This window comes from Petromyzon marinus, chromosome 68 (genome assembly GCF_048934315.1).
Source record: "Petromyzon marinus isolate PM22_M1 ecotype Great Lakes invasive population chromosome 68, UKy_Petmar_22M1.pri1.0, whole genome shotgun sequence".
NCBI lineage: Eukaryota > Metazoa > Chordata > Hyperoartia > Petromyzontiformes > Petromyzontidae > Petromyzon > Petromyzon marinus.
The window spans coordinates 286878-358966 of NC_133734.1; the positions used below are offsets into that span (position 1 = coordinate 286878).

At 52.3% G+C, this 72089-nt stretch overlaps 1 long non-coding RNA gene across 1 annotated transcript; it reads left to right on the plus strand.

Annotated features, from left to right (window-relative positions):
* Positions 1-44165: 44165 nt before the first annotated feature.
* LOC142906592 (uncharacterized) lies at positions 44166-49596 on the plus strand. The gene is made up of 2 exons (XR_012930386.1): positions 44166-45573; positions 47320-49596. It is a non-coding gene; the product is annotated as an uncharacterized LOC142906592 (long non-coding RNA).
* Positions 49597-72089: the final 22493 nt, after the last annotated feature.

The following is a 72089-nucleotide window of genomic DNA, read 5'->3' on the forward strand; positions in this document are numbered from 1 at the left end:
GTGTAGTACTGTACACTATATATACACTCCTGTGTGTCTTTCTGTAGAACTGTACACTATACACACTCCTGTGTGTCTCTGTGTAGTACTGTACACTATATATACACTCCTGTTTGTGTAGTACTGAACACTATATACACTTCTGTGTGTCTCTGTGTAGTACTGTACACTATATATACACTTCTGTGTGTGTAGTACTGTACACTATATATACACTCCTGTGTCTTTCTGTAGTACTGTACACTATACACACTCCTGTGTGTCTCTGTGTAGTACTGTACACTATATATACACTCCTGTGTGTCTTTCTGTAGAACTGTACACTATACACACTCCTGTGTGTCTCTGTGTAGTACTGTACACTATATATACACTCCTGTTTGTGTAGTACTGAACACTATATACACTTCTGTGTGTCTCTGTGTAGTACTGTACACTATATATACACTCCTGTGTGTCTTTCTGTAGAACTGTACACTATACACACTCCTGTGTGTCTCTGTGTAGTACTGTACACTATATATACACTCCTGTTTGTGTAGTACTGAACACTATATACACTTCTGTGTGTCTCTGTGTAGTACTGTACACTATATATACACTCCTGTGTGTCTTTCTGTAGAACTGTACACTATACACACTCCTGTGTGTCTCTGTGTAGTACTGTACACTATACACACTCCTGTGTGTCTCTGTGTAGTACTGTACACTATATATACACTCCTGTTTGTGTAGTACTGTACACTATATATCCTACCTACAACAAAGGAATATTTGCTCTTTCCGACCCTTGGGCTCCCGTCCAATCAGGGGCTCGGATTCTCCCGCCCTTTCGATGTCCGGATCCCAGCTCAGATGACGTCGCCGCAGTGATCTCACCGACGTCCGCTCTCTGTTCTCCCGCTACCAGTCCACTGACCCGTGCATGTGTGAGGCTCCACTCGCGGTGGTTCGATGGCCCTTGCCGCGACCATGCAACTTTAATATCAGGTCGCTGATATTATATATACACTCCTGTGTGTCTCTGTGTAGTACTGTACACTATATATACACTTCTGTGTGTCTCTGTGTAGTACTGTACACTATATACACACTCCTGTGTGTGTAGTACTGTACACTATATATACACTCCTGTGTGTCTTTCTGTAGAACTGTACACTATACACACTCCTGTGTGTCTCTGTGTAGCACTGTACACTATATATACACTCCTGTTTGTGTAGTACTGAACACTATATACACTTCTGTGTGTCTCTGTGTAGTACTGTACACTATATATACACTCCTGTGTGTCTTTCTGTAGAACTGTACACTATACACACACCTGTGTGTCTCTGTGTAGTACTGTACACTATATATACACTCCTGTGTGTCTTTCTGTAGAACTGTACACTATACACACTCCTGTGTGTCTCTGTGTAGTACTGTACACTATACACACTCCTGTGTGTCTCTGTGTAGTACTGTACACTATATATACACTCCTGTTTGTGTAGTACTGAACACTATATACACTTCTGTGTGTCTCTGTGTAGTACTGTACACTATATATACACTCCTGTGTGTCTTTCTGTAGAACTGTACACTATACACACTCCTGTGTGTCTCTGTGTAGTACTGTACACTATATATACACTCCTGTTTGTGTAGTACTGAACACTATATACACTTCTGTGTGTCTCTGTGTAGTACTGTACACTATATATACACTCCTGTGTGTCTTTCTGTAGAACTGTACACTATACACACTCCTGTGTGTCTCTGTGTAGTACTGTACACTATATATACACTCCTGTGTGTCTTTCTGTAGAACTGTACACTATACACACTCCTGTGTGTCTCTGTGTAGTACTGTACACTATACACACTCCTGTGTGTCTCTGTGTAGTACTGTACACTATATATACACTCCTGTTTGTGTAGTACTGAACACTATATACACTTCTGTGTGTCTCTGTGTAGTACTGTACACTATATATACACTCCTGTGTGTCTTTCTGTAGAACTGTACACTATACACACTCCTGTGTGTCTCTGTGTAGTACTGTACACTATATATACACTCCTGTTTGTGTAGTACTGAACACTATATACACTTCTGTGTGTCTCTGTGTAGTACTGTACACTATATATACACTCCTGTGTGTCTTTCTGTAGAACTGTACACTATACACACTCCTGTGTGTCTCTGTGTAGTACTGTACACTATACACACTCCTGTGTGTCTCTGTGTAGTACTGTACACTATATATACACTCCTGTTTGTGTAGTACTGTACACTATATATCCTACCTACAACAAAGGAATATTTGCTCTTTCCGACCCTTGGGCTCCCGTCCAATCAGGGGCTCGGATTCTCCCGCCCTTTCGATGTCCGGATCCCAGCTCAGATGACGTCGCCGCAGTGATCTCACCGACGTCCGCTCTCTGTTCTCCCGCTACCAGTCCACTGACCCGTGCATGTGTGAGGCTCCACTCGCGGTGGTTCGATGGCCCTTGCCGCGACCATGCAACTTTAATATCAGGTCGCTGATATTATATATACACTCCTGTGTGTCTCTGTGTAGTACTGTACACTATATATACACTTCTGTGTGTCTCTGTGTAGTACTGTACACTATATACACACTCCTGTGTGTGTAGTACTGTACACTATATATACACTCCTGTGTGTCTCTGTGTAGTACTGTACACTATATATACACTCCTGTGTGTCTTTCTGTAGAACTGTACACTATACACACTCCTGTGTGTCTCTGTGTAGTACTGTACACTATATATACACTCCTGTTTGTGTAGTACTGAACACTATATACACTTCTGTGTGTCTCTGTGTAGTACTGTACACTATATATACACTTCTGTGTGTGTAGTACTGTACACTATATATACACTCCTGTGTCTTTCTGTAGTACTGTACACTATACACACTCCTGTGTGTCTCTGTGTAGTACTGTACACTATATATACACTCCTGTGTGTCTTTCTGTAGAACTGTACACTATACACACTCCTGTGTGTCTCTGTGTAGTACTGTACACTATATATACACTCCTGTTTGTGTAGTACTGAACACTATATACACTTCTGTGTGTCTCTGTGTAGTACTGTACACTATATATACACTCCTGTGTGTCTTTCTGTAGAACTGTACACTATACACACTCCTGTGTGTCTCTGTGTAGTACTGTACACTATATATACACTCCTGTTTGTGTAGTACTGAACACTATATACACTTCTGTGTGTCTCTGTGTAGTACTGTACACTATATATACACTCCTGTGTGTCTTTCTGTAGAACTGTACACTATACACACTCCTGTGTGTCTCTGTGTAGTACTGTACACTATACACACTCCTGTGTGTCTCTGTGTAGTACTGTACACTATATATACACTCCTGTTTGTGTAGTACTGTACACTATATATCCTACCTACAACAAAGGAATATTTGCTCTTTCCGACCCTTGGGCTCCCGTCCAATCAGGGGCTCGGATTCTCCCGCCCTTTCGATGTCCGGATCCCAGCTCAGATGACGTCGCCGCAGTGATCTCACCGACGTCCGCTCTCTGTTCTCCCGCTACCAGTCCACTGACCCGTGCATGTGTGAGGCTCCACTCGCGGTGGTTCGATGGCCCTTGCCGCGACCATGCAACTTTAATATCAGGTCGCTGATATTATATATACACTCCTGTGTGTCTCTGTGTAGTACTGTACACTATATACACACTCCTGTGTGTGTAGTACTGTACACTATATATACACTTCTGTGTGTCTCTGTGTAGTACTGAACACTATATACACTTCTGTGTGTCTCTGTGTAGTACTGTACACTATATATACACTCCTGTGTGTCTTTCTGTAGAACTGTACACTATACACACTCCTGTGTGTCTCTGTGTAGTACTGTACACTATATATACACTCCTGTGTGTCTTTCTGTAGAACTGTACACTATACACACTCCTGTGTGTCTCTGTGTAGTACTGTACACTATATATACACTCCTGTTTGTGTAGTACTGAACACTATATACACTTCTGTGTGTCTCTGTGTAGTACTGTACACTATATATACACTCCTGTTTGTGTAGTACTGAACACTATATACACTTCTGTGTGTCTCTGTGTAGTACTGTACACTATATATACACTTCTGTGTGTGTAGTACTGTACACTATATATACACTCCTGTGTCTTTCTGTAGTACTGTACACTATACACACTCCTGTGTGTCTCTGTGTAGTACTGTACACTATATATACACTCCTGTGTGTCTTTCTGTAGAACTGTACACTATACACACTCCTGTGTGTCTCTGTGTAGTACTGTACACTATATATACACTCCTGTTTGTGTAGTACTGAACACTATATACACTTCTGTGTGTCTCTGTGTAGTACTGTACACTATATATACACTCCTGTGTGTCTTTCTGTAGAACTGTACACTATACACACTCCTGTGTGTCTCTGTGTAGTACTGTACACTATATATACACTCCTGTGTGTCTTTCTGTAGAACTGTACACTATACACACTCCTGTGTGTCTCTGTGTAGTACTGTACACTATACACACTCCTGTGTGTCTCTGTGTAGTACTGTACACTATATATACACTCCTGTTTGTGTAGTACTGAACACTATATACACTTCTGTGTGTCTCTGTGTAGTACTGTACACTATATATACACTCCTGTGTGTCTTTCTGTAGAACTGTACACTATACACACTCCTGTGTGTCTCTGTGTAGTACTGTACACTATATATACACTCCTGTTTGTGTAGTACTGAACACTATATACACTTCTGTGTGTCTCTGTGTAGTACTGTACACTATATATACACTCCTGTGTGTCTTTCTGTAGAACTGTACACTATACACACTCCTGTGTGTCTCTGTGTAGTACTGTACACTATACACACTCCTGTGTGTCTCTGTGTAGTACTGTACACTATATATACACTCCTGTTTGTGTAGTACTGTACACTATATATCCTACCTACAACAAAGGAATATTTGCTCTTTCCGACCCTTGGGCTCCCGTCCAATCAGGGGCTCGGATTCTCCCGCCCTTTCGATGTCCGGATCCCAGCTCAGATGACGTCGCCGCAGTGATCTCACCGACGTCCGCTCTCTGTTCTCCCGCTACCAGTCCACTGACCCGTGCATGTGTGAGGCTCCACTCGCGGTGGTTCGATGGCCCTTGCCGCGACCATGCAACTTTAATATCAGGTCGCTGATATTATATATACACTCCTGTGTGTCTCTGTGTAGTACTGTACACTATATATACACTTCTGTGTGTCTCTGTGTAGTACTGTACACTATATACACACTCCTGTGTGTGTAGTACTGTACACTATATATACACTCCTGTGTGTCTTTCTGTAGAACTGTACACTATACACACTCCTGTGTGTCTCTGTGTAGCACTGTACACTATATATACACTCCTGTTTGTGTAGTACTGAACACTATATACACTTCTGTGTGTCTCTGTGTAGTACTGTACACTATATATACACTCCTGTGTGTCTTTCTGTAGAACTGTACACTATACACACACCTGTGTGTCTCTGTGTAGTACTGTACACTATATATACACTCCTGTGTGTCTTTCTGTAGAACTGTACACTATACACACTCCTGTGTGTCTCTGTGTAGTACTGTACACTATACACACTCCTGTGTGTCTCTGTGTAGTACTGTACACTATATATACACTCCTGTTTGTGTAGTACTGAACACTATATACACTTCTGTGTGTCTCTGTGTAGTACTGTACACTATATATACACTCCTGTGTGTCTTTCTGTAGAACTGTACACTATACACACTCCTGTGTGTCTCTGTGTAGTACTGTACACTATATATACACTCCTGTTTGTGTAGTACTGAACACTATATACACTTCTGTGTGTCTCTGTGTAGTACTGTACACTATATATACACTCCTGTTTGTGTAGTACTGAACACTATATACACTTCTGTGTGTCTCTGTGTAGTACTGTACACTATATATACACTTCTGTGTGTGTAGTACTGTACACTATATATACACTCCTGTGTCTTTCTGTAGTACTGTACACTATACACACTCCTGTGTGTCTCTGTGTAGTACTGTACACTATATATACACTCCTGTGTGTCTTTCTGTAGAACTGTACACTATACACACTCCTGTGTGTCTCTGTGTAGTACTGTACACTATATATACACTCCTGTTTGTGTAGTACTGAACACTATATACACTTCTGTGTGTCTCTGTGTAGTACTGTACACTATATATACACTCCTGTGTGTCTTTCTGTAGAACTGTACACTATACACACTCCTGTGTGTCTCTGTGTAGTACTGTACACTATATATACACTCCTGTGTGTCTTTCTGTAGAACTGTACACTATACACACTCCTGTGTGTCTCTGTGTAGTACTGTACACTATACACACTCCTGTGTGTCTCTGTGTAGTACTGTACACTATATATACACTCCTGTTTGTGTAGTACTGAACACTATATACACTTCTGTGTGTCTCTGTGTAGTACTGTACACTATATATACACTCCTGTGTGTCTTTCTGTAGAACTGTACACTATACACACTCCTGTGTGTCTCTGTGTAGTACTGTACACTATATATACACTCCTGTTTGTGTAGTACTGAACACTATATACACTTCTGTGTGTCTCTGTGTAGTACTGTACACTATATATACACTCCTGTGTGTCTTTCTGTAGAACTGTACACTATACACACTCCTGTGTGTCTCTGTGTAGTACTGTACACTATACACACTCCTGTGTGTCTCTGTGTAGTACTGTACACTATATATACACTCCTGTTTGTGTAGTACTGTACACTATATATCCTACCTACAACAAAGGAATATTTGCTCTTTCCGACCCTTGGGCTCCCGTCCAATCAGGGGCTCGGATTCTCCCGCCCTTTCGATGTCCGGATCCCAGCTCAGATGACGTCGCCGCAGTGATCTCACCGACGTCCGCTCTCTGTTCTCCCGCTACCAGTCCACTGACCCGTGCATGTGTGAGGCTCCACTCGCGGTGGTTCGATGGCCCTTGCCGCGACCATGCAACTTTAATATCAGGTCGCTGATATTATATATACACTCCTGTGTGTCTCTGTGTAGTACTGTACACTATATATACACTTCTGTGTGTCTCTGTGTAGTACTGTACACTATATACACACTCCTGTGTGTGTAGTACTGTACACTATATATACACTCCTGTGTGTCTCTGTGTAGTACTGTACACTATATATACACTCCTGTGTGTCTTTCTGTAGAACTGTACACTATACACACTCCTGTGTGTCTCTGTGTAGTACTGTACACTATATATACACTCCTGTTTGTGTAGTACTGAACACTATATACACTTCTGTGTGTCTCTGTGTAGTACTGTACACTATATATACACTTCTGTGTGTGTAGTACTGTACACTATATATACACTCCTGTGTCTTTCTGTAGTACTGTACACTATACACACTCCTGTGTGTCTCTGTGTAGTACTGTACACTATATATACACTCCTGTGTGTCTTTCTGTAGAACTGTACACTATACACACTCCTGTGTGTCTCTGTGTAGTACTGTACACTATATATACACTCCTGTTTGTGTAGTACTGAACACTATATACACTTCTGTGTGTCTCTGTGTAGTACTGTACACTATATATACACTCCTGTGTGTCTTTCTGTAGAACTGTACACTATACACACTCCTGTGTGTCTCTGTGTAGTACTGTACACTATATATACACTCCTGTTTGTGTAGTACTGAACACTATATACACTTCTGTGTGTCTCTGTGTAGTACTGTACACTATATATACACTCCTGTGTGTCTTTCTGTAGAACTGTACACTATACACACTCCTGTGTGTCTCTGTGTAGTACTGTACACTATACACACTCCTGTGTGTCTCTGTGTAGTACTGTACACTATATATACACTCCTGTTTGTGTAGTACTGTACACTATATATCCTACCTACAACAAAGGAATATTTGCTCTTTCCGACCCTTGGGCTCCCGTCCAATCAGGGGCTCGGATTCTCCCGCCCTTTCGATGTCCGGATCCCAGCTCAGATGACGTCGCCGCAGTGATCTCACCGACGTCCGCTCTCTGTTCTCCCGCTACCAGTCCACTGACCCGTGCATGTGTGAGGCTCCACTCGCGGTGGTTCGATGGCCCTTGCCGCGACCATGCAACTTTAATATCAGGTCGCTGATATTATATATACACTCCTGTGTGTCTCTGTGTAGTACTGTACACTATATACACACTCCTGTGTGTGTAGTACTGTACACTATATATACACTTCTGTGTGTCTCTGTGTAGTACTGAACACTATATACACTTCTGTGTGTCTCTGTGTAGTACTGTACACTATATATACACTCCTGTGTGTCTTTCTGTAGAACTGTACACTATACACACTCCTGTGTGTCTCTGTGTAGTACTGTACACTATATATACACTCCTGTGTGTCTTTCTGTAGAACTGTACACTATACACACTCCTGTGTGTCTCTGTGTAGTACTGTACACTATATATACACTCCTGTTTGTGTAGTACTGAACACTATATACACTTCTGTGTGTCTCTGTGTAGTACTGTACACTATATATACACTCCTGTTTGTGTAGTACTGAACACTATATACACTTCTGTGTGTCTCTGTGTAGTACTGTACACTATATATACACTTCTGTGTGTGTAGTACTGTACACTATATATACACTCCTGTGTCTTTCTGTAGTACTGTACACTATACACACTCCTGTGTGTCTCTGTGTAGTACTGTACACTATACACACTCCTGTGTGTCTCTGTGTAGTACTGTACACTATATATACACTCCTGTGTGTCTTTCTGTAGAACTGTACACTATACACACTCCTGTGTGTCTCTGTGTAGTACTGTACACTATATATACACTCCTGTTTGTGTAGTACTGAACACTATATACACTTCTGTGTGTCTCTGTGTAGTACTGTACACTATATATACACTCCTGTGTGTCTTTCTGTAGAACTGTACACTATACACACTCCTGTGTGTCTCTGTGTAGTACTGTACACTATATATACACTCCTGTGTGTCTTTCTGTAGAACTGTACACTATACACACTCCTGTGTGTCTCTGTGTAGTACTGTACACTATACACACTCCTGTGTGTCTCTGTGTAGTACTGTACACTATATATACACTCCTGTTTGTGTAGTACTGAACACTATATACACTTCTGTGTGTCTCTGTGTAGTACTGTACACTATATATACACTCCTGTGTGTCTTTCTGTAGAACTGTACACTATACACACTCCTGTGTGTCTCTGTGTAGTACTGTACACTATATATACACTCCTGTTTGTGTAGTACTGAACACTATATACACTTCTGTGTGTCTCTGTGTAGTACTGTACACTATATATACACTCCTGTGTGTCTTTCTGTAGAACTGTACACTATACACACTCCTGTGTGTCTCTGTGTAGTACTGTACACTATACACACTCCTGTGTGTCTCTGTGTAGTACTGTACACTATATATACACTCCTGTTTGTGTAGTACTGTACACTATATATCCTACCTACAACAAAGGAATATTTGCTCTTTCCGACCCTTGGGCTCCCGTCCAATCAGGGGCTCGGATTCTCCCGCCCTTTCGATGTCCGGATCCCAGCTCAGATGACGTCGCCGCAGTGATCTCACCGACGTCCGCTCTCTGTTCTCCCGCTACCAGTCCACTGACCCGTGCATGTGTGAGGCTCCACTCGCGGTGGTTCGATGGCCCTTGCCGCGACCATGCAACTTTAATATCAGGTCGCTGATATTATATATACACTCCTGTGTGTCTCTGTGTAGTACTGTACACTATATATACACTTCTGTGTGTCTCTGTGTAGTACTGTACACTATATACACACTCCTGTGTGTGTAGTACTGTACACTATATATACACTCCTGTGTGTCTTTCTGTAGAACTGTACACTATACACACTCCTGTGTGTCTCTGTGTAGCACTGTACACTATATATACACTCCTGTTTGTGTAGTACTGAACACTATATACACTTCTGTGTGTCTCTGTGTAGTACTGTACACTATATATACACTCCTGTGTGTCTTTCTGTAGAACTGTACACTATACACACTCCTGTGTGTCTCTGTGTAGTACTGTACACTATATATACACTCCTGTTTGTGTAGTACTGAACACTATATACACTTCTGTGTGTCTCTGTGTAGTACTGTACACTATATATACACTCCTGTTTGTGTAGTACTGAACACTATATACACTTCTGTGTGTCTCTGTGTAGTACTGTACACTATATATACACTTCTGTGTGTGTAGTACTGTACACTATATATACACTCCTGTGTCTTTCTGTAGTACTGTACACTATACACACTCCTGTGTGTCTCTGTGTAGTACTGTACACTATATATACACTCCTGTGTGTCTTTCTGTAGAACTGTACACTATACACACTCCTGTGTGTCTCTGTGTAGTACTGTACACTATATATACACTCCTGTGTGTCTTTCTGTAGAACTGTACACTATACACACTCCTGTGTGTCTCTGTGTAGTACTGTACACTATATATACACTCCTGTTTGTGTAGTACTGAACACTATATACACTTCTGTGTGTCTCTGTGTAGTACTGTACACTATATATACACTCCTGTTTGTGTAGTACTGAACACTATATACACTTCTGTGTGTCTCTGTGTAGTACTGTACACTATATATACACTTCTGTGTGTGTAGTACTGTACACTATATATACACTCCTGTGTCTTTCTGTAGTACTGTACACTATACACACTCCTGTGTGTCTCTGTGTAGTACTGTACACTATACACACTCCTGTGTGTCTCTGTGTAGTACTGTACACTATATATACACTCCTGTGTGTCTTTCTGTAGAACTGTACACTATACACACTCCTGTGTGTCTCTGTGTAGTACTGTACACTATATATACACTCCTGTTTGTGTAGTACTGAACACTATATACACTTCTGTGTGTCTCTGTGTAGTACTGTACACTATATATACACTCCTGTGTGTCTTTCTGTAGAACTGTACACTATACACACTCCTGTGTGTCTCTGTGTAGTACTGTACACTATATATACACTCCTGTGTGTCTTTCTGTAGAACTGTACACTATACACACTCCTGTGTGTCTCTGTGTAGTACTGTACACTATACACACTCCTGTGTGTCTCTGTGTAGTACTGTACACTATATATACACTCCTGTTTGTGTAGTACTGAACACTATATACACTTCTGTGTGTCTCTGTGTAGTACTGTACACTATATATACACTCCTGTGTGTCTTTCTGTAGAACTGTACACTATACACACTCCTGTGTGTCTCTGTGTAGTACTGTACACTATATATACACTCCTGTTTGTGTAGTACTGAACACTATATACACTTCTGTGTGTCTCTGTGTAGTACTGTACACTATATATACACTCCTGTGTGTCTTTCTGTAGAACTGTACACTATACACACTCCTGTGTGTCTCTGTGTAGTACTGTACACTATACACACTCCTGTGTGTCTCTGTGTAGTACTGTACACTATATATACACTCCTGTTTGTGTAGTACTGTACACTATATATCCTACCTACAACAAAGGAATATTTGCTCTTTCCGACCCTTGGGCTCCCGTCCAATCAGGGGCTCGGATTCTCCCGCCCTTTCGATGTCCGGATCCCAGCTCAGATGACGTCGCCGCAGTGATCTCACCGACGTCCGCTCTCTGTTCTCCCGCTACCAGTCCACTGACCCGTGCATGTGTGAGGCTCCACTCGCGGTGGTTCGATGGCCCTTGCCGCGACCATGCAACTTTAATATCAGGTCGCTGATATTATATATACACTCCTGTGTGTCTCTGTGTAGTACTGTACACTATATATACACTTCTGTGTGTCTCTGTGTAGTACTGTACACTATATACACACTCCTGTGTGTGTAGTACTGTACACTATATATACACTCCTGTGTGTCTTTCTGTAGAACTGTACACTATACACACTCCTGTGTGTCTCTGTGTAGCACTGTACACTATATATACACTCCTGTTTGTGTAGTACTGAACACTATATACACTTCTGTGTGTCTCTGTGTAGTACTGTACACTATATATACACTCCTGTGTGTCTTTCTGTAGAACTGTACACTATACACACTCCTGTGTGTCTCTGTGTAGTACTGTACACTATATATACACTCCTGTTTGTGTAGTACTGAACACTATATACACTTCTGTGTGTCTCTGTGTAGTACTGTACACTATATATACACTCCTGTTTGTGTAGTACTGAACACTATATACACTTCTGTGTGTCTCTGTGTAGTACTGTACACTATATATACACTTCTGTGTGTGTAGTACTGTACACTATATATACACTCCTGTGTCTTTCTGTAGTACTGTACACTATACACACTCCTGTGTGTCTCTGTGTAGTACTGTACACTATATATACACTCCTGTGTGTCTTTCTGTAGAACTGTACACTATACACACTCCTGTGTGTCTCTGTGTAGTACTGTACACTATATATACACTCCTGTGTGTCTTTCTGTAGAACTGTACACTATACACACTCCTGTGTGTCTCTGTGTAGTACTGTACACTATATATACACTCCTGTGTGTCTTTCTGTAGAACTGTACACTATACACACTCCTGTGTGTCTCTGTGTAGTACTGTACACTATACACACTCCTGTGTGTCTCTGTGTAGTACTGTACACTATATATACACTCCTGTTTGTGTAGTACTGAACACTATATACACTTCTGTGTGTCTCTGTGTAGTACTGTACACTATATATACACTCCTGTGTGTCTTTCTGTAGAACTGTACACTATACACACTCCTGTGTGTCTCTGTGTAGTACTGTACACTATATATACACTCCTGTTTGTGTAGTACTGAACACTATATACACTTCTGTGTGTCTCTGTGTAGTACTGTACACTATATATACACTCCTGTGTGTCTTTCTGTAGAACTGTACACTATACACACTCCTGTGTGTCTCTGTGTAGTACTGTACACTATACACACTCCTGTGTGTCTCTGTGTAGTACTGTACACTATATATACACTCCTGTTTGTGTAGTACTGTACACTATATATCCTACCTACAACAAAGGAATATTTGCTCTTTCCGACCCTTGGGCTCCCGTCCAATCAGGGGCTCGGATTCTCCCGCCCTTTCGATGTCCGGATCCCAGCTCAGATGACGTCGCCGCAGTGATCTCACCGACGTCCGCTCTCTGTTCTCCCGCTACCAGTCCACTGACCCGTGCATGTGTGAGGCTCCACTCGCGGTGGTTCGATGGCCCTTGCCGCGACCATGCAACTTTAATATCAGGTCGCTGATATTATATATACACTCCTGTGTGTCTCTGTGTAGTACTGTACACTATATATACACTTCTGTGTGTCTCTGTGTAGTACTGTACACTATATACACACTCCTGTGTGTGTAGTACTGTACACTATATATACACTCCTGTGTCTTTCTGTAGTACTGTACACTATACACACTCCTGTGTGTCTCTGTGTAGTACTGTACACTATATATACACTCCTGTGTGTCTTTCTGTAGAACTGTACACTATACACACTCCTGTGTGTCTCTGTGTAGTACTGTACACTATATATACACTCCTGTTTGTGTAGTACTGAACACTATATACACTTCTGTGTGTCTCTGTGTAGTACTGTACACTATATATACACTCCTGTGTGTCTTTCTGTAGAACTGTACACTATACACACTCCTGTGTGTCTCTGTGTAGTACTGTACACTATATATACACTCCTGTTTGTGTAGTACTGAACACTATATACACTTCTGTGTGTCTCTGTGTAGTACTGTACACTATATATACACTCCTGTGTGTCTTTCTGTAGAACTGTACACTATACACACTCCTGTGTGTCTCTGTGTAGTACTGTACACTATACACACTCCTGTGTGTCTCTGTGTAGTACTGTACACTATATATACACTCCTGTTTGTGTAGTACTGTACACTATATATCCTACCTACAACAAAGGAATATTTGCTCTTTCCGACCCTTGGGCTCCCGTCCAATCAGGGGCTCGGATTCTCCCGCCCTTTCGATGTCCGGATCCCAGCTCAGATGACGTCGCCGCAGTGATCTCACCGACGTCCGCTCTCTGTTCTCCCGCTACCAGTCCACTGACCCGTGCATGTGTGAGGCTCCACTCGCGGTGGTTCGATGGCCCTTGCCGCGACCATGCAACTTTAATATCAGGTCGCTGATATTATATATACACTCCTGTGTGTCTCTGTGTAGTACTGTACACTATATATACACTTCTGTGTGTCTCTGTGTAGTACTGTACACTATATACACACTCCTGTGTGTGTAGTACTGTACACTATATATACACTCCTGTGTCTTTCTGTAGTACTGTACACTATACACACTCCTGTGTGTCTCTGTGTAGTACTGTACACTATATATACACTCCTGTGTGTCTTTCTGTAGAACTGTACACTATACACACTCCTGTGTGTCTCTGTGTAGTACTGTACACTATATATACACTCCTGTTTGTGTAGTACTGAACACTATATACACTTCTGTGTGTCTCTGTGTAGTACTGTACACTATATATACACTCCTGTGTGTCTTTCTGTAGAACTGTACACTATACACACTCCTGTGTGTCTCTGTGTAGTACTGTACACTATATATACACTCCTGTTTGTGTAGTACTGAACACTATATACACTTCTGTGTGTCTCTGTGTAGTACTGTACACTATATATACACTCCTGTGTGTCTTTCTGTAGAACTGTACACTATACACACTCCTGTGTGTCTCTGTGTAGTACTGTACACTATACACACTCCTGTGTGTCTCTGTGTAGTACTGTACACTATATATACACTCCTGTTTGTGTAGTACTGTACACTATATATCCTACCTACAACAAAGGAATATTTGCTCTTTCCGACCCTTGGGCTCCCGTCCAATCAGGGGCTCGGATTCTCCCGCCCTTTCGATGTCCGGATCCCAGCTCAGATGACGTCGCCGCAGTGATCTCACCGACGTCCGCTCTCTGTTCTCCCGCTACCAGTCCACTGACCCGTGCATGTGTGAGGCTCCACTCGCGGTGGTTCGATGGCCCTTGCCGCGACCATGCAACTTTAATATCAGGTCGCTGATATTATATATACACTCCTGTGTGTCTCTGTGTAGTACTGTACACTATATACACACTCCTGTGTGTGTAGTACTGTACACTATATATACACTTCTGTGTGTCTCTGTGTAGTACTGTACACTATACACACTCCTGTGTGTCTCTGTGTAGTACTGTACACTATATATACACTCCTGTTTGTGTAGTACTGTACACTATATATCCTACCTACAACAAAGGAATATTTGCTCTTTCCGACCCTTGGGCTCCCGTCCAATCAGGGGCTCGGATTCTCCCGCCCTTTCGATGTCCGGATCCCAGCTCAGATGACGTCGCCGCAGTGATCTCACCGACGTCCGCTCTCTGTTCTCCCGCTACCAGTCCACTGACCCGTGCATGTGTGAGGCTCCACTCGCGGTGGTTCGATGGCCCTTGCCGCGACCATGCAACTTTAATATCAGGTCGCTGATATTATATATACACTCCTGTGTGTCTCTGTGTAGTACTGTACACTATATATACACTTCTGTGTCTCTGTGTAGTACTGTACACTATATACACACTCCTGTGTGTGTAGTACTGTACACTATATATACACTCCTGTGTGTCTTTCTGTAGAACTGTACACTATACACACTCCTGTGTGTCTCTGTGTAGTACTGTACACTATATATACACTCCTGTGTGTCTTTCTGTAGAACTGTACACTATACACACTCCTGTGTGTCTCTGTGTAGTACTGTACACTATATATACACTCCTGTTTGTGTAGTACTGAACACTATATACACTTCTGTGTGTCTCTGTGTAGTACTGTACACTATATATACACTCCTGTGTGTCTTTCTGTAGAACTGTACACTATACACACTCCTGTGTGTCTCTGTGTAGTACTGTACACTATATATACACTCCTGTTTGTGTAGTAATGAACACTATATACACTTCTGTGTGTCTCTGTGTAGTACTGTACACTATATATACACTCCTGTGTGTCTTTCTGTAGAACTGTACACTATACACACTCCTGTGTGTCTCTGTGTAGTACTGTACACTATACACACTCCTGTGTGTCTCTGTGTAGTACTGTACACTATATATACACTCCTGTTTGTGTAGTACTGTACACTATATATCCTACCTACAACAAAGGAATATTTGCTCTTTCCGACCCTTGGGCTCCCGTCCAATCAGGGGCTCGGATTCTCCCGCCCTTTCGATGTCCGGATCCCAGCTCAGATGACGTCGCCGCAGTGATCTCACCGACGTCCGCTCTCTGTTCTCCCGCTACCAGTCCACTGACCCGTGCATGTGTGAGGCTCCACTCGCGGTGGTTCGATGGCCCTTGCCGCGACCATGCAACTTTAATATCAGGTCGCTGATATTATATATATACACTCCTGTGTGTCTCTGTGTAGTACTGTACACTATATACACACTCCTGTGTGTGTAGTACTGTACACTATATATACACTTCTGTGTGTCTCTGTGTAGTACTGTACACTATACACACTCCTGTGTGTCTCTGTGTAGTACTGTACACTATATATACACTCCTGTGTGTCTTTCTGTAGAACTGTACACTATACACACTCCTGTGTGTCTCTGTGTAGTACTGTACACTATATATACACTCCTGTTTGTGTAGTACTGAACACTATATACACTTCTGTGTGTCTCTGTGTAGTACTGTACACTATATATACACTTCTGTGTGTGTAGTACTGTACACTATATATACACTCCTGTGTCTTTCTGTAGTACTGTACACTATACACACTCCTGTGTGTCTCTGTGTAGTACTGTACACTATATATACACTCCTGTGTGTCTTTCTGTAGAACTGTACACTATACACACTCCTGTGTGTCTCTGTGTAGTACTGTACACTATATATACACTCCTGTTTGTGTAGTACTGAACACTATATACACTTCTGTGTGTCTCTGTGTAGTACTGTACACTATATATACACTCCTGTGTGTCTTTCTGTAGAACTGTACACTATACACACTCCTGTGTGTCTCTGTGTAGTACTGTACACTATATATACACTCCTGTTTGTGTAGTACTGAACACTATATACACTTCTGTGTGTCTCTGTGTAGTACTGTACACTATATATACACTCCTGTGTGTCTTTCTGTAGAACTGTACACTATACACACTCCTGTGTGTCTCTGTGTAGTACTGTACACTATACACACTCCTGTGTGTCTCTGTGTAGTACTGTACACTATATATACACTCCTGTTTGTGTAGTACTGTACACTATATATCCTACCTACAACAAAGGAATATTTGCTCTTTCCGACCCTTGGGCTCCCGTCCAATCAGGGGCTCGGATTCTCCCGCCCTTTCGATGTCCGGATCCCAGCTCAGATGACGTCGCCGCAGTGATCTCACCGACGTCCGCTCTCTGTTCTCCCGCTACCAGTCCACTGACCCGTGCATGTGTGAGGCTCCACTCGCGGTGGTTCGATGGCCCTTGCCGCGACCATGCAACTTTAATATCAGGTCGCTGATATTATATATACACTCCTGTGTGTCTCTGTGTAGTACTGTACACTATATACACACTCCTGTGTGTGTAGTACTGTACACTATATATACACTTCTGTGTGTCTCTGTGTAGTACTGAACACTATATACACTTCTGTGTGTCTCTGTGTAGTACTGTACACTATATATACACTCCTGTGTGTCTTTCTGTAGAACTGTACACTATACACACTCCTGTGTGTCTCTGTGTAGTACTGTACACTATATATACACTTCTGTGTGTCTCTGTGTAGTACTGTACACTATATACACACTCCTGTGTGTGTAGTACTGTACACTATATATACACTCCTGTGTCTTTCTGTAGTACTGTACACTATACACACTCCTGTGTGTCTCTGTGTAGTACTGTACACTATATATACACTCCTGTGTGTCTTTCTGTAGAACTGTACACTATACACACTCCTGTGTGTCTCTGTGTAGTACTGTACACTATATATACACTCCTGTTTGTGTAGTACTGAACACTATATACACTTCTGTGTGTCTCTGTGTAGTACTGTACACTATATATACACTCCTGTGTGTCTTTCTGTAGAACTGTACACTATACACACTCCTGTGTGTCTCTGTGTAGTACTGTACACTATATATACACTCCTGTTTGTGTAGTACTGAACACTATATACACTTCTGTGTGTCTCTGTGTAGTACTGTACACTATATATACACTCCTGTGTGTCTTTCTGTAGAACTGTACACTATACACACTCCTGTGTGTCTCTGTGTAGTACTGTACACTATACACACTCCTGTGTGTCTCTGTGTAGTACTGTACACTATATATACACTCCTGTTTGTGTAGTACTGTACACTATATATCCTACCTACAACAAAGGAATATTTGCTCTTTCCGACCCTTGGGCTCCCGTCCAATCAGGGGCTCGGATTCTCCCGCCCTTTCGATGTCCGGATCCCAGCTCAGATGACGTCGCCGCAGTGATCTCACCGACGTCCGCTCTCTGTTCTCCCGCTACCAGTCCACTGACCCGTGCATGTGTGAGGCTCCACTCGCGGTGGTTCGATGGCCCTTGCCGCGACCATGCAACTTTAATATCAGGTCGCTGATATTATATATACACTCCTGTGTGTCTCTGTGTAGTACTGTACACTATATACACACTCCTGTGTGTGTAGTACTGTACACTATATATACACTTCTGTGTGTCTCTGTGTAGTACTGTACACTATACACACTCCTGTGTGTCTCTGTGTAGTACTGTACACTATATATACACTCCTGTTTGTGTAGTACTGTACACTATATATCCTACCTACAACAAAGGAATATTTGCTCTTTCCGACCCTTGGGCTCCCGTCCAATCAGGGGCTCGGATTCTCCCGCCCTTTCGATGTCCGGATCCCAGCTCAGATGACGTCGCCGCAGTGATCTCACCGACGTCCGCTCTCTGTTCTCCCGCTACCAGTCCACTGACCCGTGCATGTGTGAGGCTCCACTCGCGGTGGTTCGATGGCCCTTGCCGCGACCATGCAACTTTAATATCAGGTCGCTGATATTATATATACACTCCTGTGTGTCTCTGTGTAGTACTGTACACTATATATACACTTCTGTGTCTCTGTGTAGTACTGTACACTATATACACACTCCTGTGTGTGTAGTACTGTACACTATATATACACTCCTGTGTGTCTTTCTGTAGAACTGTACACTATACACACTCCTGTGTGTCTCTGTGTAGTACTGTACACTATATATACACTCCTGTTTGTGTAGTACTGAACACTATATACACTTCTGTGTGTCTCTGTGTAGTACTGTACACTATATATACACTCCTGTGTGTCTTTCTGTAGAACTGTACACTATACACACTCCTGTGTGTCTCTGTGTAGTACTGTACACTATATATACACTCCTGTTTGTGTAGTACTGAACACTATATACACTTCTGTGTGTCTCTGTGTAGTACTGTACACTATATATACACTCCTGTGTGTCTTTCTGTAGAACTGTACACTATACACACTCCTGTGTGTCTCTGTGTAGTACTGTACACTATACACACTCCTGTGTGTCTCTGTGTAGTACTGTACACTATATATACACTCCTGTTTGTGTAGTACTGTACACTATATATCCTACCTACAACAAAGGAATATTTGCTCTTTCCGACCCTTGGGCTCCCGTCCAATCAGGGGCTCGGATTCTCCCGCCCTTTCGATGTCCGGATCCCAGCTCAGATGACGTCGCCGCAGTGATCTCACCGACGTCCGCTCTCTGTTCTCCCGCTACCAGTCCACTGACCCGTGCATGTGTGAGGCTCCACTCGCGGTGGTTCGATGGCCCTTGCCGCGACCATGCAACTTTAATATCAGGTCGCTGATATTATATATACACTCCTGTGTGTCTCTGTGTAGTACTGTACACTATATATACACTTCTGTGTCTCTGTGTAGTACTGTACACTATATACACACTCCTGTGTGTGTAGTACTGTACACTATATATACACTCCTGTGTGTCTTTCTGTAGAACTGTACACTATACACACTCCTGTGTGTCTCTGTGTAGTACTGTACACTATATATACACTCCTGTTTGTGTAGTACTGAACACTATATACACTTCTGTGTGTCTCTGTGTAGTACTGTACACTATATATACACTCCTGTGTGTCTTTCTGTAGAACTGTACACTATACACACTCCTGTGTGTCTCTGTGTAGTACTGTACACTATATATACACTCCTGTTTGTGTAGTACTGAACACTATATACACTTCTGTGTGTCTCTGTGTAGTACTGTACACTATATATACACTCCTGTGTGTCTTTCTGTAGAACTGTACACTATACACACTCCTGTGTGTCTCTGTGTAGTACTGTACACTATACACACTCCTGTGTGTCTCTGTGTAGTACTGTACACTATATATACACTCCTGTTTGTGTAGTACTGTACACTATATATCCTACCTACAACAAAGGAATATTTGCTCTTTCCGACCCTTGGGCTCCCGTCCAATCAGGGGCTCGGATTCTCCCGCCCTTTCGATGTCCGGATCCCAGCTCAGATGACGTCGCCGCAGTGATCTCACCGACGTCCGCTCTCTGTTCTCCCGCTACCAGTCCACTGACCCGTGCATGTGTGAGGCTCCACTCGCGGTGGTTCGATGGCCCTTGCCGCGACCATGCAACTTTAATATCAGGTCGCTGATATTATATATACACTCCTGTGTGTCTCTGTGTAGTACTGTACACTATATACACACTCCTGTGTGTGTAGTACTGTACACTATATATACACTTCTGTGTGTCTCTGTGTAGTACTGTACACTATACACACTCCTGTGTGTCTCTGTGTAGTACTGTACACTATATATACACTCCTGTTTGTGTAGTACTGTACACTATATATCCTACCTACAACAAAGGAATATTTGCTCTTTCCGACCCTTGGGCTCCCGTCCAATCAGGGGCTCGGATTCTCCCGCCCTTTCGATGTCCGGATCCCAGCTCAGATGACGTCGCCGCAGTGATCTCACCGACGTCCGCTCTCTGTTCTCCCGCTACCAGTCCACTGACCCGTGCATGTGTGAGGCTCCACTCGCGGTGGTTCGATGGCCCTTGCCGCGACCATGCAACTTTAATATCAGGTCGCTGATATTATATATACACTCCTGTGTGTCTCTGTGTAGTACTGTACACTATATATACACTTCTGTGTCTCTGTGTAGTACTGTACACTATATACACACTCCTGTGTGTGTAGTACTGTACACTATATATACACTCCTGTGTGTCTTTCTGTAGAACTGTACACTATACACACTCCTGTGTGTCTCTGTGTAGTACTGTACACTATATATACACTCCTGTTTGTGTAGTACTGAACACTATATACACTTCTGTGTGTCTCTGTGTAGTACTGTACACTATATATACACTTCTGTGTGTGTAGTACTGTACACTATATATACACTCCTGTGTCTTTCTGTAGTACTGTACACTATACACACTCCTGTGTGTCTCTGTGTAGTACTGTACACTATATATACACTCCTGTGTGTCTTTCTGTAGAACTGTACACTATACACACTCCTGTGTGTCTCTGTGTAGTACTGTACACTATATATACACTCCTGTTTGTGTAGTACTGAACACTATATACACTTCTGTGTGTCTCTGTGTAGTACTGTACACTATATATACACTCCTGTGTGTCTTTCTGTAGAACTGTACACTATACACACTCCTGTGTGTCTCTGTGTAGTACTGTACACTATATATACACTCCTGTGTGTCTTTCTGTAGAACTGTACACTATACACACTCCTGTGTGTCTCTGTGTAGTACTGTACACTATACACACTCCTGTGTGTCTCTGTGTAGTACTGTACACTATATATACACTCCTGTTTGTGTAGTACTGAACACTATATACACTCCTGTGTGTCTCTGTGTAGTACTGTACACTATATATACACTTCTGTGTCTCTGTGTAGTACTGTACACTATATATACACTTCTGTGTGTGTAGTACTGTACACTATATATACACTTCTGTGTGTGTAGTACTGTACACTATATATACACTTCTGTGTGTCTCTGTGTAGTACTGTACACTATATATACACTCCTGTGTGTCTTTCTGTAGTACTGTACACTATACACACTCCTGTGTGTCTCTGTGTAGTGTGATGCCGCCGCCACGGAGCCGATCGGCGGGCGGCCCACCTGCGATCTCGCCGCTCCGAGCGACGAGGCCGACATTGCTCCACCCCACCACCTCCCCACCCCCCCCCACCGGAACACACACGCACGCACTCCCCCACCATTAGAGCGCGTGGGGAGACACCCTGGCCGACAGGTTTTCACCCAGAAGCCCTCGTAAAGGGATAATCTTCACGGTTTCCTGCAGCCAGGGAATTGGACGGTCTCCCCCGACGCTAACACCCACCGCGGCGCCGTGACTTTGGTTGTAATTACATGGTCACGACGGGGCTGCCGAGCCACCGCGGGTAGACAGCACACACAACACACACGGGTCAGCAGGCAGGTAGGAGGGCAGAGCCACGAGCGGCGGGAAAGCAGGGTCGCCCTCTGGCTGGAGGGTCGCTGAGCAGGTAAATTTAGATGCGGACGTCGCTGAAAGCAACGGCCCGGGGGATGCTGGGATACAGATGGGCCTACCGATTGGCGGGTGATCCCAGCGAGCTGATTGGCCCGCGAGTCGGCACCAGGTAGCCCCTTTGATGTAGAAAGAATAAAGCGGGTCAGGGCGAAGGAAAAAGGGTCTCTGGCTACTCGAGTCAACCCCAGGCCCGTCAACTCCCGAGTCCAGCCGCGCGAACGTCCGTGGGACGTATCGACGCGCCGCGAGGACCAGACAGCAGTGACGACGAACCGTGAGTAAGAGAGAGAGAGGGAGTTGGGACTTAGCTTAAGAGCAAAACCGGAGAGGGTAAAGGGGAGAAGGACAGGTAGAGTGTAGTGCCGACTATCGAGAGATAGATCGGTCCTGCCCCGCGTAGTGCCGACTATCGAGAGATAGATCGGTCCTGCCCCGCTGATCCCGACTGACTCGATTAAATAAGGGCTCGCCGACGCGGTGAAATAAATCGTCGGCGGTTACATAACGGACTGGTGTGGTTTTTGTGGAAGCGTGGGTGCGCTTGCTGTCGCGGTGGTCGTTACATAACAGACTGGTGTGGTTTTTGCGGAAGCGTGGGTGCGCTTGCTGTCGCGGTGGTCGTTACATAACAGACTGGTGTGGTTATTGCGGAAGCGTGGGTGCGCTTGCTGTCGCGGTGGTCGTTACATAACAGACTGGTGTGGTTATTGCGGAAGCGTGGGTGCGCTTGCTGTCGCGGTGGTCGTTACATAACAGACTGGTGTGGTGGTTTTTGCGAGGGTGTGGAAAGAGAGTGGAAGCGTGGGTTCGCTTGCTGTTCTCGGTGGTCGCCGCGTGTGTGGAGCGGCGCCGCGTGGATTGTGTGCGCTACGAACCGTCGGCTGCGGACTCCTGCGTTGCGAGCGGATACCCGTCTCGCACGCATGCCCATCGCATAGCCCTTTAAACCCGTTCAAACCAATCCCCGCAAGCGTCGGAGTGAGCACGAACGACGTCGCTTACCCTCCGACCTTTGACCCCCTGTTACCCGCGTGTGATTGGTGCGTGGGACTGCGCGGGCGGGGAGCGTCGCGTTTGGGTGCCGGCGAAGCGCTAGCGGGTCCCAGGGGGGTCGAGTGGGATGCCCCACCGGCAGGAGACCCGGACTCGGGGGGGGACGGCACAGGGGGGGGAACAGGAGCGCGACGACCTTTCCCCGCCAGGGGAGGAGTGCGGCGGCGGCAGCTCCCACACTAGTGGAGAGTCTGGGAGCGTCGGTACTTCGCGGACAGGGTCGCAGGCAGGGGAGATCCCGGGGGCCGGCGACCCTAACAATATGGTGTCAGAAGCGGTACGAACCCCCGCGTTACCCCACGCGAAAATAAGGCATATATTCACTGGCCGGGGTACACCTTCGTGGAGAGCATTTGCCCGCAACGTCCTAGGGGCTAAGGAAATTAATGGGTGGACGGACGCGCAGACGCTACGTCAACTTAATATGAATCTGGATGGGCGGGCAGCCGATTTTGTGGAAGCCCTACCCGCAAGCGCGCAGACACAGCTAGAGGAGCTGATGCGCCGACTTGATCTGCGCTTCGGTACGCGCGATGAGGAGGAGGCAAAAGCGGCCTTAGAGGCACGCCGTCGCCAACCCGGCGAGGACCTGCGCGATTATGCCGAGGATGTGCGTGAGCTAACAAAGATCGCACGCCCGAGGCACACCACGGAAGCGATTGAGGAGCTGGCCCCAGAGAAAATCCAGCGATACTTAATGCGCACGGCGTGGTGGCAGCCAGACGTGAACTGTACGCGCCTCTCCTTTGATGCCCTTGTCGAGCGCGCGCGCAAATGTGAAAGAATTTCTAGCGAACGCGCACAGCTCCGAGGACTGGGACGGGAGCGCACCATCGCAAGTCTGTCCACCGAGGAGGAAGAGGAGGAACAGGAGCTCACCAGGATGGTAGGGGGTCGGGAAAGGGGGCCTCCGGTATCCCGCGAGACCACCCCGGGATGGGTAGCGGGGATACAGGCGGGCATCGGGGGGATTGACAACAAAGTAACCCAAGTGGACAACAACGTAACCCAAGTACGGGCACATGTGACTACGCTGCAGACTACGGTAGAGACGATTCAGACCGAGTTGGGAGGGCTAGCTGGGAGGGTAGCCCGACTAGAAGCAGAGTCTGGGCAGCGGCGCACGGGGGGGAGAGGGAGCGGGCAGGGTGCCCACTATGGAGCCGCCACCCCCCCCCGGGCGTGTTATATGTGCGGCCGTCAGGGGCATCTCATGAGAGACTGCCCACAGATCGCCCGCGCTAGATATACCGAAGGGTTAAACGCCAACGCCCCCTAGAGAGTGGACCACCTAGGGGTGCAATCACCGAGGTCCCGAAACAAAACGACGATAATAATAATGGTAAGCAAGTGACACCCACACAGGTCACGGCCACAACACCCAAGGACGCGGTGAGGACGGGCGACTGGCTACGGGAGCTGGTGGCAGGAATCACGGGGGCCACGTCACTGGTGGAAGGACAGGTGAACGGGCAGCGCACCCGGATCCTACTGGACACGGGGGCCGTGGCCTCACTCGTGAGCGCCGCGCACTGCAGCGTGCTCGGGGTTGACGTGAGCCGCCTGCCGGCCCCGGATTGCGCGCTGCACACAGCGAGCGGAGCCGGGATGGGGTTGCTGGGAAGGATCTCCCTCGAGGTCCGTCTCGGAAACCAGGTGTGCACTCAGGAGTTCTACGTCTCGAGTGTGCTGTGCCACGAGTGTATCGCAGGTACCGACCTCCTGGAAAAGCTGGGGCTCAACGTGCAGCCCCGACAGCGGTGCGCCACCGTGGAAGGCAGCGGGGAACGGATTCCATTCCTGGGACGGGAGCCGAATCGCCCCCGCTTCACACCTGTGGCCGCTACCCTGACGACGGCCGTCACCATCGGGCCGCTCGCCGAGATGCTGGTACCTGTGGCGACACCCTCCACCGACCCCGCGCACCGACCATCGGGGGAGGTAATGCTAACTCCTCACCCGGAGTTGGCAAAACGATACGGGGTTGTGGGGTCAGCCACGTTGGTAAACGCCGATGGGGGCCGATTGTTCATGCGTGTGTTTAACCCCCACGGCACCCCAGCAATACTACGACGGCGCACCACAGTAGCAACCGTGCACCCCCTACACGCGCGCCACTCCAGCGACTCGGTATTCGCACTCTGGGCGGAGGACCCCGGTCGCCCCGAGGACCAACAAGACCTGGCCTGGCGAGTCGGCCCGACTCCCCACGCCGAGGTCGTCCCCCTTCTTGACGCGGTACACGTACCTTGGGCAGATTTACCCAAGGGAGAGGCCGATCAGCTACGCGGGTTACTGCGGGAGTACGCCGACGTGTTCAGCGAACACGATTCAGACGTGGGTCGCACAGATCTCGTTAAGCACCAAATCGACACCGGGGCCGCCCGACCCATAAAACTCCCCGCGTACCGCGTGGGCGCACCCGAACGCGCCCAGATCAAAGAGGCGGTCAGGGACATGCTCCGCGATAACATAATTCAGCCCTCGGCGAGCCCCTGGTCTGCCCCGGTGGTGCTAGTAACAAAAAAGGACGGGTCAACCCGGTTTTGCGTCGATTACCGCAAACTAAACGCAGTCACCCTCGGCGACGCCTTCCCCATACCGCGCATCGACGACACCTTTGACAGCCTCGCCGGAGCGCGGTATTTTTCCACCCTCGATCTCGCGTCCGGGTACTGGCAGGTGGAGATGACGGAGGAGGATCGGCCAAAAACCGCATTCACCACCCCGATGGGGCTATTCGAGTTTCGAGTACTCCCGTTCGGGCTCACCAACGCGCCCGCGACGTTCCAGCGGCTGATGGAGTTGGTGATGCGGGGCTTGCAGTGGGAGCAATGCCTGATTTACCTGGATGATGTGATCGTGTTCAGTAGATCTCTGTCTGAGCACTGGTCCAGGTTACGGGAGGTGTTCCAGCGACTGCGAGCGGCTCATCTCAAGCTCAAGCCGCGTAAGTGTTACATCGCACAGCGCGAGGTGGGGTACCTCGGACATCGCGTCAGCGAGGCGGGGGTGCGCACCGATCCGGACAAGGTACGCGCCGTAGTGGATTGGCCACAGCCAAGAAACCTGTCGGAGATAAGGTCATTCTTGGGGCTCGCCACCTATTACCGTCGATTTGTAAAGGGATTCAGCGAGATTGCACGCCCCCTCACCCAACTCACTTCCCCCAAGAACCCCTATCAGTGGACGGAGGCCTGCCAGACGGCCTTCACCACCCTCAAAGACCACCTCACACACACCCCCACACTGGCTTTCCCCGATTTTACCACCGACTTTATTTTGGACACCGACGCCTGCAGCAGCGGGCTGGGTGCGGTGTTGTCGCAGGTGCAGGAAGGGGTGGAACGGGTGATTGCGTACGCCAGCCGGACCCTGAGCGGGGCCGAGCTGAACTACTGTGTGACCCGTCAGGAATTGTACGCTGTGATCTTCGCGTGTAAACAGTTTCGGCCGTATTTATACGGCAGGAAATGTCGAGTGCGCACGGACCATTATGCTCTGCAGTTCCTCCTCACCTTCAAGGAACCGCGGGGACAGATGGCCCGATGGCTGGCGCAGCTGCAGGAGTACAACCTGCAGATCGAATACCGGGCGGGGCGGACGCATGCAAACGCGGACGCATTATCACGGCGACCCGCGGTGTGTGCCGAGACGAGGGCGGAGGAGGCCTGCCCGTGCTTCACGGGGGGACGTTGCCGACAGGCAACGGACCCCCGGGAACCCGCTGAACCTAACCCCCCCCCGGCGAGAGAGAGTGCGGTATGCGCCACAGAGACCCCCACAGGTGGAGGCGCGGACCCAGTCAGCCGCCCGGCGAGCGCAGGGCCCACGACTCGGGACCCCGTGGACCACCCCGCCCCGATCGGACGGATCCAGGAGGACGTCGGCTGCGCCTTCCCGGGCCTGAGCGACGAGCAGCTGAGGCAGACCCAGCAGCGGGATCCGGATCTGGCGGCGGTGGAAGCGGCCCTGCGGGAGGGGAAAAGCACCCTACCAGGGCCCTGGAGCGGTTTGTATGCCCGGTTGTGTGTGCAGAACGGGGTGGTACGGGAGTTAACCGAGGCCGGCCAGCCGGGGTGCATCTGTGTTCCCGCCCAGGTGCGACCCCAGCTGCTACGGCTGGTACACGACCACCCGCTCGGGGGCCATGACGGGGAACGGCGCACTCGGGAGACTCTGCGTCGCCAGTATCTCTGGCCCAAATTGACGCAAGATGTGGCCGCCTGGGTACAGGGCTGCCGCGCTTGTCAGCAGTGCGGGCCGAAACCGGCACGATACCAAGTACCCCTAAGGCCGTTCCGCGTCAGTCGGACTAACCAGCTGGTCGGCATCGATCTCCAGGGGCCATTCCCACGATCCCACCGGGGCAACCGCTATATCCTCGTAGCGGTGGAATACTTCACCCGCTACCCCGTGGCGGTGGCCATCCCCGATAAGACGGCCCTGGTAGTAGCCCGGGCGTTCGTGGAGCACTATGTACTTAAGCACGGGATCCCGGAGCGAGTCCTTACCGACCAGGGTAGCGAGTTCGAGGCCGAGTTGTTTCAGGCGCTGTGCCGGGAGTTCGGGATCCAGAAAGACCGAACCACGGCGTACCACCCCCAGGCGAACGGTATGGTTGAACGTATGAATCAGACTCTGGCCGGAAAGCTCAAGCGTATGGCGGCCGCAAACCAACGGGATTGGGACGAACACCTCCCCTACGCCCTGTTCGCCTACGCCACCACGGTGCACACATCGACGGGACAAACCCCGTTCCTAATGATGTTTGGTCGTGAGTCTCGTCTACCCGCAGACTTGCTGTTCGGCATTCCTCCACCCCAAACGGAGGAAGGGAGTCGCCCCGTGGAACATCTGATGGAGACCCTACGAGGGGTCCGGGACCGGGCCTACCCGCAAGGGGAGGCCGCGCATCGGCGACAGGAACAGAGCACCCGACCCCGCGTGGAGCCCCCCCTTTTCTTGACAGGTACCAAGGTGTGGCTACACACCCCTCGCGTCGGGGCCGGACAGGTGGGGAAGCTGACCACCTACTGGCGGGGCCCCTGGACCGTGGTACGGCAGATCTCTCCCTGGACGGTATTAATCCAGGGTGGAGAGAGGGGCCGAGAAACGGTGGTTAACGTCCGCCGCTTAAAACCATGGAGGGCAGCCCCGGCGGGGGAGAACCTCGCTGCCCGAGTACCGCGAAACCCCGGTGCCCCTGCGCCACCCGTGCTCGGGGGCCTCGCGCACTACATGGGCCCCGCCGTGCCCCCAGCCCCGAGGCGTCCCGGCCCCGCCAGAGGACGGCGGGGACGCCGCCCCTTAAACCCCGCTGCCGCGGAGTTTGTCCCCCAGCCCCCAGGTGCCGAGGGATCGGAGGAGCCACTGGAGTGGAGAAGGAGACCGCTGCAGGAAACCCCGAGGACGGAGCCACCTCCCCCGAGGCCAGCCACGAGATCCGGGCGGATCCCCCGGACCCCGCAGCGCTACCTCGTGAGCGCGGCCCAGGCGAGGTGCTCCAGTCAACCCGGGACGGGGACTGGCACCTCGGGGGGCTATGTGATGCCGCCGCCACGGAGCCGATCGGCGGGCGGCCCACCTGCGATCTCGCCGCTCCGAGCGACGAGGCCGACATTGCTCCACCCCACCACCTCCCCACCCCCCCCCACCGGAACACACACGCACGCACTCCCCCACCATTAGAGCGCGTGGGGAGACACCCTGGCCGACAGGTTTTCACCCAGAAGCCCTCGTAAAGGGATAATCTTCACGGTTTCCTGCAGCCAGGGAATTGGACGGTCTCCCCCGACGCTAACACCCACCGCGGCGCCGTGACTTTGGTTGTAATTACATGGTCACGACGGGGCTGCCGAGCCACCGCGGGTAGACAGCACACACAACACACACGGGTCAGCAGGCAGGTAGGAGGGCAGAGCCACGAGCGGCGGGAAAGCAGGGTCGCCCTCTGGCTGGAGGGTCGCTGAGCAGGTAAATTTAGATGCGGACGTCGCTGAAAGCAACGGCCCGGGGGATGCTGGGATACAGATGGGCCTACCGATTGGCGGGTGATCCCAGCGAGCTGATTGGCCCGCGAGTCGGCACCAGGTAGCCCCTTTGATGTAGAAAGAATAAAGCGGGTCAGGGCGAAGGAAAAAGGGTCTCTGGCTACTCGAGTCAACCCCAGGCCCGTCAACTCCCGAGTCCAGCCGCGCGAACGTCCGTGGGACGTATCGACGCGCCGCGAGGACCAGACAGCAGTGACGACGAACCGTGAGTAAGAGAGAGAGAGGGAGTTGGGACTTAGCTTAAGAGCAAAACCGGAGAGGGTAAAGGGGAGAAGGACAGGTAGAGTGTAGTGCCGACTATCGAGAGATAGATCGGTCCTGCCCCGCGTAGTGCCGACTATCGAGAGATAGATCGGTCCTGCCCCGCTGATCCCGACTGACTCGATTAAATAAGGGCTCGCCGACGCGGTGAAATAAATCGTCGGCGGTTACATAACGGACTGGTGTGGTTTTTGTGGAAGCGTGGGTGCGCTTGCTGTCGCGGTGGTCGTTACATAACAGACTGGTGTGGTTTTTGCGGAAGCGTGGGTGCGCTTGCTGTCGCGGTGGTCGTTACATAACAGACTGGTGTGGTTATTGCGGAAGCGTGGGTGCGCTTGCTGTCGCGGTGGTCGTTACATAACAGACTGGTGTGGTTATTGCGGAAGCGTGGGTGCGCTTGCTGTCGCGGTGGTCGTTACATAACAGACTGGTGTGGTGGTTTTTGCGAGGGTGTGGAAAGAGAGTGGAAGCGTGGGTTCGCTTGCTGTTCTCGGTGGTCGCCGCGTGTGTGGAGCGGCGCCGCGTGGATTGTGTGCGCTACGAACCGTCGGCTGCGGACTCCTGCGTTGCGAGCGGATACCCGTCTCGCACGCATGCCCATCGCATAGCCCTTTAAACCCGTTCAAACCAATCCCCGCAAGCGTCGGAGTGAGCACGAACGACGTCGCTTACCCTCCGACCTTTGACCCCCTGTTACCCGCGTGTGATTGGTGCGTGGGACTGCGCGGGCGGGGAGCGTCGCGTTTGGGTGCCGGCGAAGCGCTAGCGGGTCCCAGGGGGGTCGAGTGGGATGCCCCACCGGCAGGAGACCCGGACTCGGGGGGGGACGGCACAGGGGGGGGAACAGGAGCGCGACGACCTTTCCCCGCCAGGGGAGGAGTGCGGCGGCGGCAGCTCCCACACTAGTGGAGAGTCTGGGAGCGTCGGTACTTCGCGGACAGGGTCGCAGGCAGGGGAGATCCCGGGGGCCGGCGACCCTAACAGTAGTACTGTACACTATATATACACTCCTGTGTGTCTTTCTGTAGAACTGTACACTATACACACTCCTGTGTGTCTCTGTGTAGTACTGTACACTATATATACACTCCTGTTTGTGTAGTACTGTACACTATATATCCTACCTACAACAAAGGAATATTTGCTCTTTCCGACCCTTGGGCTCCCGTCCAATCAGGGGCTCGGATTCTCCCGCCCTTTCGATGTCCGGATCCCAGCTCAGATGACGTCGCCGCAGTGATCTCACCGACGTCCGCTCTCTGTTCTCCCGCTACCAGTCCACTGACCCGTGCATGTGTGAGGCTCCACTCGCGGTGGTTCGATGGCCCTTGCCGCGACCATGCAACTTTAATATCAGGTCGCTGATATTATATATACACTCCTGTGTGTCTCTGTGTAGTACTGTACACTATATATACACTCCTGTGTGTCTCTGTGTAGTACTGTACACTATATATACACTCCTGTGTGTCTCTGTGTAGTACTGTACACTATATATACACTTCTGTGTGTGTAGTACTGTACACTATATATACACTTCTGTGTGTGTAGTACTGTACACTATATATACACTTCTGTGTGTGTAGTACTGTACACTATATATACACTTCTGTGTGTCTCTGTGTAGTACTGTACACTATATATACACTCCTGTGTGTCTTTCTGTAGTACTGTACACTATACACACTCCTGTGTGTCTCTGTGTAGTACTGTACACTATATATCCTACCTACAACAAAGGAATATTTGCTCTTTCCGACCCTTGGGCTCCCGTCCAATCAGGGGCTCGGATTCTCCCGCCCATTTCGATGTCCGGATCCCAGCTCAGATGACGTCGCCGCAGTGATCTCACCGACGTCCGCTCTCTGTTCTCCCGCTACCAGTCCACTGACCCGTGCATGTGTGAGGCTCCACTCGCGGTGGTTCGATGGCCCTTGCCGCGACCATGCAACTTTAATATCAGGTCGCTGATATTATATATACACTCCTGTGTGTCTCTGTGTAGTACTGTACACTATATATACACTTCTGTGTCTCTGTGTAGTACTGTACACTATATATACACTCCTGTGTGTCTCTGTGTAGTACTGTACACTATATATACACTTCTGTGTGTCTCTGTGTAGTACTGTACACTATATATACACTCCTGTTTGTGTAGTACTGAACACTATATACACTTCTGTGTGTCTCTGTGTAGTACTGTACACTATATATACACTTCTGTGTGTGTAGTACTGTACACTATATATACACTTCTGTGTGTGTAGTACTGTACACTATATATACACTTCTGTGTGTGTAGTACTGTACACTATATATACACTTCTGTGTGTGTAGTACTGTACACTATATATACTCCTGTGTGTCTTTCTGTAGTACTGTACACTATACACACTCCTGTGTGTCTCTGTGTAGTACTGTACACTATATATACACTCCTGCTTGTGTAGTACTGAACACTATATACACTTCTGTGTGTCTCTGTGTAGTACTGTACACTATATATACACTTCTGTGTCTCTGTGTAGTACTGTCCACTATATATACACTTCTGTGTGTCTCTGTGTAGTGTGGGGGCTACCGTCCCCCGCAATCACTGAATTGTCGGGGCCGCTGCTCACCGACTCCCCCGTTCCACTCACACCGCTACCCCCCGGCTGCTCCGTCAGGTCCAGACTAACGACCCCTAACGTCTCGCCCCCCTGTACCTCTGGGATGTAGACCGCGTTTGCATAGTTTAATTAGCGGCTCGTACGCTCCGCGCTTGCGATGCGTTACACTGTGCAAAGGCGGGGTGGGGCTGTAAGCGCGCTCACCAGTAAATCTCCGTCCCGCCCGTAAACAAACAGGCGCGGCGCGTGTTTCCCTCCCACCCGCGCTCCACGTGTGCCGACAATAACAAACACGCCCCTACCCTCTGCCCGTAAACAGACCAATCGCACACGAAGGGGTTGGAGCCGGGGGACGGGCGGGCTTTCTGCCGTGCGGGCGCCGCTGATTGGGGACGCTCGCTTGGCTCTGAGTTAAAGGTCCCGCTCATCAAACAGTCGCGCGAATACGCGCGACTGTTTGATGATCTCGCGACCAGACCCGTGTGCGGGTGCGTGACCGTGGCACCGCCACCCAGGTACGCGATCGCTAAGCACTATGGTGGGCAATCGTGCGGGCACGTAAACACCACCCGCTTCGTCTCGAGGTGCACAGCCGCGCATACACGTAGACACCCAGCGCACACTGCCCTCCACTTCACGCTCCCAAAAGACCACGCAACACAGTTGTTTTTCCCCCCACTAGCGAATTTTATTTACATGTGATGGTACGGTCAGTGGACGCTAACCTATCCCTCGGAGGTCTACGAGTCGATTTCCCCTACCGCTCGCCCCGCTCTCTATCCTGGATGTAAAACGGCTGAACTTACGCCTCTCTCCCCGATGTACTGACCGCTGTGAGGGAATGAGGCGACGAGCCTGCCGATGCTGGAGTACGTCTCACGGACGTCTCGGATATTTTATATCCGATATTTTTATTTTTTTTCCACCCTCGATCTCGCGTCCGGGTACTGGCAGGTGGAGATGACGGAGGAGGATCGGCCAAAAACCGCATTCACCACCCCGATGGGGCTATTCGAGTTTCGAGTACTCCCGTTCGGGCTCACCAACGCGCCCGCGACGTTCCAGCGGCTGATGGAGTTGGTGATGCGGGGCTTGCAGTGGGAGCAATGCCTGATTTACCTGGATGATGTGATCATGTTCAGTAGATCTCTGTCTGAGCACTGGTCCAGGTTACGGGAGGTGTTCCAGCGACTGCGAGCGGCTCATCTCAAGCTCAAGCCACGTAAGTGTTACATCGCACAGCGCGAGGTGGGGTACCTCGGACATCGCGTCAGCGAGGCAGGGGTGCGCACCGATCCGGACAAGGTACGCGCCGTAGTGGATTGGCCACAGCCAAGAAACCTGTCGGAGATAAGGTCATTCTTGGGGCTCGCCACCTATTACCGTCGATTTGTAAAGGGATTCAGCGAGATTGCACGCCCCCTCACCCAACTCACTTCCCCCAAGAACCCCTATCAGTGGACGGAGGCCTGCCAGACGGCCTTCACCACCCTCAAAGACCACCTCACACACACCCCCACACTGGCTTTCCCCGATTTTACCACCGACTTTATTTTGGACACCGACGCCTGCAGCAGCGGGCTGGGTGCGGTGTTGTCGCAGGTGCAGGAAGGGGTGGAACGGGTGATTGCGTACGCCAGCCGGACCCTGAGCGGGGCCGAGCTGAACTACTGTGTGACCCGTCAGGAATTGTACGCTGTGATCTTCGCGTGTAAACAGTTTCGGCCGTATTTATACGGCAGGAAATGTCGAGTGCGCACGGACCATTATGCTCTGCAGTTCCTCCTCACCTTCAAGGAACCGCGGGGGCAGATGGCCCGATGGCTGGCGCAGCTGCAGGAGTACAACCTGCAGATCGAATACCGGGCGGGGCCGACGCATGCAAACGCGGACGCATTATCACGGCGACCCGCGGTGTGTGCCGAGACGAGGGCGGAGGAGGCCTGCCCGTGCTTCACGGGGGGACGTTGCCGACAGGCAACGGACCCCCGGGAACCCGCTGAACCTAACCCCCCCCCGGCGAGAGAGAGTGCGGTATGCGCCACAGAGACCCCCACAGGTGGAGGCGCGGACCCAGTCGGCCGCCCGGCGAGCGCAGGGCCCACGACTCGGGACCCCGTGGACCACCCCGCCCCGATCGGACGGATCCAGGAGGACGTCGGCTGCGCCTTCCCGGGCCTGAGCGACGAGCAGCTGAGGCAGACCCAGCAGCGGGATCCGGATCTGGCGGCGGTGGAAGCGGCCCTGCGGGAGGGGAAAAGCACCCTACCAGGGCCCTGGAGCGGTTTGTATGCCCGGTTGTGTGTGCAGAACGGGGTGGTACGGGAGTTAACCGAGGCCGGCCAGCCGGGGTGCATCTGTGTTCCCGAACAGGTGCGACCCCAGCTGCTACGGCTGGTACACGACCACCCGCTCGGGGGCCATGACGGGGAACGGCGCACTCGGGAGACTCTGCGTCGCCAGTATCTCTGGCCCAAATTGACGCAAGATGTGGCCGCCTGGGTACAGGGCTGCCGCGCTTGTCAGCAGTGCGGGCCGAAACCGGCACGATACCAAGTACCCCTAAGGCCGTTCCGCGTCAGTCGGACTAACCAGCTGGTCGGCATCGATCTCCAGGGGCCATTCCCACGATCCCACCGGGGCAACCGCTATATCCTCGTAGCGGTGGAATACTTCACCCGCTACCCCGTGGCGGTGGCCATCCCCGATAAAACGGCCCTGGTAGTAGCCCGGGCGTTCGTGGAGCACTATGTACTTAAGCACGGGATCCCGGAGCGAGTCCTTACCGACCAGGGTAGCGAGTTCGAGGCCGAGTTGTTTCAGGCGCTGTGCCGGGAGTTCGGGATCCAGAAAGACCGAACCACGGCGTACCACCCCCAGGCGAACGGTATGGTTGAACGTATGAATCAGACTCTGGCCGGAAAGCTCAAGCGTATGGCGGCCGCAAACCAACGGGATTGGGACGAACACCTCCCCTACGCCCTGTTCGCCTACGCCACCACGGTGCACACATCGACGGGCCAAACCCCGTTCCTAATGATGTTTGGTCGTGAGTCTCGTCTACCCGCAGACTTGCTGTTCGGCATTCCTCCACCCCAAACGGAGGAAGGAAGTCGCCCCGTGGAACATCTGATGGAGACCCTACGAGGGGTCCGGGACCGGGCCTACCCGCAAGGGGAGGCCGCGCATCGGCGACAGGAACAGAGCACCCGACCCCGCGTGGAGCCCCCCCTTTTCTTGACAGGTACCAAGGTGTGGCTACACACCCCTCGCGTCGGGGCCGGACAGGTGGGGAAGCTGACCACCTACTGGCGGGGACCCTGGACCGTGGTACGGCAGATCTCTCCCTGGACGGTACTAATCCAGGGTGGAGAGAGGGGCCGAGAAACGGTGGTTAACGTCCGCCGCTTAAAACCATGGAGGGCAGCCCCGGCGGGGGAGAACCTCGCTGCCCGAGTACCGCGAAATCCCGGTGCCCCTGCGCCACCCGTGCTCGGGGGCCTCGCGCACTACATGGGCCCCGCCGTGCCGCCAGCCCCGAGGCGTCCCGGCCCCGCCAGAGGACGGCGGGGACGCCGCCCCTTAAACCCCGCTGCCGCGGAGTTTGTCCCCCAGCCCCCAGGTGCCGAGGGATCGGAGGAGCCACTCGAGTGGAGAAGGAGACCGCTGCAGGAAACCCCGAGGACGGAGCCACCTCCCCCGAGGCCAGCCACGAGATCCGGGCGGATCCCCCGGACCCCGCAGCGCTACCTCGTGGGCGCGGCCCAGGCGAGGTGCTCCAGTCAACCCGGGACGGGGACTGGCACCTCGGGGGGCTATGTGATGCCGCCGCCACGGAGCCGATCGGCGGGTGGCCCACCTGCGATCTCGCCGCTCCGAGCGGCGAGGCCGACATTGCTCCACCCCACCACCTCCCCACCCCCCCCCCCACCGGAACACACACGCACGCACTCCCCCCCACCATTAGAGCGCGTGGGGAGACACCCTGGCCGACAGGTTTTCACCCAGAAGCCCTCGTAAAGGGATAATCTTCACGGTTTCCTGCAGCCAGGGAATTGGACGGTCTCCCCCGACGCTAACACCCACCGCGGCGCCGTGACTTTGGTTGTAATTACATGGTCACGACGGGGCTGCCGAGCCACCGCGGGTAGACAGCACACACAACACACACGGGTCAGCAGGCAGGTAGGAGGGCAGAGCCACGAGCGGCGGGAAAGCAGGGTCGCGCTCTGGCTGGAGGGTCGCTGAGCACGTAAATTTAGATGCGGACGTCGCTGAAAGCAACGGCCCGGGGGATGCTGGGATACAGATGGGCCTACCGATTGGCGGGTGATCCCAGCGAGCTGATTGGCCCGCGAGTCGGCACCAGGTAGCCCCTTTGATGTAGAAAGAATAAAGCGGGTCAGGGCGAAGGAAAAAGGTTCTCTGGCTACTCGAGTCAACCCCAGGCCCGTCAACTCCCGAGTCCAGCCGCGCGAACGTCCGTGGGACGTATCGACGCGCCGCGAGGACCAGACGGCAGTGACGACGAACCGTGAGTAAGAGAGAGAGAGAGGGAGTTGGGACTTAGCTTAAGAGCAAAACCGGAGAGGGTAAAGGGGAGAAGGACAGGTAGAGTGTAGTGCCGACTATCGAGAGATAGATCGGTCCTGCCCCGCTGATCCCGACTGACTCGGTTAAATAAGGGCTCGCCGACGCGGTGGAATAAATCGTCGGCGGTTACATAACGGACTGGTGTGGTTTTTGCGGAAGCGTGGGTGCGCTTGCTGTCGCGGTGGTCGTTACATAACAGACTGGTGTGGTGGTTTTTGCGAGGGTGTGGAAAGAGAGTGGAAGCGTGGGTTCGCTTGCTGTTCTCGGTGGTCGCCGCGTGTGTGGAGCGGCGCCGCGTGGATTGTGTGCGCTACGAACCGTCGGCTGCGGACTCCTGCGTTGCGAGCGGATACCCGTCTCGCACGCATGCCCATCGCATAGCCCTTTAAACCCGTTTAAACCAATCCCCCCAAGCGTCGGAGTGAGCACGAACGACGTCGCTTACCCTCCGACCTTTGACCCCCTGTTACCCGCGTGTGATTGGTGCGTGGGACTGCGCGGGCGGGGAGCGTCGCGTTTGGGTGCCGGCGAAGCGCTAGCGGGACCCAGGGAGGTCGAGTGTGATGCCCCACCGGCAGGAGACCCGGACTCGGGGGGGGACGGCACAGGGGGGGGAACAGGAGCGCGACGACCTTTCCCCGCCAGGGGAGGAGTGCGGCGGCGGCAGCTCCCACACTAGTGGAGAGTCTGGGAGCGTCGGTACTTCGCGGACAGGGTCGCAGGCAGGGGAGATCCCGGGGGCCGGCGACCCTAACAATAATACTATTTAAGCTAGGCTTCGTTGTCTAGGGTGTATTATCAATCGTGATAATACAATGTTTCTCGCTTTAACTTTTACTGATTATGTTATATCTTACCACAGCAAACAATTATTATAATTAATATTATTACTCATTAACTTATGAAGGCGCCGTTACCAAGGCGACGCGCAAGGATGGCAAGAAGCGACACCACCGCAGGAAGGAGAGCTACGCCATGTACATCAGACTCTTCTATGTTAAGCAACTTAAATATGTAAAACAAACATAACACTATAATATGCCAACTCTTATGCTAGGAATGTCAACCCAGTACTCCTGGAGATGTCCTCCTCATTGATCCATACATTTACCCCTCATTGGTTACGTTTGTTAAGCTGGGTAACGGAACAATCGGCTAATTCCTCAGAGTAAAGCGACCATACACAGCGATAGGAAAAATTCCTTAAAAATTAATGTGACAATATTCATACGAACAGCAATAAAGAAACATGTGCCTAAGGCAAAAGTAGTTTTCAATGAATTCATTTGGAAAGATTATGCAATTTACGAAATGCCCTGGAACAATAGTGTGCGGCAGTGTCTGTTTGCCCAATAGATGCGTATTGGGTAAACAGATGACGTCGCCGCAGTGATCTCACCGACGTCCGCTCTCTGTTCTCCCGCTACCAGTCCACAGACCCGTGCATGTGTGAGGCTCCACTCGCGGTGGTTCGATGGCCCTTGCCGCGACCATGCAACTTTAATATCAGGTCGCTGATATTATATATACACTCCTGTGTGTCTCTGTGTAGTACTGTACACTATATATACACTTCTGTGTGTGTAGTACTGTACACTATATATACACTTGTGTGTGTCTCTGTGTAGTACTGTACACTATATATACACTTATGTGTGTCTCTGTGTAGTGTGGGGGCTACCGTCTCCCGCCATCATTGAATTGTCGGGGCCGCTGCTCACCGACTCCCCCGTTCCACTCACACCGCTACCCCCCGGCTGCTCCGTCAGGTCCAGACTAACGACCCCTAACGTCTCGCCCCCCTGTACCTCTGGGATGTAGACCGCGTTTGCATAGTTTAATTAGCGGCTCGTACGCTCCGCGCTTGCGATGCGTTACACTGTGCAAAGGCGGGGTGGGGCTGTAAGCGCGCTCACCAGTAAATCTCCGTCCCGCCCGTAAACAAACAGGCGCGGCGCGTGTTTCCCTCCCACCCGCGCTCCACGTGTGCCGACAATAACAAACACGCCCCTACCCTCTGCCCGTAAACAGACCAATCGCACACGAAGGGGTTGGAGCCGGGGGACGGGCGGGCTTTCTGCCGTGCGGGCGCCGCTGATTGGGGACGCTCGCTTGGCTCTGAGTTAAAGGTCCCGCTCATCAAACAGTCGCGCGAATACGCGCGACTGTTTGATGATCTCGCGACCAGACCCGTGTGCGGGTGCGTGACCGTGGCACCGCCACCCAGGTACGCGATCGCTAAGCACTATGGTGGGCAATCGTGCGGGCACGTAAACACCACCCGCTTCGTCTCGAGGTGCACAGCCGCGCATACACGTAGACACCCAGCGCACACTGCCCTCCACTTCACGCTCCCAAAAGACCACGCAACACAGTTGTTTTTCCCCCCACTAGCGAACTTTATTTACCTGTGATGGTACGGTCAGTGGACGCTAACCTATCCCTCGGAGGTCTACGAGTCGATTTCCCCTACCGCTCGCCCCGCTCTCTATCCTGGATGTAAAACGGCTGAACTTACGCCTCTCTCCCCGATGTACTGACCGCTGTGAGGGAATGAGGCGACGAGCCTGCCGATGCTGGAGTACGTCTCACGGACGTCTCGGATGGCTGACTCTCCTACTCCCGGGACCGCGATGATCTTGAACCAGAAGAACCCCCTTGCTATCCCGATCCCCCCCCCCCTTTTTATCCTACCTACAACAAAGGAATATTTGCTCTTTCCGACCCTTGGGCTCCCGTCCAATCAGGGGCTCGGATTCTCCCGCCCTTTCGATGTCCGGATCCCAGCTCAGATGACGTCGCCGCAGTGATCTCACCGACGTCCGCTCTCTGTTCTCCCGCTACCAGTCCACTGACCCGTGCATGTGTGAGGCTCCACTCGCGGTGGTTCGATGGCCCTTGCCGCGACCATGCAACTTTAATATCAGGTCGCTGATATTATATATACACTCCTGTGTGTCTCTGTGTAGTACTGTACACTATATACACACTCCTGTGTGTGTAGTACTGTACACTATATATACACTTCTGTGTGTCTCTGTGTAGTACTGTACACTATATACACACTCCTGTGTGTGTAGTACTGTACACTATATATACACTTCTGTGTGTGTAGTACTGTACACTATATATACACTTCTGTGTGTGTAGTACTGTACACTATATATACACTTCTGTGTGTGTAGTACTGTACACTATATATACACTTCTGTGTGTGTAGTACTGTACACTATATATACACTCCTGTGTGTCTTTCTGTAGTACTGTACACTATACACACTCCTGTGTGTCTCTGTGTAGTACTGTACACTATATATACACTCCTGTTTGTGTAGTACTGAACACTATATACACTTCTGTGTGTCTCTGTGTAGTACTGTACACTATATACACACTCCTGTGTGTGTAGTACTTTACACTATATATACACTTCTGTGTGTGTAGTACTGTACACTATATATACACTTCTGTGTGTGTAGTACTGTACACTATATATACACTCCTGTGTGTCTTTCTGTAGTACTGTACACTATACACACTCCTGTGTGTCTCTGTGTAGTACTGTACACTATATATACACTCCTGTGTGTCTTTCTGTAGTACTGTACACTATACACACTCCTGTGTGTCTCTGTGTAGTACTGTACACTATATATACACTCCTGTTTGTGTAGTACTGAACACTATATACACACTTCTGTGTGTCTCTGTGTAGTACTGTACACTATATATACACTTCTGTGTGTGTAGTACTGTACACTATATATACACTCCTGTGTGTCTTTCTGTAGTACTGTACACTATACACACTCCTGTGTGTCTCTGTGTAGTACTGTACACTATATATACACTCCTGTTTGTGTAGTACTGAACACTATATACACTTCTGTGTGTCTCTGTGTAGTACTGTACACTATATACACACTCCTGTGTGTGTAGTACTTTACACTATATATACACTTCTGTGTGTGTAGTACTGTACACTATATATACACTTCTGTGTGTGTAGTACTGTACACTATATATACACTCCTGTGTGTCTTTCTGTAGTACTGTACACTATACACACTCCTGTGTGTCTCTGTGTAGTACTGTACACTATATATACACTCCTGTGTGTCTTTCTGTAGTACTGTACACTATACACACTCCTGTGTGTCTCTGTGTAGTACTGTACACTATATATACACTTCTGTGTGTGTAGTACTGTACACTATATATACACTTCTGTGTGTGTAGTACTGTACACTATATATACACTTCTGTGTCTCTGTGTAGTACTGTACACTATATATACACTTCTGTGTCTCTGTGTAGTACTGTACACTATATATACACTTCTGTGTGTCTGTGTAGTGTGGGGGCTACCGTCCCCCGCAATCACTGAATTGTCGGGGCCGCTGCTCACCGACTCCCCCGTTCCACTCACACCGCTACCCCCCGGCTGCTCCGTCAGGTCCAGACTAACGACCCCTAACGTCTCGCCCCCCTGTACCTCTGGCATGTAGACCGCGTTTGCATAGTTTAATTAGCGGCTCGTACGCTCCGCGCTTGCGATGCGTTACACTGTGCAAAGGCGGGGTGGGGCTGTAAGCGCGCTCACCAGTAAATCTCCGTCCCGCCCGTAAACAAACAGGCGCGGCGCGTGTTTCCCTCCCACCCGCGCTCCACGTGTGCCGACAATAACAAACACGCCCCTACCCTCTGCCCGTAAACAGACCAATCGCACACGAAGGGGTTGGAGCCGGGGGACGGGCGGGCTTTCTGCCGTGCGGGCGCCGCTGATTGGGGACGCTCGCTTGGCTCTGAGTTATACACACTCCTGTGTGTCTCTGTGTAGTACTGTACACTATATATACACTCCTGTGTGTCTTTCTGTAGTACTGTACACTATACACACTCCTGTGTGTCTCTGTGTAGTACTGTACACTATATATACACTCCTGTTTGTGTAGTACTGAACACTATATACACTTCTGTGTGTCTCTGTGTAGTACTGTACACTATATATACACTTCTGTGTGTCTCTGTGTAGTACTGTACACTATATATACACTTCTGTGTGTGTAGTACTGTACACTATATATACACTTCTGTGTGTGTAGTACTGTACACTATATATACACTTCTGTGTGTGTAGTACTGTACACTATATATACACTTCTGTGTGTGTAGTACTGTACACTATATACACTCCTGTGTGTCTTTCTGTAGTACTGTACACTATACACACTCCTGTGTGTCTCTGTGTAGTACTGTACACTATATATACACTCCTGCTTGTGTAGTACTGAACACTATATACACTTCTGTGTGTCTCTGTGTAGTACTGTACACTATATATACACTTCTGTGTCTCTGTGTAGTACTGTCCACTATATATACACTTCTGTGTGTCTCTGTGTAGTGTGGGGGCTACCGTCCCCCGCAATCACTGAATTGTCGGGGCCGCTGCTCACCGACTCCCCCGTTCCACTCACACCGCTACCCCCCGGCTGCTCCGTCAGGTCCAGACTAACGACCCCTAACGTCTCGCCCCCCTGTACCTCTGGGATGTAGACCGCGTTTGCATAGTTTAATTAGCGGCTCGTACGCTCCGCGCTTGCGATGCGTTACACTGTGCAAAGGCGGGGTGGGGCTGTAAGCGCGCTCACCAGTAAATCTCCGTCCCGCCCGTAAACAAACAGGCGCGGCGCGTGTTTCCCTCCCACCCGCGCTCCACGTGTGCCGACAATAACAAACACGCCCCTACCCTCTGCCCGTAAACAGACCAATCGCACACGAAGGGGTTGGAGCCGGGGGACGGGCGGGCTTTCTGCCGTGCGGGCGCCGCTGATTGGGGACGCTCGCTTGGCTCTGAGTTAAAGGTCCCGCTCATCAAACAGTCGCGCGAATACGCGCGACTGTTTGATGATCTCGCGACCAGACCCGTGTGCGGGTGCGTGACCGTGGCACCGCCACCCAGGTACGCGATCGCTAAGCACTATGGTGGGCAATCGTGCGGGCACGTAAACACCACCCGCTTCGTCTCGAGGTGCACAGCCGCGCATACACGTAGACACCCAGCGCACACTGCCCTCCACTTCACGCTCCCAAAAGACCACGCAACACAGTTGTTTTTCCCCCCACTAGCGAATTTTATTTACCTGTGATGGTACGGTCAGTGGACGCTAACCTATCCCTCGGAGGTCTACGAGTCGATTTCCCCTACCGCTCGCCCCGCTCTCTATCCTGGATGTAAAACGGCTGAACTTACGCCTCTCTCACTCGTACTTACTTCTCCCCGATGTACTGACCGCTGTGAGGGAATGAGGCGACGAGCCTGCCGATGCTGGAGTACGTCTCACGGACGTCTCGGATGGCTGACTCTCCTGCTCCCGGGACCGCGATGATCTTGAACCAGAAGAACCCCCTTGCTACCCCGATCCCCCCCCCCCCCCCTTTTTATCCTACCTACAACAAAGGAATATTTGCTCTTTCCGACCCTTGGGCTCCCGTCCAATCAGGGGCTCGGATTCTCCCGCCCTTTCGATGTCCGGATCCCAGCTCAGATGACGTCGCCGCAGTGATCTCACCGACGTCCGCTCTCTGTTCTCCCGCTACCAGTCCACTGACCCGTGCATGTGTGAGGCTCCACTCGCGGTGGTTCGATGGCCCTTGCCGCGACCATGCAACTTTAATATCAGGTCGCTGATATTATATATACACTCCTGTGTGTCTCTGTGTAGTACTGTACACTATATATACACTTCTGTGTGTCTCTGTGTAGTACTGTACACTATATATACACTTCTGTGTGTGTAGTACTGTACACTATATACACTTCTGTGTGTCTCTGTGTAGTACTGTACACTATATATACACTCCTGTGTGTCTTTCTGTAGTACTGTACACTATATACACACTCCTGTGTGTCTCTGTGTAGTACTGTACACTATATATACACTCCTGTGTGTCTCTCTGTAGTACTGTACACTATATACACTCCTGTGTGTGTAGTACTGTACACTATATATACACTTCTGTGTGTGTAGTACTGTACACTATATATACACTTCTGTGTGTGTAGTACTGTACACTATATACACTTCTGTGTGTCTCTGTGTAGTACTGCACACTATATATACACTTCTGTTTGTGTAGTACTGAACACTATATACACTTCTGTGTGTCTCTGTGTAGTACTGTACACTATATATACACTTCTGTGTGTCTCTGTGTAGTACTGTACACTATATATACACTTATGTGTGTCTCTGTGTAGTGTGGGGGCTACCGTCCCCCGCCATCACTGAATTGTCGGGGCCGCTGCTCACCGACTCCCCCGTTCCACTCACACCGCTACCCCCCGGCTGCTCCGTCAGGTCCAGACTAACGACCCCTAACGTCTCGCACCCCTGGAAAGTTTATGCAATTTACGAAATGCCCTGGAACAATAGTGTGCGGCAGTGTCTGTTTGCCTAATAGATGCACATCAATTGGCTAATGGGCTTGAATTGATTTGTGGGCAAGATTCCATCATCAAAAGAAATAAATCTCAACACAATAGTATTCCTGTGAGTGTGTAGAGTCGTAACATAGATGTTCATAAATGTTAGTTTCCTCAATAGATTCATTGGTACAGTAAGGCAATTAATGAAACGAATGACCAATATACTTCTAAACGACCGTATTCATGCAGCTCAATGGACCCAAGAATGTTTTTCACGATCAGCTATTAGTTAACGCACCACATTGGGATTGCCATTTTCGAAACACAAGGAGAACTTTGGAGTAATCTTATTAGTCCCGATATGTGCGTTATGTGTGTGTGGGTGTATTTTCTTCTTAAGCAGACGTCAAGGCGCCTTGGCGTCTGGTTGTTCCGAAAATGCCTTGGTTCCCTGCTGGGCAATGAGTCGTGTGTGTGGGCGTGTCATACACATGGCGCTCTCTATCTCTTGGCGGCAACTGCAGGCCTCTCTGCTGCTGGATGACCGCTGAGTCGGCATGACGCTCGTCCCTGACGGTGCCCGATTGTGCTCGAAGCTCGTCTGCTGTTCGCCAGCTCCGACACACTTCCTCTCAAAGTGAGTATATTTTAAATCGGTAAAATATTGTGTGCATTCATTATCGTTTTATTATTACAACAAAGTAAAACACAAATGTCTTAAAAGTGATGACAAAGATGAGGAGTGGAGATGTCTAGTTTTGCAGGGGTTTGAGGTTCAATTTCAGTGGCCACCCCAGTTAATACCGCGGATGTAAAAGTCATCTGAGCAATATAGATTGTGGAGAAGCGACTTTTCCACCAATTGAAAAGCTCAACGAAGTGGCTTATTTCGTGGAAATGTAGATAAGCCAAATACTCTAAACTTGTGATGTTGATGTGGAGGGAAAAAAAACGGAAGACCTGGAGAAAAATCCATGCGACCACTGAGACAGACGTGGAAACTCCAAACATACAGGTGTCATGGTCGGGATCGAACCCAAATCCTTCTGCATACAAGGCGAGGGAGCAACATTTCACAACTGCGGCGCCAATTAAGATTGGACCTTGTGTATGTATACTCTTTGGTTTTTTCGGTAAAGTCACGTAGGTCGAAAAAGAAAACAAAATAAAAAAAATTCTCACGACGTTCGGATCGCAACACAAGCAATCGTCCTCAGGCGGAAAAAATAATCCAGAGTGGAACTGCTGATAGCGCGAGAGAGCTGTTACAACAAGTGGTTATATATGTGGCGATGGGCAAGCAAGCTGGGTCTGAGATGGAAAGCAATTCCATCCACGGACGCAAGCAAGTCAGTTGTGTTAATGGGGGAGATTTATTCTGCCTGAGGACGACCGTTTGTGTTGCGATCGAAACGTCGTGATATATTCTTCTTTGGTTCTTTCGGTAAAGTCACGTAGAATGAGAATAAAATAATAAATTGATAAAATAAAATAACACAATAATATTCTCACGACGTTTCGGCCACAACACAAGCGGCCTTCATCAGGTGAAGGGAGCGAGACTGTCTGGTAGGACATAGCACTTCTTTGGCATGAAGTGCTATGAAATTGGGATTTCATTCCAGTGTATTATTTTCCTACTGCCAAAATTATTTCAGTACGATTTATTTACTTAATATGAAACAACTTTCCATGAATAATGAAAAAATAAAATAAGGTACATATAGTAATAAAAAATACATTTACAATTGTAAATGTTGTACATTTAGGCTCCTACATAGCCCGCAACATTTACAATTAATGACACATTGTAAATTGTTAATGTTGGATGATAAAGGTTGACAATGATGGTGAATGGTGAAACGTTTAAACTAAACTATTGCATTTGCTATGGAACACCTTCCAAGCTATTCGCTACTTTTCAGAAGCAAACTGTTGACTAATGATAGCTGAACGTAGAAGCTTATCACGTTGAAATTCATAGCAGCCAAATAATCTAAACGCAAATTTGTAAATGTGTAAGGGTAACGTGAACAGCAAGAGAAGGTAGTTTCAATGGGAATGGAGCAGGCTTAATCGATAGTGGTGGTGAGTTTGACGACACATTTATATTCAAGAGATCTAACCCAAAAACCTCTATTATGGAAAACATTGGTCACGAAAGCTGACATGTTAAACGGAATAAAAACAAACATTTGAATCGAGTGTAAAATAAGTGTGCCCATTGATTTAATGATTATCAAATTAAATTTGCAATGCAGAGGTTTCGTTGATCAAATCTAGCGTACATTAGTGTAAATGTTTTTTTCACCTAAACGAAATAATTATTGTGCAGTCGTGCTTGTGATGTCACAGGGGATTTTCTAACCACGTGTCATGACAGGAAACCTGTAACAATGCGTCACGGCCGGAACTGATGACGTCACCACTGGGAGTGCTATAAGAACGCACGCTCGCACTTGGCACTCACACACGGACTTTGACAACACAAGTGGCAAGATGCTGATGCTACTGCTGCTGCTGTTGCAGTTCTGCATCAAATTTGTCCGGTTCCTCTTCTCCCTCTTCGTGGGCAACATATGCAAAGCTTCACATCTCATCCCCAAGCCACCATGCCCGAACCCTGGCACGGATTCACTGGCATGGACTTTGGTATTGCTCATGATTGGGTTGATGGTCATGACGGTTTTCATTCAGGTCATGAAGCGGCGTCATTGGAAACATGGTAAGTAGAAACATGCGGTGTGGGTGTATGGATCTTGATGTGAGGTTGTGAATCTCGATATATATCTGTCTGAAAGTGCGTGTGTATGTATTTGTGTGGGAGTGCGTGAAGTTTCGTGCTTTTATTTTTTCATCACGTTTCCTTCGTTGATTAAAAATAAATTTGTAATAAGCGGAGTTGAAAAAAATTGAGCATAGCTGTAAACACATCTCATCATGTGCTGGCAACGTTACCCATTACATGCTTTAATTGTAAAGTTATCTTCTATATTACCCGCTGATAACTCAAGACACTTCAAATTTCAAATTTTATCGAGGGTAACTTTTCCACTGGTCTGTAAACAGACGTGGAGATATGTCAAATACAATACAGTTGCAAATAAAGTTATCACTACATTGCAGAGAAAGTACATTTTCTATTTCAGTCCCTTTCCTAATGATGATCCCTGTTTCACACTTTTCAGCCTTGTTAACGTTTGAAGTGCAAAACGCGATGCTTCGACAGCAGAACGAGAATCTGGGGCGGAGAAGATCGAAGCTGCACGAGGAAAACACGACGCTACGTGCAGGGATGGAGGTGACTCGTCAGGAGTTCGTGGCGATGCAAGCGGAGACGATGCTACAAGAGCGAGCGATGTGGCAACATGGGATGCTGCGTCAAGGAAATGAGAGGCTGCATTTGGAGAACGTGACGCTGCTTCGAAAGAAGGAGACCCTCCTTCAGGAGATTGAGACGCTTCGTCTTGCCACTGCCGCCGCCACCGCCGTTACCAATGCCACCCCCGCCAACACCGACACCAATGCCAAGGAAATCACCGCCACTGCCACCAGCACCGCTATCAATGCCACCAACATTACCGCCATGGCCAAGAAGAAAAAATCCAAATTTTCTTGGTTCAAAAAACATTTTCATTAATTTATGATGGGGGCAATTTTGGGAATAATTTAGTTTTTAAATTACCCATTTAAAAAGTCACACACACTTACACACAAAAACATCGACAACCTTCAGCATAAAATACCCATACAGGTGCTTTGTTTTCGTGGGGCCGTGTGATGGTTGAGGCCCCACCACTGAGTGAAACTCTTCAGGTTCATCCGACTGGGCATCTGCTCTCATTACGAGACACAGAGAGATACGGATATAGACATGGAGACAGTCAAGGAGACACACGGACACGGAGATGAAGACAAAGGTCTCCCTATAGCCTTGTTGTATATATTGTTTTGAAAAATAATAATAATAATAAAAAATACATTCTAAAATTTTAATTTTATCAAAATAAAATAGTTATTGAAGTATGCAAATATATTCAAATTATATAAATTAGGCTCGGCTTCGTTGTCTTGGGTGTATTACCAATACAATGATTTTCGCTTTAACTTTTACTGATAATGTTTTAGTGTTATTACGTCCGGTCTCAGAATTCAGAGCTCGCCACAGGATACAGTTCTTATAATTAAGATAATTACGCATGAACTGAGGAAGGAACCACTCAGACTCTTCTGTGTTAAGAAACTTTAATATCTAAAAACACTCTAATTTCCGAACACACTTAATGATCGAAATTGCCACCACAGTACTCCTGTATATGTCCTACTCATCGATCAATACAATTAACCCTCAATGGTTGCGTTGTTTAAACTGAGCAATAGAACAATAGGCTAACTCCTCACAGTAGCACGTCAATACACGACGATAGAAAAAGTCCTTAAAAATGACGGAACTGTGCTCAAGAAACATGTGGCCAATGGCAAAAGTGGACATCAATGAAATAATTTGAAAGATTAAGCAATTAACAGAATGTCTCTAAACAATAGTGTATGTTCGGCTGTGTAGGTTTGCCTAACAGATGCTTATCAATTGGCTAATGGCACATCAATTAATTCGCCGGCAATATTCTGTGATCAAAATAAATATCTCAAAACAATGGTATTCATGTGAGTGTGTAGATTCATAACATAGATTATTATAAATGTTTAGTGTGTCATCAACGAAGTCATTGGTAAGGTTACGCGATGAAGGAAATGAATGACTAAAATAATTTGAAATGACCCTATTCATGCAACTCAAGCGACAGAACAATGTTTGCACGATCAGCTAATAGTTAACACACCACCTTGAGATGGAAACCCTTTTAGAAACTTGGAACAATCTTATTCGTACCGATATGCGCGCAGTGTGTGTGTGGGAGGGCAGTCACCACGAGGTCCAATAATTATAGCGGACAGTATAGTTTGAGTTGTCCACCTACTATTACTGCTAACTGTGGTTCTTACGAATCAGTGGCTTCCGCGGTTCAGCATTCCTTGTACGGAAAATACCTCAAGTCCTCAGCAGGGGCGCCTGGTCGGGGTGTGTATGTGCATCGAACACACGGCGCTTTTGGCTGCACGCTTGCTCACACTGGCGCCCGTGCCTGTGCTGGCAGGGATGATGGATCTGACTCCGTCTGCATCGATGTGCGCGATAGTCCCATCACAAGATAGCGCTCAGAGATCGTCCACTGGGCTGGAGCGCGTCACTCCACACCCCCCCCCCCCCCCCTTGGCACCAGACACTGTTGATCCTTGAGCTTGACCTTTGCTCTCGGGTCAACCAGAGTGCCATGGCCTTTAGTAACCTCATTCCTATGGCCGGAACTCCAACACCCTGTACTGTAGGGCTGACACTACACGCCAAGCGTGGTGCTATCTAGCGCTATCAATAAGCACTCAACGGGCACCTCTAGGGCCAGTACAACACCCACTCCAATGTGGTGTCCGCGATGTCACTACATTAACCCCCCCCCCCCCCCTAAGTAGCACTCAGGCATCCCCCCTCAACAAATGAACCAAACACCTTAGCGTACCTCAACAAATAAATACCACAACCCTTTCTATACAATATGTACAACTACATACAGAATAAACAGTAACTAACGGGCAAAGGGGATGTAAGAACAGAACGACAATAGGCAAAAACAGAGGAAGAGAGAGAAGGGAACACAGAGAAAAAAAAAACGCAGAAACACGCATAACCTCGGGACCCCTTCCAGCACCAGCATCTACCACCCTCACCATGTAACAACACCCGCAATCACAATAAAGGCCAGGCCTGCCGAGTGTGACAACCGACTGATGGTGTGGGAGCGTGTTTGTATGGGGATCACGAAAAGCGAGAGTCTTTGATCGAGTCCTTGTGGCCAGGCCCCGAGGGGAGGTGGGCTTACTCTGCCTGGGGGTCCCTGGGGGAATTTGAAAATATCCCATCGAAGTCATAGTCCTGTGCAAGCGCTCTACCATTCCATCCGTTTGTGGAAGGTGTGGTGATGTACGTACTTTCTTTGTTCCCAATAATTCACACACCTCCCACAGCAATTTCGAAGAAAAAGTCTTACCCTGATCAGTCAGAAGATGCTCAGGGGCCCCCTTGTTCATCACATAGACATCGAGGATGCCTCGGTGATGGCTGCCACTGACTGGTTGGGAAGCGGCCAGGCTATTGGCCAGCGTGAAAAATATTCGACGCCCACTAGTAAATACTTATTGCAACGAGGGAAATGGACCAAGGATATCAAGAGCGACCAGCTCATTTATGCGGGAGACCTGAATGGATTTCAACCGTGGACAACAGGGTTTAGACGCGGGTTTCCGCTGCGTGCACTGCACACACCCCTTCAATAAATTAGCGACATCTTCCGCCATGCCATGCTAGAAGAAGTCGAGCTTAAGTGTGGCGAGTATCTAATGCACACCAAGGTGCAACAGTGGCTCGTGCACCGCCCAGATGACTTCACCCCGTAAGGCAGTAGGCACGACAATGTTGTAACGGCAATGCATGAGCAATCTGCCTCTGAGGATGACAGAGGCTACACCCCGTCGATCCCCACCCCAATCCGCCTCCTTCACATGGCGCCGTAACTTGAACAGGGCTGCGCCCTCATGCTCGAGGCGCCCCCATTCAGCATGGTCCAAGACAATGACAGCGTCACGCGCCACATGACTCTCGGCTTCCTCAGAGGTTTCAACCTCGACTGATGCCACAAGGGGAGGGGGCGAGTCCTTGGTAGGCGTCTTACAGTGCCACGAGCCCGAGTAAAACGTGCACCCATCGTTCGTGTGTCGGGTACCTTTGCGATCAAAAACAGTAAAGGAATAGACCTGGAGGACTGCCAACCAACTTGAAAGTTGGCCAGACGGCTGCTCAATAGGCAGTGCACACTATAGCACTGCATGGTCAGACTGCAACTCAAAGCGTCTGACATAAAGATAGGGACAACCGCCAGCCGTACGTGTTCTTTTTACATAGGGCTCAGTCGATAGGGGTGCTGCCCGATGGGAGCAGCATCGCCCGTATCAATGTGGTGACTCAAAAGCGTAGTATGGACGATGTCAAATTTGCCCTTGCTAAATACATCGGAGAATTCACACAAAATCTCCGTCAACTACCCCATCTGGGACTCGGGCAATTCCGAATTTTCAGAACAAAGTGTACCCATACACTTTTCATCAAAAAACTGTTGCGACTTCATATTCGACAACGACCCCCACACCACCAACAATGTTTCCCTCGTGATGCATGGGTGATGCGTAGTCTAGCACGGTGCCCTCCTGAATGACAGATGTATCCAACCCTGCATTCAGGACTTGAATGAACGGTTCCTGGTCATTAGATACCTGAGTCTGGGCCCCCACCAACGTCATCCCACGAATGGCTTTGTTTGAGGGTCCTAGGAGGATTCCTCCCACAGTCGCCTCCTGATCAAGCGGCTTGCATAATTGAAAGGGAACAAATATTTGCACGCCAGGGGGAATCTTTACGGTCTTGCTTGCAAGCGCTTGCACAGTAGTATTGGCCATGCACATTCGAGTGGGAGAAGGCAAAAAGGCCATTCAATGGTCCAATGGTAACTCAAGGCAACCCTGACTGATCAAAATTTTCAGGAGCATCTTCCCCAAGACGTCAGTCCCGAGCAAGCAAGAAACAGCAAGGGACGTTGATACAAGAACTGGTCCCGTCAAATTTGACATCTCCAATACACACCTCCGCTGTTATTTTCCCAGTAGTGCCCAATGAACCGCCGTTTGCGGCAAAGCAGCGAAACTCCACAGGACATAGTGTACGACATTTAGGGGGCAGAATGTAAAAAATCAACTCGGATATAATAGTCACGGACGCATGTTGTATATGTGATGCCGCCGCCACGGAGCCGATCGGCGGGTGGCCCACCTGCGATCTCGCCGCTCCGAGCGGCGAGGCCGACATTGCCCCACCCCACCACCTCCCCACCCCCCCCCCCCACCGGAACACACACGCACGCACTCGCCCCCACCATTAGAGCGCGTGGGGAGACACCCTGGCCGACAGGTTTTCACCCAGAAGCCCTCGTAAAGGGATAATCTTCACGGTTTCCTGCAGCCAGGGAATTGGACGGTCTCCCCCGACGCTAACACCCACCGCGGCGCCGTGACTTTGGTTGTAATTACATGGTCACGACGGGGCTGCCGAGCCACCGCGGGTAGACAGCACACACAACACACACGGGTCAGCAGGCAGGTAGGAGGGCAGAGCCACGAGCGGCGGGAAAGCAGGGTCGCCCTCTGGCTGGAGGGTCGCTGAGCAGGTAAATTTAGATGCGGACGTCGCTGAAAGCAACGGCCCGGGGGATGCTGGGATACAGATGGGCCTACCGATTGGCGGGTGATCCCAGCGAGCTGATTGGCCCGCGAGTCGGCACCAGGTAGCCCCTTTGATGTAGAAAGAATAAAGCGGGTCAGGGCGAAGGAAAAAGGGTCTCTGGCTACTCGAGTCAACCCCAGGCCCGTCAACTCCCGAGTCCAGCCGCGCGAACGTCCGTGGGACGTATCGACGCGCCGCGAGGACCAGACAGCAGTGACGACGAACCGTGAGTAAGAGAGAGAGAGAGGGAGTTGGGACTTAGCTTAAGAGCAAAACCGGAGAGGGTAAAGGGGAGAAGGACAGGTAGAGTGTAGTGCCGACTATCGAGAGATAGATCGGTCCTGCCCCGCTGATCCCGACTGACTCGGTTAAATAAGGGCTCGCCGACGCGGTGGAATAAATCGTCGGCGGTTACATAACGGACTGGTGTGGTTTTTTTTGTGGAAGCGTGGGTGCGCTTGCTGTCGCGGTGGTCGTTACATAACAGACTGGTGTGGTTATTGCGGAAGCGTGGGTGCGCTTGCTGTCGCGGTGGTCGTTACATAACAGACTGGTGTGGTGGTTTTTGCGAGGGTGTGGAAAGAGAGTGGAAGCGTGGGTTCGCTTGCTGTTCTCGGTGGTCGCCGCGTGTGTGGAGCGGCGCCGCGTGGATTGTGTGCGCTACGAACGGTCGGCTGCGGACTCCTGCGTTGCGAGCGGATACCCGTCTCGCACGCATGCCCATCGCATAGCCCTTTAAACCCGTTTAAACCAACCCCCCCAAGCGTCGGAGTGAGCACGAACGACGTCGCTTACCCTCCGACCTCTGACCCCCTGTTACCCGCGTGTGATTGGTGCGTGGGACTGCGCGGGCGGGGAGCGTCGCGTTTGGGTGCCGGCGAAGCGCTAGCGGGTCCCAGGGAGGTCGAGGGTGATGCCCCACCGGCAGGAGACCCGGACTCGGGGGGGGACGGCACAGGGGGGGGAACAGGAGCGCGACGACCTTTCCCCGCCAGGGGAGGAGTGCGGCGGCGGCAGCTCCCACACTAGTGGAGAGTCTGGGAGCGTCGGTACTTCGCGGACAGGGTCGCAGGCAGGGGAGATCCCGGGGGCCGGCGACCCTAACAATATGGTGTCAGAAGCGGTACGAATCCCCGCGTTACCCCACGCGAAAATAAGGCATATATTCACTGGCCGGGGTACACCTTCGTGGAGAGCATTTGCCCGCAACGTCCTAGGGGCTAAGGAAATTAATGGGTGGACGGACGCGCAGACGCTACGTCAACTTAATATGAATCTGGATGGGCGGGCAGCCGATTTTGTGGAAGCCCTACCCGCAAGCGCGCAGACACAGCTAGAGGAGCTGATGCGCCGACTTGATCTGCGCTTCGGTACGCGCGATGAGGAGGCAAAAGCGGCCTTAGAGGCACGCCGTCGCCAACCCGGCGAGGACCTGCGCGATTATGCCGAGGATGTGCGTGAGCTAACAAAGATCGCACGCCCGAGGCACACCATGGAAGCGATTGAGGAGCTGGCCACAGAGAAAATCCAGCGATACTTAATGCGCACGGCGTGGTGGCAGCCAGACGTGAACTGTACGCGCCTCTCCTTTGATGCCCTTGTCGAGCGCGCGCGCAAATGTGAAAGAATTTCTAGCGAACGCGCACAGCTCCGAGGACTGGGACGGGAGCGCACCATCGCAAGTCTGTCCACCGAGGAGGAAGAGGAGGAACAGGAGCTCACCAGGATGGTAGGGGGTCGGGAAAGGGGGCCTCCAGTATCCCGCGAGACCACCCCGGGATGGGTAGCGGGGATACAGGCGGGCATCGGGGGGATCGACAACAAAGTAACCCAAGTGGACAACAACGTAACCCAAGTACGGGCACATGTGACTACGCTGCAGACTACGGTAGAGACGATTCAGACCGAGTTGGGAGGGCTAGCTGGGAGGGTAGCCCGACTAGAAGCAGAGTCTGGGCAGCGGCGCACGGGGGGGAGAGGGAGCGGGCAGGGTGCCCACTATGGAGCCGCCACCCCCCCCCGGGCGTGTTATATGTGCGGCCGTCAGGGGCACCTCATGAGAGACTGCCCACAGATCGCCCGCGCTAGATATACCGAAGGGTTAAACGCCAACGCCCCCTAGAGAGTGGACCACCTAGGGGTGCAATCACCGAGGTCCCGAAACAAAACGACGATAATAATAATGGTAAGCAAGTGACACCCACACAGGTCACGGCCACAACACCCAAGGACGCGGTGAGGACGGGCGACTGGCTACGGGAGCTGGTGGCAGGAATCACGGGGGCCACGTCACTGGTGGAAGGACAGGTGAACGGGCAGCGCACCCGGATCCTACTGGACACGGGGGCCGTGGCCTCACTCGTGAGCGCCGCGCACTGCAGCGTGCTCGGGGTTGACGTGAGCCGCCTGCCGGCCCCGGATTGCGCGCTGCACACAGCGAGCGGAGCCGGGATGGGGTTGCTGGGAAGGATCTCCCTCGAGGTCCGTCTCGGAAACCAGGTGTGCACTCAGGAGTTCTACGTCTCGAGTGTGCTGTGCCATGAGTGTATCGCAGGTACCGACCTCCTGGAAAAGCTGGGGCTCAACGTGCAGCCCCGACAGCGGTGCGCCACCGTGGAAGGCAGCGGGGAACGGATTCCATTCCTGGGACGGGAGCCGAATCGCCCCCGCTTCACACCTGTGGCCGCTACCCTGACGACGGCCGTCACCATCGGGCCGCTCGCCGAGATGCTGGTACCTGTGGCGACACCCTCCACCGACCCCGCGCACCGACCATCGGGGGAGGTAATGCTAACTCCTCACCCGGAGTTGGCAAAACGATACGGGGTTGTGGGGTCAGCCACGTTGGTAAACGCCGATGGGGGCCGATTGTTCATGCGTGTGTTTAACCCCCACGGCACCCCAGCAATACTACGACGGCGCACCACAGTAGCCACCGTGCACCCCCTACACGCGCGCCACTCCAGCGACTCGGTATTCGCACTCTGGGCGGAGGACCCCGGTCGCCCCGAGGACCAACAAGACCTGGCCTGGCGAGTCGGCCCGACTCCCCACGCCGAGGTCGTCCCCCTTCTTGACGCGGTACACGTACCTTGGGCAGATTTACCCAAGGGAGAGGCCGATCAGCTACGCGGGTTACTGCGGGAGTACGCCGACGTGTTCAGCGAACACGATTCAGACGTGGGTCGCACAGATCTCGTTAAGCACCAAATCGACACCGGGGCCGCCCGACCCATAAAACTCCCCGCGTACCGCGTGGGCGCACCCGAACGCGCCCAGATCAAAGAGGCGGTCAGGGACATGCTCCGCGATAACATAATTCAGCCCTCGGCGAGCCCCTGGTCTGCCCCGGTGGTGCTAGTAACAAAAAAGGACGGGTCAACCCGGTTTTGCGTCGATTACCGCAAACTAAACGCAGTCACCCTCGGCGACGCCTTCCCCATACCGCGCATCGACGACACCTTTGACAGCCTCGCCGGAGCGCGGTATTTTTCCACCCTCGATCTCGCGTCCGGGTACTGGCAGGTGGAAATGACGGAGGAGGATCGGCCAAAAACCGCATTCACCACCCCGATGGGGCTATTCGAGTTTCGAGTACTCCCGTTCGGGCTCACCAACGCGCCCGCGACGTTCCAGCGGCTGATGGAGTTGGTGATGCGGGGCTTGCAGTGGGAGCAATGCCTGATTTACCTGGATGATGTGATCGTGTTCAGTAGATCTCTGTCTGAGCACTGGTCCAGGTTACGGGAGGTGTTCCAGCGACTGCGAGCGGCTCATCTCAAGCTCAAGCCGCGTAAGTGTTACATCGCACAGCGCGAGGTGGGGTACCTCGGACATCGCGTCAGCGAGGCGGGGGTGCGCACCGATCCGGACAAGGTACGCGCCGTAGTGGATTGGCCACAGCCAAGAAACCTGTCGGAGATAAGGTCATTCTTGGGGCTCGCCACCTATTACCGTCGATTTGTAAAGGGATTCAGCGAGATTGCACGCCCCCTCACCCAACTCACTTCCCCCAAGAACCCCTATCAGTGGACGGAGGCCTGCCAGACGGCCTTCACCACCCTCAAAGACCACCTCACACACACCCCCACACTGGCTTTCCCCGATTTTACCACCGACTTTATTTTGGACACCGACGCCTGCAGCAGCGGGCTGGGTGCGGTGTTGTCGCAGGTGCAGGAAGGGGTGGAACGGGTGATTGCGTACGCCAGCCGGACCCTGAGCGGGGCCGAGCTGAACTACTGTGTGACCCGTCAGGAATTGTACGCTGTGATCTTCGCGTGTAAACAGTTTCGGCCGTATTTATACGGCAGGAAATGTCGAGTGCGCACGGACCATTATGCTCTGCAGTTCCTCCTCACCTTCAAGGAACCGCGGGGGCAGATGGCCCGATGGCTGGCGCAGCTGCAGGAGTACAACCTGCAGATCGAATACCGGGCGGGGCGGACGCATGCAAACGCGGACGCATTATCACGGCGACCCGCGGTGTGTGCCGAGACGAGGGCGGAGGAGGCCTGCCCGTGCTTCACGGGGGGACGTTGCCGACAGGCAACGGACCCCCGGGAACCCGCTGAACCTAACCCCCCCCCGGCGAGAGAGAGTGCGGTATGCGCCACAGAGACCCCCACAGGTGGAGGCGCGGACCCAGTCGGCCGCCCGGCGAGCGCAGGGCCCACGACTCGGGACCCCGTGGACCACCCCGCCCCGATCGGACGGATCCAGGAGGACGTCGGCTGCGCCTTCCCGGGCCTGAGCGACGAGCAGCTGAGGCAGACCCAGCAGCGGGATCCGGATCTGGCGGCGGTGGAAGCGGCCCTGCGGGAGGGGAAAAGCACCCTACCAGGGCCCTGGAGCGGTTTGTATGCCCGGTTGTGTGTGCAGAACGGGGTGGTACGGGAGTTAACCGAGGCCGGCCAGCCGGGGTGCATCTGTGTTCCCGCCCAGGTGCGACCCCAGCTGCTACGGCTGGTACACGACCACCCGCTCGGGGGCCATGACGGGGAACGGCGCACTCGGGAGACTCTACGTCGCCAGTATCTCTGGCCCAAATTGACGCAAGATGTGGCCGCCTGGGTACAGGGCTGCCGCGCTTGTCAGCAGTGCGGGCCGAAACCGGCACGATACCAAGTACCCCTAAGGCCGTTCCGCGTCAGTCGGACTAACCAGCTGGTCGGCATCGATCTCCAGGGGCCATTCCCACGATCCCACCGGGGCAACCGCTATATCCTCGTAGCGGTGGAATACTTCACCCGCTACCCCGTGGCGGTGGCCATCCCCGATAAAACGGCCCTGGTAGTAGCCCGGGCGTTCGTGGAGCACTATGTACTTAAGCACGGGATCCCGGAGCGAGTCCTTACCGACCAGGGTAGCGAGTTCGAGGCCGAGTTGTTTCAGGCGCTGTGCCGGGAGTTCGGGATCCAGAAAGACCGAACCACGGCGTACCACCCCCAGGCGAACGGTATGGTTGAACGTATGAATCAGACTCTGGCCGGAAAGCTCAAGCGTATGGCGGCCGCAAACCAACGGGATTGGGACGAACACCTCCCCTACGCCCTGTTCGCCTACGCCACCACGGTGCACACATCGACGGGCCAAACCCCGTTCCTAATGATGTTTGGTCGTGAGTCTCGTCTACCCGCAGACTTGCTGTTCGGCATTCCTCCACCCCAAACGGAGGAAGGGAGTCGCCCCGTGGAACATCTGATGGAGACCCTACGAGGGGTCCGGGACCGGGCCTACCCGCAAGGGGAGGCCGCGCATCGGCGACAGGAACAGAGCACCCGACCCCGCGTGGAGCCCCCCCTTTTCTTGACAGGTACCAAGGTGTGGCTACACACCCCTCGCGTCGGGGCCGGACAGGTGGGGAAGCTGACCACCTACTGGCGGGGACCCTGGACCGTGGTACGGCAGATCTCTCCCTGGACGGTACTAATCCAGGGTGGAGAGAGGGGCCGAGAAACGGTGGTTAACGTCCGCCGCTTAAAACCATGGAGGGCAGCCCCGGCGGGGGAGAACCTCGCTGCCCGAGTACCGCGAAATCCCGGTGCCCCTGCGCCACCCGTGCTCGGGGGCCTCGCGCACTACATGGGCCCCGCCGTGCCCCCAGCCCCGAGGCGTCCCGGCCCCGCCAGAGGACGGCGGGGACGCCGCCCCTTAAACCCCGCTGCCGCGGAGTTTGTCCCCCAGCCCCCAGGTGCCGAGGGATCGGAGGAGCCACTGGAGTGGAGAAGGAGACCGCTGCAGGAAACCCCGAGGACGGAGCCACCTCCCCCGAGGCCAGCCACAAGATCCGGGCGGATCCCCCGGACCCCGCAGCGCTACCTCGTGGGCGCGGCCCAGGCGAGGTGCTCCAGTCAACCCGGGACGGGGACTGGCACCTCGGGGGGCTATGTGATGCCGCCGCCACGGAGCCGATCGGCGGGTGGCCCACCTGCGATCTCGCCGCTCCGAGCGGCGAGGCCGACATTGCCCCACCCCACCACCTCCCCACCCCCCCCCCCCACCGGAACACACACGCACGCACTCGCCCCCACCATTAGAGCGCGTGGGGAGACACCCTGGCCGACAGGTTTTCACCCAGAAGCCCTCGTAAAGGGATAATCTTCACGGTTTCCTGCAGCCAGGGAATTGGACGGTCTCCCCCGACGCTAACACCCACCGCGGCGCCGTGACTTTGGTTGTAATTACATGGTCACGACGGGGCTGCCGAGCCACCGCGGGTAGACAGCACACACAACACACACGGGTCAGCAGGCAGGTAGGAGGGCAGAGCCACGAGCGGCGGGAAAGCAGGGTCGCCCTCTGGCTGGAGGGTCGCTGAGCAGGTAAATTTAGATGCGGACGTCGCTGAAAGCAACGGCCCGGGGGATGCTGGGATACAGATGGGCCTACCGATTGGCGGGTGATCCCAGCGAGCTGATTGGCCCGCGAGTCGGCACCAGGTAGCCCCTTTGATGTAGAAAGAATAAAGCGGGTCAGGGCGAAGGAAAAAGGGTCTCTGGCTACTCGAGTCAACCCCAGGCCCGTCAACTCCCGAGTCCAGCCGCGCGAACGTCCGTGGGACGTATCGACGCGCCGCGAGGACCAGACAGCAGTGACGACGAACCGTGAGTAAGAGAGAGAGAGAGGGAGTTGGGACTTAGCTTAAGAGCAAAACCGGAGAGGGTAAAGGGGAGAAGGACAGGTAGAGTGTAGTGCCGACTATCGAGAGATAGATCGGTCCTGCCCCGCTGATCCCGACTGACTCGGTTAAATAAGGGCTCGCCGACGCGGTGGAATAAATCGTCGGCGGTTACATAACGGACTGGTGTGGTTTTTTTTGTGGAAGCGTGGGTGCGCTTGCTGTCGCGGTGGTCGTTACATAACAGACTGGTGTGGTTATTGCGGAAGCGTGGGTGCGCTTGCTGTCGCGGTGGTCGTTACATAACAGACTGGTGTGGTGGTTTTTGCGAGGGTGTGGAAAGAGAGTGGAAGCGTGGGTTCGCTTGCTGTTCTCGGTGGTCGCCGCGTGTGTGGAGCGGCGCCGCGTGGATTGTGTGCGCTACGAACGGTCGGCTGCGGACTCCTGCGTTGCGAGCGGATACCCGTCTCGCACGCATGCCCATCGCATAGCCCTTTAAACCCGTTTAAACCAACCCCCCCAAGCGTCGGAGTGAGCACGAACGACGTCGCTTACCCTCCGACCTCTGACCCCCTGTTACCCGCGTGTGATTGGTGCGTGGGACTGCGCGGGCGGGGAGCGTCGCGTTTGGGTGCCGGCGAAGCGCTAGCGGGTCCCAGGGAGGTCGAGGGTGATGCCCCACCGGCAGGAGACCCGGACTCGGGGGGGGACGGCACAGGGGGGGGAACAGGAGCGCGACGACCTTTCCCCGCCAGGGGAGGAGTGCGGCGGCGGCAGCTCCCACACTAGTGGAGAGTCTGGGAGCGTCGGTACTTCGCGGACAGGGTCGCAGGCAGGGGAGATCCCGGGGGCCGGCGACCCTAACATATATATTAGACCTTGAAAAATAATGAAAATAATAAAAATTAAATGCCAATTGACATTTTTTTTATTTCCCTAAATCAGGCTAATCAAAACAAACTATGCTAATTATGCAAATTATGCATTTATGCTAATTATGCTCAGCTTCATTGTCTTTGGGTATTACCTAATGTAATAATGAAATGGAGTTGTAATTGTTTGAAGTTATGCAAGTGTATGTAATCATGCTAATTAGGCTTTGCTTCGTTGTCTATGGTGTATTATCAATCGTGATAATACAATGATGATCTAATTGAATGAAGTTATGCAAGTGTAGGTAATTATACTATTTAAGCTAGGCTTCGTTGTCTAGGGTGTATTATCAATCGTGATAATACAATGTTTCTCGCTTTAACTTTTACTGATTATGTTTAATCTTACCACAGGAAACAGTTATTATAATTAATATTATTACTCATTAACTTATGAAGGCGCCGTTACCAAGGCGACGCGCAAGGATGGCAAGAAGCGACACCATCGCAGGAAGGAGAGCTACGCCATGTACATCAGACTCTTCTATGTTAAGCAACTTAAATATGTAAAACAAACATAACACTATAATATGCGAACTCTTATGCTAGGAATGTCAACACAGTACTCCTGGAGATGTCCTCCTCATTGATCCATACATTTACCCCTCATTGGTTACGTTTGTTAAGCTGGGTAACGGAACAATCGGCTAATTCCTCAGAGTAAAGCGACCATACACAGCGATAGGAAAAATTCCTTAAAAATTAATGTGACAATATTCATACGAACAGCAATAAAGAAACATGTGCCTAAGGCAAAAGTAGTTTTCAATGAATTCATTTGGAAAGATTATGCAATTTACGAAATGCCCTGGAACAATAGTGTGCGGCAGTGTCTGTTTGCCCAATAGATGCGTATTGGGCAAACAGATGACGTCGCCGCAGTGATCTCACCGACGTCCGCTCTCTGTTCTCCCGCTACCAGTCCACAGACCCGTGCATGTGTGAGGCTCCACTCGCGGTGGTTCGATGGCCCTTGCCGCGACCATGCAACTTTAATATCAGGTCGCTGATATTATATATACACTCCTGTGTGTGTCTGTGTAGTACTGTACACTATATATACACTTCTGTGTGTGTAGTACTGTACACTATATATACACTTGTGTGTGTCTCTGTGTAGTACTGTACTCTATATATACACTTATGTGTGTCTCTGTGTAGTGTGGGGGCTAGCGTCCCCCGCCATCACTGAATTGTCGGGGCCGCTGCTCACCGACTCCCCCGTTCCACTCACACCGCTACCCCCCGGCTGCTCCGTCAGGTCCAGACTAACGACCCCTAACGTCTCGCCCCCCTGTACCTCTGCCTGGGATGTAGACCGCGTTTGCATAGTTTAATTAGCGGCTCGTACGCTCCGCGCTTGCGATGCGTTACACTGTGCAAAGGCGGGGTGGGGCTGTAAGCGCGCTCACCAGTAAATCTCCGTCCCGCCCGTAAACAAACAGGAGCGGCGCGTGTTTCCCTCCCACCCGCGCTCCACGTGTGCCGACAATAACAAACACGCCCCTACCCTCTGCCCGTAAACAGACCAATCGCACACGAAGGGGTTGGAGCCGGGGGACGGGCGGGCGGGGTTTCTGCCGTGCGCGCGCCGCTGATTGGGGACGCTCGCTTGGCTCTGAGTTAAAGGTCCCGCTCAAACAGTCGCGCGAATACGCGCACGCTCGGCGCTCTAACTCGCTATCTCGCGACCAGACCCGTGTGCGGGTGCGTGACCGCGGCACCGCCACCCAGGTACGCGATCGCTAAGCACTATGGTGGGCAATCGTGCGGGCACGTAAACACCTCGAGGTGCACAGCCGCGCATACACGTAGACACCCAGCGCACACTGCCCTCCACTTCACGCTCCCAAAAGACCACGCAACACAGTTGTTTTTCCCCCCACTAGCGAATTTTATTTACCTGTGATGGTACGGTCAGTGGACGCTAACCTATCCCTCGGAGGTCTACGAGTCGATTTCCCCTACCGCTCGCCCCGCTCTCTATCCTGGATGTAAAACGGCTGAACTTACGCCTCTCTCACTCGTACTTACTTCTCCCCGATGTACTGACCGCTGTGAGGGAATGAGGCGACGAGCCTGCCGATGCTGGAGTACGTCTCACGGACGTCTCGGATGGCTGACTCTCCTGCTCCCGGGACCGCGATGATCTTGAACCAGAAGAACCCCCTTGCTACCCCGATCCCCCCCCCCCCTTTTTATCCTACCTACAACAAAGGAATATTTGCTCTTTCCGACCCTTGGGCTCCCGTCCAATCAGGGGCTCGGATTCTCCCGCCCTTTCGATGTCCGGATCCCAGCTCAGATGACGTCGCCGCAGTGATCTCACCGACGTCCGCTCTCTGTTCTCCCGCTACCAGTCCACTGACCCGTGCATGTGTGAGGCTCCACTCGCGGTGGTTCGATGGCCCTTGCCGCGACTATGCAACTTTAACATCAGGTCGCTGATATTATATATACACTCCTGTGTGTCTCTGTGTAGTACTGTACACTATATATACACTTCTGTGTGTCTCTGTGTAGTACTGTACACTATATATATACACTTCTGTGTGTGTAGTACTGTACACTATATACACTTCTGTGTGTCTCTGTGTAGTACTGTACACTATATATACACTCCTGTGTGTCTTTCTGTAGTACTGTACACTATATACACACTCCTGTGTGTCTCTGTGTAGTACTGTACACTATATATACACTCCTGTGTGTCTCTCTGTAGTACTGTACACTATATACACTCCTGTGTGTGTAGTACTGTACACTATATATACACTTCTGTGTGTGTAGTACTGTACACTATATATATACACTTCTGTGTGTGTAGTACTGTACACTATATACACTTCTGTGTGTCTCTGTGTAGTACTGCACACTATATATACACTTCTGTTTGTGTAGTACTGAACACTATATATGTTAGGGTCGCCGGCCCCCGGGATCTCCCCTGCCTGCGACCCTGTCCGCGAAGTACCGACGCTCCCAGACTCTCCACTAGTGTGGGAGCTGCCGCCACCGCACTCCTCCCCTGGCGGGGAAAGGTCGTCGCGCTCCTGTTCCCCCCCCCCTGTGCCGTCCCCCCCCGAGTCCGGGTCTCCTGCCGGTGGGGCATCACACTCGACCTCCCTGGGACCCGCTAGCGCTTCGCCGGCACCCAAACGCGACGCTCCCCGCCCGCGCAGTCCCACGCACCAATCACACGCGGGTAACAGGGGGTCAAAGGTCGGAGGGTAAGCGACGTCGTTCGTGCTCACTCCAACGCTTGGGGGAATTGGTTTAAACGGGTTTAAAGGGCTATGCGATGGGCATGCGTGCGAGACGGGTATCCGCTCGCAACGCAGGAGTCCGCAGCCGACGGTTCGTAGCGCACACAATCCACGCGGCGCCGCTCCACACACGCGGCGACCACCGAGAACAGCAAGCGAACCCACGCTTCCACTCTCTTTCCACACCCTCGCAAAAACCACCACACCAGTCTGTTATGTAACGACCACCGCGACAGCAAGCGCACCCACGCTTCCGCAATAACCACACCAGTCTGTTATGTAACGACCACCGCGACAGCAAGCGCACCCACGCTTCCGCAAAAACCACACCAGTCCGTTATGTAACCGCCGACGATTTATTCCACCGCGTCGGCGAGCCCTTATTTAACCGAGTCAGTCGGGATCAGCGGGGCAGGACCGATCTATCTCTCGATAGTCGGCACTACACTCTACCTGTCCTTCTCCCCTTTACCCTCTCCGGTTTTGCTCTTAAGCTAAGTCCCAACTCCCTCTCTCTCTCACTCACGGTTCGTCGTCACTGCCGTCTGGTCCTCGCGGCGCGTCGATACGTCCCACGGACGTTCGCGCGGCTGGACTCGGGAGTTGACGGGCCTGGGGTTGACTCGAGTAGCCAGAGAACCTTTTTCCTTCGCCCTGACCCGCTTTATTCTTTCTACATCAAAGGGGCTACCTGGTGCCGACTCGCGGGCCAATCAGCTCGCTGGGATCACCCGCCAATCGGTAGGCCCATCTGTATCCCAGCATCCCCCGGGCCGTTGCTTTCAGCGACGTCCGCATCTAAATTTACCTGCTCAGCGACCCTCCAGCCAGAGGGCGACCCTGCTTTCCCGCTTTCCCGCCGCTCGTGGCTCTGCCCTCCTACCTGCCTGCTGACCCGTGTGTGTTGTGTGTGTTGTCTACCCGCGGTGGCTCGGCAACCCCGTCGTGACCATGTAATTACAACCAAAGTCACGGCGCCGTGGTGGGTGTTAGCGTCGGGGGAGACCGTCCAATTCCCTGGCTGCAGGAAACCGTGAAGATTATCCCTTTACGAGGGCTTCTGGGTGAAAACCTGTCGGCCAGGGTGTCTCCCCACGCGCTCTAATGGTGGGGGGAGTGCGTGCGTGTGTGTTCCGGTGGGGGGGGGGGGGGGGTGGGGAGGTGGTGGGGTGGAGCAATGTCGGCCTCGCCGCTCGGAGCGGCGAGATCGCAGGTGGGCCACCCGCCGATCGGCTCCGTGGCGGCGGCATCACATTAGCGTCGGGGGAGACCGTCCAATTCCCTGGCTGCAGGAAACCGTGAAGATTATCCCTTTACGAGGGCTTCTGGGTGAAAACCTGTCGGCCAGGGTGTCTCCCCACGCGCTCTAATGGTGGGGGGGAGTGCGTGCGTGTGTGTTCCGGTGGGGGGGGGGTGGGGAGGTGGTGGGGTGGAGCAATGTCGGCCTCGCCGCTCGGAGCGGCGAGATCGCAGGTGGGCCACCCGCCGATCGGCTCCGTGGCGGCAGCATCACATAGCCCCCCGAGGTGCCAGTCCCCGTCCCGGGTTGACTGGAGCACCTCGCCTGGGCCGCGCCCACGAGGTAGCGCTGCGGGGTCCGGGGGATCAGCCCGGATCTCGTGGCTGGCCTCGGGGGAGGTGGCTCCGTCCTCGGGGTTTCCTGCAGCGGTCTCCTTCTCCACTCCAGTGGCTCCTCCGATCCCTCGGCACCTGGGGGCTGGGGGACAAACTCCGCGGGAGCGGGGTTTAAGGGGCGGCGTCCCCGCCGTCCTCTGGCGTGGCCGGGACGCCTCGGGGCTGGGGGCACGGCGGGGCCCATGTAGTGCGCGAGGCCCCCGAGCACGGGTGGCGCAGGGGCACCGGGATTTCGCGGTACTCGGGCAGCGAGGTTCTCCCCCGCCGGGGCTGCCCTCCATGGTTTTAAGCGGCGGACGTTAACCACCGTTTCTCGGCCCCTCTCTCCACCCTGGATTAGTACCGTCCAGGGAGAGATCTGCCGTACCACGGTCCAGGGTCCCCGCCAGTAGGTGGTCAGCTTCCCCACCTGTCCGGCCCCGACACGAGGGGTGTGTAGCCACACCTTGGTACCTGTCAAGAAAAGGGGGGGCTCCACGCGGGGTCGGGTGCTCTGTTCCTGTCGCCGATGCGCGGCCTCCCCTTGCGGGTAGGCCCGGTCCCGGACCCCTCGTAGGGTCTCCATCAGATGTTCCACGGGGCGACTTCCTTCCTCCGTTTGGGGTGGAGGAATGCCGAACAGCAAGTCTGGGGTAGACGAGACTCACGACCAAACATCATTAGGAACGGGGTTTGGCCCGTCGATGTGTGCACCGTGGTGGCGTAGGCGAACAGGGCGTAGGGGAGGTGTTCGTCCCAATCCCGTTGGTTTGCGGCCGCCATACGCTTGAGCTTTCCGGCCAGAGTCTGATTCATACGTTCAACCATACCGTTCGCCTGGGGGTGGTACGCCGTGGTTCGGTCTTTCTGGATCCCGAACTCCCGGCACAGCGCCTGAAACAACTCGGCCTCGAACTCGCTACCCTGGTCGGTAAGGACTCGCTCCGGGATCCCGTGCTTAAGTACATAGTGCTCCACGAACGCCCGGGCTACTACCAGGGCCGTTTTATCGGGGATGGCCACCGCCACGGGGTAGCGGGTGAAGTATTCCACCGCTACGAGGATATAGCGGTTGCCCCGGTGGGATCGTGGTAATGGCCCCTGGAGATCGATGCCGACCAGCTGGTTAGTCCGACTGACGCGGAACGGCCTTAGGGGTACTTGGTATCGTGCCGGTTTCGGCCCGCACTGCTGACAAGCGCGGCAGCCCTGTACCCAGGCGGCCACATCTTGCGTCAATTTGGGCCAGAGATACTGGCGACGCAGAGTCTCCCGAGTGCGCCGTTCCCCGTCATGGCCCCCGAGCGGGTGGTCGTGTACCAGCCGTAGCAGCTGGGGTCGCACCTGGGCGGGAACACAGATGCACCCCGGCTGGCCGGCCTCGGTTAACTCCCGTACCACCCCGTTCTGCACACACAACCGGGCATACAAACCGCTCCAGGGCCCTGGTAGGGTGCTTTTCCCCTCCCGCAGGGCCGCTTCCACCGCCGCCAGATCCGGATCCCGCTGCTGGGTCTGCCTCAGCTGCTCGTCGCTCAGGCCCGGGAAGGCGCAGCCGACGTCCTCCTGGATCCGTCCGATCGGGGCGGGGTGGTCCACGGGGTCCCGAGTCGTGGGCCCTGCGCTCGCCGGGCGGCCGACTGGGTCCGCGCCTCCACCTGTGGGGGTCTCTGTGGCGCATACCGCACTTTCTCTCGCCGGGGGGGGGTTAGGTTCAGCGGGTTCCCGGGGGTCCGTTGCCTGTCGGCAACGTCCCCCCGTGAAGCACGGGCAGGCCTCCTCCGCCCTCGTCTCGGCACACACCGCGGGTCGCCGTGATAATGCGTCCGCGTTTGCATGCGTCCGCCCCGCCCGGTATTCGATCTGCAGGTTGTACTCCTGCAGCTGCGCCAGCCATCGGGCCATCTGCCCCCGCGGTTCCTTGAAGGTGAGGAGGAACTGCAGAGCATAATGGTCCGTGCGCACTCGACATTTCCTGCCGTATAAATACGGCCGAAACTGTTTACACGCGAAGATCACAGCGTACAATTCCTGACGGGTCACACAGTAGTTCAGCTCGGCCCCGCTCAGGGTCCGGCTGGCGTACGCAATCACCCGTTCCACCCCTTCCTGCACCTGCGACAACACCGCACCCAGCCCGCTGCTGCAGGCGTCGGTGTCCAAAATAAAGTCGGTGGTAAAATCGGGGAAAGCCAGTGTGGGGGTGTGTGTGAGGTGGTCTTTGAGGGTGGTGAAGGCCGTCTGGCAGGCCTCCGTCCACTGATAGGGGTTCTTGGGGGAAGTGAGTTGGGTGAGGGGGCGTGCAATCTCGCTGAATCCCTTTACAAATCGACGGTAATAGGTGGCGAGCCCCAAGAATGACCTTATCTCCGACAGGTTTCTTGGCTGTGGCCAATCCACTACGGCGCGTACCTTGTCCGGATCGGTGCGCACCCCCGCCTCGCTGACGCGATGTCCGAGGTACCCCACCTCGCGCTGTGCGATGTAACACTTACGCGGCTTGAGCTTGAGATGAGCCGCTCGCAGTCGCTGGAACACCTCCCGTAACCTGGACCAGTGCTCAGACAGAGATCTACTGAACACGATCACATCATCCAGGTAAATCAGGCATTGCTCCCACTGCAAGCCCCGCATCACCAACTCCATCAGCCGCTGGAACGTCGCGGGCGCGTTGGTGAGCCCGAACGGGAGTACTCGAAACTCGAATAGCCCCATCGGGGTGGTGAATGCGGTTTTTGGCCGATCCTCCTCTGTCATCTCCACCTGCCAGTACCCGGACGCGAGATCGAGGGTGGAAAAATACCGCGCTCCGGCGAGGCTGTCAAAGGTGTCGTCGATGCGCGGTATGGGGAAGGCGTCGCCGAGGGTGACTGCGTTTAGTTTGCGGTAATCGACGCAAAACCGGGTTGACCCGTCCTTTTTTGTTACTAGCACCACCGGGGCAGACCAGGGGCTCGCCGAGGGCTGAATTATGTTATCGCGGAGCATGTCCCTGACCGCCTCTTTGATCTGGGCGCGTTCGGGTGCGCCCACGCGGTATGCGGGGAGTTTTATGGGTCGGGCGGCCCCGGTGTCGATTTGGTGCTTAACGAGATCTGTGCGACCCACGTCTGAATCGTGTTCGCTGAACACGTCGGCGTACTCCCGCAGTAACCCGCGTAGCTGATCGGCCTCTCCCTTGGGTAAATCTGCCCAAGGTACGTGTACCGCGTCAAGAAGGGGGACGACCTCGGCGTGGGGAGTCGGGCCGACTCGCCAGGCCAGGTCTTGTTGGTCCTCGGGGCGACCGGGGTCCTCCGCCCAGAGTGCGAATACCGAGTCGCTGGAGTGGCGCGCGTGTAGGGGGTGCACGGTGGCTACTGTGGTGCGCCGTCGTAGTATTGCTGGGGTGCCGTGGGGGTTAAACACACGCATGAACAATCGGCCCCCATCGGCGTTTACCAACGTGGCTGACCCCACAACCCCGTATCGTTTTGCCAACTCCGGGTGAGGAGTTAGCATTACCTCCCCCGATGGTCGGTGCGCGGGGTCGGTGGAGGGTGTCGCCACAGGTACCAGCATCTCGGCGAGCGGCCCGATGGTGACGGCCGTCGTCAGGGTAGCGGCCACAGGTGTGAAGCGGGGGCGATTCGGCTCCCGTCCCAGGAATGGAATCCGTTCCCCGCTGCCTTCCACGGTGGCGCACCGCTGTCGGGGCTGCACGTTGAGCCCCAGCTTTTCCAGGAGGTCGGTACCTGCGATACACTCGTGGCACAGCACACTCGAGACGTAGAACTCCTGAGTGCACACCTGGTTTCCGAGACGGACCTCGAGGGAGATCCTTCCCAGCAACCCCATCCCGGCTCCGCTCGCTGTGTGCAGCGCGCAATCCGGGGCCGGCAGGCGGCTCACGTCAACCCCGAGCACGCTGCAGTGCGCGGCAATCACGAGTGAGGCCACGGCCCCCGTGTCCAGTAGGATCCGGGTGCGCTGCCCGTTCACCTGTCCTTCCACCAGTGACGTGGCCCCCGTGATTCCTGCCACCAGCTCCCGTAGCCAGTCGCCCGTCCTCACCGCGTCCTTGGGTGTTGTGGCCGTGACCTGTGTGGGTGTCATTTGCTTACCATTATTATTATCGTCGTTTTGTTTCGGGACCTCGGTGATTGCACCCCTAGGTGGTCCACTCTCTAGGGGGCGTTGGCGTTTAACCCTTCGGTATATCTAGCGCGGGCGATCTGTGGGCAGTCTCTCATGAGATGCCCCTGACAGCCGCACATATAACACGCCCGGGGGGGGGTGGCGGCTCCATAGTGGGCACCCTGCCCGCTCCCTCTCCCCCCCGTGCGCCGCTGCCCAGACTCTGCTTCTAGTCGGGCTACCCTCCCAGCTAGCCCTCCCAACTCGGTCTGAATCGTCTCTACCGTAGTCTGCAGCGTAGTCACATGTGCCCGTACTTGGGTTACGTTGTTGTCCACTTGGGTTACTTTGTTGTCGATCCCCCCGATGCCCGCCTGTATCCCCGCTACCCATCCCGGGGTGGTCTCGCGGGATACCGGAGGCCCCCTTTCCCGACCCCCTACCATCCTGGTGAGCTCCTGTTCCTCCTCTTCCTCCTCGGTGGACAGACTTGCGATGGTGCGCTCCCGTCCCAGTCCTCGGAGCTGTGCGCGTTCGCTAGAAATTCTTTCACATTTGCGCGCGCGCTCGACAAGGGCATCAAAGGAGAGGCGCGTACAGTTCACGTCTGGCTGCCACCACGCCGTGCGCATTAAGTATCGCTGGATTTTCTCTGTGGCCAGCTCCTCAATCGCTTCCGTGGTGTGCCTCGGGCGTGCGATCTTTGTTAGCTCACGCACATCCTCGGCATAATCGCGCAGGTCCTCGCCGGGTTGGCGACGGCGTGCCTCTAAGGCCGCTTTTGCCTCCTCCTCATCGCGCGTACCGAAGCGCAGATCAAGTCGGCGCATCAGCTCCTCTAGCTGTGTCTGCGCGCTTGCGGGTAGGGCTTCCACAAAATCGGCTGCCCGCCCATCCAGATTCATATTAAGTTGACGTAGCGTCTGCGCGTCCGTCCACCCATTAATTTCCTTAGCCCCTAGGACGTTGCGGGCAAATGCTCTCCACGAAGGTGTACCCCGGCCAGTGAATATATGCCTTATTTTCGCGTGGGGTAACGCGGGGGTTCGTACCGCTTCTGACACCATATTGTTAGGGTCGCCGGCCCCCGGGATCTCCCCTGCCTGCGACCCTGTCCGCGAAGTACCGACGCTCCCAGACTCTCCACTAGTGTGGGAGCTGCCGCCGCCGCACTCCTCCCCTGGCGGGGAAAGGTCATCGCGCTCCTGTTCCCCCCCCTGTGCCGTCCCCCCCCGAGTCCGGGTCTCCTGCCGGTGGGGCATCACACTCGACCTCCCTGGGACCCGCTAGCGCTTCGCCGGCACCCAAACGCGACGCTCCCCGCCCGCGCAGTCCCACGCACCAATCACACGCGGGTAACAGGGGGTCAAAGGTCGGAGGGTAAGCGACGTCGTTCGTGCTCACTCCAACGCTTGGGGGGATTGGTTTAAACGGGTTTAAAGGGCTATGCGATGGGCATGCGTGCGAGACGGGTATCCGCTCGCAACGCAGGAGTCCGCAGCCGACGGTTCGTAGCGCACACAATCCACGCGGCGCCGCTCCACACACGCGGCGACCACCGAGAACAGCAAGCGAACCCACGCTTCCACTCTCTTTCCACACCCTCGCAAAAACCACCACACCAGTCTGTTATGTAACGACCACCGCGACAGCAAGCGCACCCACGCTTCCGCAATAACCACACCAGTCTGTTATGTAACGACCACCGCGACAGCAAGC